We start from the raw sequence: 72,089 nt of genomic DNA, 5'->3' as shown, positions 1-72,089 counted from the left end.
TCCTCGATGCATTTGCATTGCTTGCTAAGCTTTGGCAAGCCCCTCGCCATTCTTGACCACCGAATGGCCTCCGGGGCTTCTTGAGGTACCATTAGGTTCTGCTAGCAGAGAAATGGGTACCGGCGGGCACTTGGACACTTGTCTGCACCCCGATACATCCCTTGGCGCTCAAACACGCCTTATTAGCACGTTTTACCTGAAAACATCCTCAAACAAACCTTACGTGCAATATCGCATAAAAACGATAACATATATGTACAAACACAACATACTAGAGGACTTAAGTACCAAGAATATGCATTATTGGGTGCTTATCACCAAGCTACGAGAATGACTTGGCTAAGCTACTTTAGGGGGCTATAGGCTAATGTGGTAGATTCTATTTTTTTCTGTTTGTTGTTTTTAATTCCTAGAGGATAGTAGAAACTACTACACGTACTTAAGGAAAAACATTTGTACTTCACCTCTTTTCTTTTCTTTTTTTGTTGTTGTTGTTCGTTCATTGCATGAAAACTGCTTCCAATTTTCCGTTCGAAAATAAAAACTAAATAATTTAAGAGTGTTGCTATATGTATCGATTGGGGGAGGGATTTCGTACCGACGGCCGCCGGTGGGCCGTCTCCGGCCACCAGACGGCCGATCCGAGCCGTCCAAAAATTCTAAAAAACAAAACCGAGGGGCCCTACGCGGGAATCAACGGCATCCGAGGTGTGTAGGGTGCTTGATCCAAGCATCCCTTTTTCGTGTATATACACGTATATACATATACACACAAAAAGGGGTGCTCGGATCAAGCACCCTACACACCTCGGATGCCATTGATTCCCGCGTAAATCCCCTCGGTTTTTTTTTATAGAATTTTTGGACGGCTCGGATCGGCCGTCCGGTGGCCGTAGACGGCCCACTGGTGGCCGTCGGTACGAAATCCCTCCCCCAAAATCAATACCTCTATCATTTCTGATAATTTAATATGTCGGTCCCAATGTTGCCTTTATATTAAACCGAACCATGTACGAATTTTTGGTCGGGGTGTTACATCCTTCCCACCTTAAGAAGTTTGGTCCTCCAAACTTGCATATACCTCGGGAATAACTTGAGTCTATTTAGTAAAGAAATAATTTAAGTATGGTACCTGCTATGATGTTCTTGGTTTCTCTCATGTATCGCTAGGAAAAATTGCATAAGCTCTTTCTTGTTTCTGGCATTGTCTTGTGTTTCTGGTCTTATTTTGTGGGTTTTCATTATTTCTTTTTCGCTGATCCCCATTTCCAACCAACAAACTAGAGCTCTTTGGGCAATTCATTCTGATATGGCCCGGTTCACCGCACTCATAGCAACCAGTTGATCCTTTCAAACATATCCATGTATGTGCTTTTCCACAATTCAGGCAGCTGAGGCGATTCTCAATCCTATTCTGATTTTGTCCTTGTCCACCTGTATTTGGTCGCTTAGTCTGCCCATTGCTAGTATTTTGGTCCTCGTTCTTCTTTTTCTTAGGTTCCGACATATGGTCAGTTTTTGCACTTTCGTCTTCTAACATTAAAGATCGATCCAGTACTTCCACATAGGTGGGTAATTTTAACGACTTAACGAGTTTGCACAAGTCTGGGTTTAATCCTCCCTTGAATCTACGAGCTTTCATATTTTCGTCTGGAATCAGATGTGGAGCATAGTGCACTAAAGTTGTGAACTTGGCCTCGTATTGGGCTACAGTCATGCCTGATTTTTGCGTAAGGTTTTGAAATTCCATATTTTTGCTATCTCTGATGGATGGGGGTATATATTTTTGGTTAAAGAGGTCATAAAATCATTCCCATCCCATTAGTGGTTCAGCCTTCCTTACTAGCATCCACCACCGCTGAGCTTCTCCTGTCAGGTTGTATGCTGCTAATGCCACTTTGTCTTTTCCTTCACATTGCTTGACTTGGGCTATCTTTTCTATGGATTTGGGCTATCTTTTATATGGATTCTAACCATTCATTGGCTTTTATGGGATCTAATCCACTAGGAAATGTTAATGGTTTTAGCTTTTGGAATTCTCTTACTCGGACCTCAGTTACTGCTGAGGCTGGTAGGGGATTTTCTGGGGGAATCACGGGTGGATCATTCAAATTAATATGCTCTCCTTGTGGAGGTACTACTTGCGGTGGAGGTGGCTGATTTTGCAAAAGTGTAAGAATTATTTCCACTTGTTGTTCTAGTCTTTCAAACCGTTGGCTCGGTTTCATTTAAAACTAAGCTGGAAAAAGAAATACAATAACAGTAGTTATTTATAAACATAAAACATCACACTTTCTTGTTTACAACACTAATTTACATTGTCCTTTTCATTTCCTCTCCTCTCTTTTTTATATCTTCTAATCACTGGTGTTGAAAAATGTATGCATTATAATTTGTGAAAATATATATGCATCTCTATTAATTATTTTGATGATTAATTCAATGATATTTTTATTCGGCAAATACAAAATTATCGAAAAGTCGATTCCCGAACTAAATATTTTCGTGACCTTGAAATATAGCATAAAGTCTCTTGGATTCATGATTTATATTTACAAAGACTTTATTGAGCTCAATACGTGCTTTAACGGATTTATTTAGATGAAATTGTGAGCCACAGGTTGACGAACCGGCTGACAAGCCGGCTGTCTGAACAGAAAGCTGTGACAACCGGAAACCATCGGACGACCACCCGGATGACCACTCTGTCAACGGCTAGTTCTAACGGCTAGTTCTAACGGCTAGTTCCAACGGCTAGTTCCAACGGCTAGTTCTAACGGCTAGTTCCAACGGCTAGTTCCAACGGCTAGTTCGAACGGCTAGTTCGAACGGCTAGTTCCAACGGCTAGTTCCAACGGCTAGTTCTAACGGCTAGTTCCAACGGCTAGGAAGCATATGGATGGCTATATAAGGCATCAAGAACTCATTAATGAGAAGATATACAAGCTACAACATTCCATATTATTGCAAGAGCAATTTCTCAAAAGATCAAGCCAAAAATTCTCATTGTTCTTCCACTTTCATATTTTTCTTGAAGAGAAAATTTGTACAAGTCGTGAGCGATAATTTTCATACCTTCTTCACATACTTGTATTTCCTAAGCGAGTGTTTGAGTCAAACACTTGAAAGCTTAGAAGACCAAATTCAGGTTGGAATTTGGGCGTTATTGTTTTTGAGAAGTTTTCGGAGAAAACTCTTGCGGCTGTGCTAGCTCCTTGGGAAAGCTAGAGGCGTTCGGTTTTTGTAAGCACCCGCAAGACTTACAAGTTGTAATCTTTTAAAGATTAGTGGAACCTTCAAGTAATTGCTTGAGGAGAAGTGGAGTAGGGCCGGACCGTGGACAAATCCGGACCGAACCACTATAAACGGGTTCTATCTCTCTATCTCTCTATTTTGATTGCATACTTATTGTTTGCATATATTGTTAGAGATAAATTTTTATCGGTGATTATTACTAGCAATCCTATTCACCCCCCCTCTAGGTTGCATAATTTGGGTAACAATTGGTATCAGAGCCTCGGCTCTTGTTTGTAGATTTAACCATCTAAGAGTTAAGATCCATGGCAACCACTAGTAATGTTTCTTGTATCGAAGGTCAATCGTCCAATAGACCTCCCTTGTTCACCGGAGAAAATTACTCTCATTGGAAAAATAGAATGATGATCTTTATTCAATCCACGGATTATGATCTATGGAAAATTATCAAAAATGGTCCCATTATTCCTACTAAGAAAGTTGGGGAAGAGACTATGCCTAAATCAGATAATGAGTGGAGTCATTCGGAAAAGGCTTCAATAGAAAAGAACTATAGAGCTATGAACCTTCTTTTTTGTGCTATTACTCCCAATGAATATGATTGTGTTTCCGCATGTGAATCGGCTAAAGAAATATGGGATAAGTTAGAAATGTCACATGAAGGAGATAGTCAAGTTAAGGAGTCCAAAATTGATATCCTTGTGCATAGCTATGAGCTCTTCAAAATGAAACCGGATGAATCTATATCTCAAATGTTTGCTAGATTTGCTAGTATTACTAACGGTTTAAAAGCTCTTGGAAAGATTTACAGTCAATCCGAAATGACAAGGAAGGTGCTCCGTTCCATGCCAACCAATTGGGACACTACCACCTCCATCATCCTACAATCCAAAGATTTCTCAAAATACACGATGGACAAGCTCATGGGATCTCTCATGACGGAGGAAATGCATCACAACCTCAAGGGTGAAAAAGAGAAGAAAGTTAAGGATCTTGCCTTCAAAAATACAACAAGCAAATCAAAAAGCAAGGAGGATTCAAGCAACGAAAGTGAGGATGATGAAATGGCGCTCATCACAAAAACGTTCAAGAAACTCCTCAAAAATAGAGCATCTCGCAAAGGTAGAGGATTTTCAAGAAAAGATGGAGGCAAAGAAGAAAGTAGCAAAAAGGATCCAATCATTTGCTACGAGTGCAAGAAGCCCGGCCACATCAAAAGTGAATGTCCATATGCCAAAAAATATTCAAAGAAGGACAAAAAGAGAGCTATGATGGCCGCATGGGACAATAGTGACGATAGTAGCTCCAATGAGGACGATGAGCAACAAGAGGTCGCTAACTTGTGTTTCATGGCCATCGAAGAAAACGAGGTAGATCTCGACTCATCCTATTCCTTTGATGAATTGTTTATTGCCTATAAAGAGTTGAAAGTAGAATTTGAAAAGGTTGTTTCTAAAAACAAATTTCTTAAAAAGGTTGCTAAAGATCTCTCACTAGAAATGGATGATTTAATTGAAGAGAAAGATATTTTGGAGGAAGAAAATGAAAGTTTAAGAACCTCTTTGGCAAAAGAAAAAGAGTATTTGAAGGATACTTCCAAAAACGAATCTTTAGAAAAACAAATTGATGATTTAACTAATTCTCTTTCAAAACTCACTAATGGAAAAGAAAGTTTAGACATTCTTCTTGGAAAACAAATGGTTTCTTTTCACAAGGCCGGAATTGGTTATAATCCCACTCAACACAAAAATCTTTTTGGAAAAGATGTTCCTCCTTCTAGCCATTCTAAATTGACATGTCATTATTGTGGTAAAATTGGTCATATTTCTCCTACTTGTCCTATGAAAGGATACTCATCTTCTAATGCAAAAAAGGTCTGGGTTCCTAAGAACCGTATCAATGCTAACCTTCAAGGACCCAAGATGATTTGGGTACCAAAAGTCAAGAATTGATGTGCTATTGTAGGTATGCTTCAAAAGTTCTCTCAAGGAAGGAAGTTGGTACCTTGATAGTGGATGTTCAAGACACATGACCGGTGACAAGAGGGCTTTCAATTCTCTTTCGCCTAAAGATGGTGGACATGTCACATTTGGAGACAACAACAAAGGCAAAATCATAGGAATCGGTGATATAGGTAATTCTCCTATTATTGAAGATGTTTTACTTGTTAGTGGTTTAAAACACAATCTTCTTAGCATAAGTCAATTATGTGATAGAGGAAATCGTGTTATCTTTGAAAAATCCAAATGTATCATTGAAAATGTCAAAAGCAACAAGACACTCTTCGGTGGACAAAGACTTGAAAATGTATATGTTTTTAATCTCAATGATTTAAGTAATTGTGATATAAAATGTTTTTCCGCTTTGAGTGAAAATAGTTGGCTTTGGCATAGGCGCCTAGGACATGCAAGTATGGATGCTATTTCAAAACTCTCTAGAAAAAATTTGGTAAAAGGTCTTCCTAAAATCAAATTTGAAAAAGATAGACTTTGTGGTCCTTGCCAACAAGGAAAACAAACCAAGGTTTCTTTTAAGTCCAAAAATGTTGTTTCAACTACTAGACCTTTGCAATTACTTCATATGGATTTGTTTGGACCAACTCGCTCTCCAAGTCTTTGTGGAAACTATTATTGTCTTGTTGTTGTTGATGATTTCTCTAGATATACATGGGTGATGTTCCTAGCTCATAAGAATGAGGCTTATCCTAATTTCACTAAACTTTGTAGAAGAGTTCAAAATGAAAAAGGATTTGTTATTTCTAACATTCGTACGGATCATGGAAAAGAACTTGACAATTCTTTATATGAAAAGTTTTGTGATGAACATGGTATTGGTCATAACTTTTCTGTACCTCGTACTCCTCAACAAAATGGAGTAGTTGAGAGAAAGAATCGTACTTTGGAAGAAATGGCCCGCACTATGCTTTGTGAAAACTCTTTGCCAAAATATTTTTGGGCGGAAGCCGTTAATACCTCATGCTATATTTTGAATCGAGTTTTAATTAGGCCTATCCTCAAGAAAACTCCTTATGAGCTTTGGAATGGTAGAATACCCAACATTAATTACTTTCATGCCTTCGGTTGTAAATGTTATGTATTAAACAATGGAAAAGATGACTTGGGTAAATTTGATTCAAAATCGGATGAAGGCATCTTTATTGGTTACTCTCTTACTAGCAAAGCATATAGAATTTATAATAAGCGCACTAATCTTGTTGAAGAATCTATTCACGTTTCCTTTGATGAATCTAATCCTTGTGCTACTAAGGATGTTGTTGATAATGATGACTTAGAAATTACACATGAGATTCATGACTTGACAATTCAAGAAAAAGTTGATGGTGATACTCAAGTAGAAAGCTCTCAAATCAAAGAAGATGAAGTTATTAATCAACCTCAAGATGCCATGGGAGACAACCAAGATCTTTCCAAGGATTGGAGATTCGTGCAAAACCATCCAAAAGACTTGATTCTTGGAGAAGTTTCGAAAGGGGTAACCACTCGCTCGTCTCATAGAAATTTTTGTGAAAATCAAGCTTTTGTTTCTCAAATTGAGCCTAAAAACTTTCCGGAAGCTCAAGATGATGAAAATTGGATTTTGGCCATGCAAGATGAGTTAAATCAATTTGAAAGGAATAAAGTTTGGGCATTAGTACCTAAGCCTCTTGATCACTCTATTATAGGTACTAAATGGGTTTTTCGTAACAAGCTAGATGAATCCGGAAATATTGTTAGGAATAAAGCTAGACTTGTTGCTCAAGGTTATAATCAAGAAGAAGGTATTGATTTTGAAGAAACTTTTGCACCGGTAGCTAGATTAGAGGCTATTCGCATATTGCTTGCCTTTGCATCTTTCAAAAATTTCAAGCTTTATCAAATGGATGTGAAAAGTGCATTTTTGAATGGGTTCATAAATGAGGAAGTTTATGTCAAACAACCTCCCGGCTTTGAAGATCATGTATACCCCGATCATGTTTTTAAACTCTCAAAAGCTCTATATGGTTTGAAGCAAGCACCACGTGCATGGTATGATAGACTTAGTTCATTCTTGCTTGACAATGGCTTCACTCGTGGAAAAATTGATACTACTCTTTTCATTAAAGCCAAAGGTAAAGATATGCTCATTATTCAAATATATGTTGATGATATTGTCTTTGGTGCCACTAATGATAATATGTGCAAAGAGTTTGCTAAGTGTATGCAAGATGAGTTTGAAATGAGTATGATGGGGGAGCTTAACTTCTTCCTCGGACTTCAAATCAAGCAAACTAATGAGGGGATCATAATCAACCAAGCCAAGTATGCGAAAGAACTTATTAAGAAGTTTGGCATGGAAGGATCAAAGCCAATGAGCACACCAATGAGCATATCAACTAAGCTAGACAAAGATGAGAATGGTAAGGCTGTCAATGAAAAGATGTATCGAGGTATGATCGGCTCATTACTTTATCTCACGGCAAGTAGACCGGATATAATGTTTAGTGTCTGCATGTGTGCTAGATTCCAATCATGTCCTAAAGAATCGCATTTAAAAGCTATTAAACGTATTTTTAAATATGTTGCCGGTTCTCATGACTTAGGATTGTTTTATCCACGTGGAGTTGCATTTGATTTAATTGGTTATTCAGATGCGGATTTTGGAGGTTTCAAAGTTGATCGTAAAAGTACAAGTGGGACTTGCCAATTTCTAGGGCACTCTCTAGTGTCTTGGCATAGCAAGAAACAAAATTCCGTAGCTCTATCTACCACCGAGGCGGAATATGTAGCGGCCGGAAGTTGTTGTGCCCAAATATTGTGGATCAAACAACAAATGGAGGATTTCAATTTGCAATATGATCATATTCCTATTAAATGTGATAATACTAGTGCAATTAGCTTAACCAAGAATCCGATTCAACATTCTCGAACAAAACATATTGAGATTAGACATCATTTTATAAGAGATCATGTTCAAAAAGGGGATATTGAACTTAACTTTATTAGTACCGACAAGCAATTGGCGGACATTTTCACAAAACCCCTTGGTGAAGAACAATTTTGTTTCATTCGACGAGAACTCGGCATGTCTAATCATTTATGAAAAAGTTTTGTGTTCTTGATGTCAAAAGTTTTTTTTTTTGATTCAATGTTGAGTTGATTGAATTCGTAAATATCATACTTGATGGAGAGTACAAATGATCTTGATAAAGAAATCACCCTCCAAACATTTTATCATATGTTTCATTTTCCTGTGTTTGGTATGAAGAAAATCAGTTTTATGGTCTTTAATGTTACTCCTCTTAAACGATTTCTGGACTTAACCTGCATTTGTCAGTCGGATGTCCAAGCGGATGTCCAACCGGACAACCGTGAGGTTGAGACTTATTCAAGCTTTTGCGTTGCTAACTCTGATTTATTAAGTCTGTTACACTTAGTTTGTATGAACTTCATGGCTTAGTGCTTAAATTGTCTCTTATATACTTCGCCGATATGAATTTCTTGTCTCTAAGCTTGCAGGGATAATCATTCTCGATAATACCCCTCGCATTCTTTAAAAAAAACTCTCTTTTAGGGGGAGCATGTATTAAGGGGACACAACAATAAACACCCGAACACAATTTTCTTCCCCTATTCTTATCTCTTTCGGCGCCGCATCTCTACCGCATCCCCTATCCTATCTCTATCTCTTCATCTATCTCTCTTTCGGCGCAGCATTTCAAACAATTCGGCAATCTCATACTCTATAAATTCAACAACACAATCTCTATCTCTTCATCTATCTATCTCTCCTTCTCTCTCGGCCTAAATCTCTCCAAATCTCTATCCTTCCAAATCGAGCAATGGCAAACTTACCGCAAGGGTTACCGTTTGAGTTTTACGAAAGAGATGCCGAACGAGCAGAGTTCAGGTAGTTTATCCAAACCATTTGGATGCAACTCTTTATCTTCATTCTGCTGTGTGCGTTACTTACAATAAGAATACCACCATGGTTCGGGTGGAATGTAAATGTGGATACTCTGTGGTATTGGATTGGCATTGTAGCTGCCGCTGTAGCAGCCATTATTCAAGAATACGAAAATCAAAGACGCCAAGCTCTCAATGAACGAAGATAGAGTGCTACACGGCAAGAGCGGCATGGTGCTGGAACCATGGCCCTATTGTTTTTCTCTTTTTAGTTTTTTTTTTTGATGATGTCACAGGGGGAGAAAAAGCCAAGTTTTTATTGATCTATCTTGCCATTTTTTAATATTTTTAACCGTTGTCCGTTGTGGGCTAATTTAAAAATTGCTCGCTATGATCTGTTGATTTAAAAAAAATTGCTCGCTATGATCTGTTGATTTAAAAAAATTGCTTGCTATGATCTGTTGATTATTGCTATTACTCGTTGATCATAGATAACTGCTTTGGTGCATGTATTAAGGGGGAGATTGGCATAACTCCTACTTGCATAAAAACTATCATTTTGTGTCATCATCAAAAAGGGGGAGATTGTTGAAAAATGTATGCATTATAATTTGTGAAAATATATATGCATCTCTATTAATTATTTTGATGATTAATTCAATGATATTTTTATTCGGCAAATACAAAATTATCGAAAAGTCGATTGCCGAACTAAATATTTTCGTGACCTTGAAATATAGCATAAAGTCTCTTGGATTCATGATTTATATTTACAAAGACTTTATTGAGCTCAATACGTGCTTTAACGGATTTATTTAGATGAAATTGTGAGCCACAGGTTGACGAACCGGCTGACAAGCCGGCTGTCTGAACAGAAAGCTGTGACAACCGGAAACCATCGGACGACCACCCGGATGACCACTCTGTCAACGGCTAGTTCCAACGGCTAGTTCTAACGGCTAGTTCCAACGGCTAGTTCGAACGGCTAGTTCCAACGGCTAGTTCTAACGGCTAGTTCCAACGGCTAGTTCCAACGGCTAGGAAGCATATGGATGGCTATATAAGGCATCAAGAACTCATTAATGAGAAGATATACAAGCTACAACATTCCATATTATTGCAAGAGCAATTTCTCAAAAGATCAAGCCAAAAATTCTCATTGTTCTTCCACTTTCATATTTTTCTTGAAGAGAAAATTTGTACAAGTCGTGAGCGATAATTTTCATACCTTCTTCACATACTTGTATTTCCTAAGCGAGTGTTTGAGTCAAACACTTGAAAGCTTAGAAGACCAAATTCGGGTTGGAATTTGGGCGTTATTGTTTTTGAGAAGTTTTCGGAGAAAACTCTTGCGGCTGTGCTAGCTCCTTGGGAAAGCTAGAGGCGTTCGGTTTTTGTAAGCACCCGCAAGACTTACAAGTTGTAATCTTTTAAAGATTAGTGGAACCTTCAAGTAATTGCTTGAGGAGAAGTGGAGTAGGGCCGGACCGTGGACAAATCCGGACCGAACCACTATAAACGGGTTCTATCTCTCTATCTCTCTATTTTGATTGCATACTTATTGTTTGCATATATTGTTAGAGATAAATTTTTATCGGTGATTATTACTAGCAATCCTATTCACCCCCCCTCTAGGTTGCATAATTTGGGTAACAACTGGGAATGTCTATGGGTGCCGATGGCGCACACCCTGGAGATAGGGGTCTTGCACTGCAGGAACCCTCACTAGGAATATGGTGGCGAACTCGAATTGGAGGATTTTCCTTAGCTTTCTTTCCAAGTTCCTTCATTTCTTTTGGTTGCTCCCCAATTATTTTGAATGCCTTGAACCACACTAAGCAATTGCTTTTAGCACGCTTTTTTAAAATAGACTTCTTCTGCTATTTCGTGTAGTATCCAAAATATTCTTCTATTTTACTGATTTCACCCGTTAATGCCTCCTTGGCACGGTATTTGACTCTTCGCTCGTGGGAATCCTGATCTACGTGCTTGGCTTTGTTCCTTTAACTCGGAAGGGTCCCTATTCATCAATAGTAATAGAGCCCGATGAGCTAGACATCCTGAAACAATCATTTTTATTGTAATTCAGTTTTGTTAGTACAAGTGTGAGGTGTCATTCTCTTAAGTAAGAGTAAGCCAAGCTATGAGAATGACTTGGCTAAGCTACTTTAGGTGGCTATAGGCTAATGTGGCAGATTCTATTTTTTTCTATTTGTTTTTTTTTAATTCCTAGAGGATAGTAGAAACTATTACACGTACTCAAGGAAAAACATTTGTACTTCACCTCTTTTCTTTTCTTTTTTTTGTTGTTAGTTAATTGCATGAAAACTGCTTCCAATTTTTCATTCGAAAATAAAACTAAATAATTTAATATGCCGGTCCCAACATTGCCTTTATATTAAACCGACCAACGTACGAAATTTTGGTCGGGGTGTTACAATATCCTTCCGGAAGACTCCTCGAATTTCATTATTCTGTGATGCCTTGTTTGGATGGTAATTTAAAAAAAAAATCAACTCAAAAAATACTCATTACTTTTAATTATTACTCTCATTTCTCTCTCCACTCTCTACTCTCCAATTATTATTCTCATTTCTCTCTCTCTCTCTCTCTCCACTCATCACCCTTATCTCCAATTATTACAGTACTAATTTCTCTTTCCACTTATTACTCAAAAACCGAACTCAATTTTTTTTTAAAACACCACCCAAACAAGGCAAATTACGCTAATCTTCCTTGAAATTTCTGGCAAATCCATAGACATCCTCTTTGATTTTAGGCCTTTTAGGAATTACTCGTAATAACCTCTTTTAATTGGACTAATGTTTGTTATGTTTGTGTTTGGGCCTTCTATTTTATTTTGAAAAAATGGCGGCCCAGGACGTATTTTAGTAATTAATATCCTCTAAGAACAAATTATTGGCCGTCATTTTCCCTGTTTATTTTGTTATTGGGCTCTTTTTGTTAGGTGAAGCGAAGCCCAAGTCTAATTCTATTTGTAAGGCTAAGGACCCCCTTATTCAAAGTGTAAAGGAATAGGGCACGAGATAAAGCTGCCCTTTCTCAAAGTAGAGATCTGTTCTAGAGTGACCCCTCTCTCTTCCCTTGTTTCCTGTGGCCACTGTGGCTGTTTTTTGGGCAGACATAATTTGCCTCATTTTCTTGTTTCTCTTTTACTAAGGCTCCGTTTGTGTCGATTTAAAGTATTTTACAAGAAAACTTATTTTTAAAAAAAATATTTTACACGTAAAATAATTTCTTGATTCTTATTTTTGGATGTTTTGGTTGGAATGCAAAATTAGAGAGACAAATTAGTGAAAGAAAGAGCACGAACTGAGGAATACATTATACATACGAGTAGCGAAGTTGGCACCATAAGAGAGAGAGAGAGAGAGAGAGAGAGAGAGAGAGAGAGAGAGAGAGAGAGAGAGAGAGAGAGAGAGAGAGAGATATATGTGGGTTGAGTGCATTGGTTCAGAGCAAGACAATTCCAATTGCTATATGGACTAAGCAAAAGGTGTACTGACAAGTTTGTAAAATGAACTTATGCATGCCCATAACACCGGTAAGTCATTTTTGGTGTTTTGATAGGAAAATGTTTTACAAGAGAAAATGTTTAACCCACATTTTATTCAATCAAATACAGGAAAATAAGAAAATAATTTACAGGAAAATATTTCCAGTTGAAACAAACGGAGCCTAAAAATAAATTTTTTTTTAGGGGAAATCCAACACAGTTGAACAAATTATTTTACTACCTCGTAAATGACGTATTTTCATTAGGAGCAAGCAACTGCAGAAAACTGCACGGCTTAAGTGGGTAAAATTAACACTTCCTAAATTCACTCCAAAACAAAGCAGGGCCCACTGCGTGCTCTCCTGTCTTCTTTCAAAAGAATAATAAAACTGCCTAATCTCCCAAATGCATATATGGCAGATTTCAAACGGAAAGTCTAAAGAAACCGACGGGGGAGACCCACGGTGAGTACTGACGGCACACGAAACCCACTCTGGATCCTACACGATTGATTTAATTTGTTCAATAATTTTAGGAAAAAAAATTGAGTGGGCTTGCAAAAAATCAACTTAATCCGATATGTGTGAGTGTTTAATCCAATCTTTCCATTTTTGAAAAATCGGAAAAAAATGGAAAGATTGGATGAATAATGAGAAGATTAGATCAATCACTTACACATATCGGATTGAACTGATTTTTGATGAGTCCACTTGGTTTTTAAAAAAAAAATTATTGAATGGCTCGGAATGAGCCCCGCGTGCCGTTGGTACGTATGGTCGGTGTCTCCGGTCGGTATGCGTAGCAGAGTCCATTTCCAAGTGTTATGGACCTCGTTCGTTTTGGAGTTTTGGATTCTAATAATTATCTTATTTCTTTTCAATCATTACTCTCATTTTTCTCTCTATATTTTTTCAATCATTACTTTATTTCTTTTCACGCTATAGAGTCCGCCAACGGCAAAAAAAAAAAAACCCTCAGAAAATCAACTTTCATTTCGAGTCCCACCGCCAATCCATAAATCATCTTGCTGTTCAAGCAAAAAAGAGCATGTGGTAGAACTGGTGAATTCCTTTTTGCTTCCGCACAAGGGTCCCTTTTCTTACATTGATTTGACTCAATTTTTGTTGTTTTGTGCAATTCACTTTCTTTGTTTAATCCTGCTGCCATGCAAACAAACAATTGACAGGCATATTTATGTCATTGTTACATTCTCAATTTACTGGTACATTAAACATGTGATTGGTGTGAAGTTTATTTTAGTACTGTTGTTTATCCGTCATAAGAAAGCTACTCGTCACTCGCACATGCATCACGTGTGCCTGACCTATAGTACATATAATATGTTTCATGTTACGATCCATGCTGCTCATTTTGTAATTATCGATATCCATCATTCATTCAAACACTATTTAATCGGATCGATATTATTACATATTCCAATGATCATGCTTTCTTTAGAGCAAAGGAAAAGTCTGATCTTATTGATGTCTGACGAGCTTTATTTTTCTACTGAATGGTGAACATATATATGTCAAATTTTATAAAAGTTATGGTTCTAATAATCACTCAAGATCGTGAACGATTCTATTTCACGTCACAAAGAGGATTGCGACACTAGAGATTCTTGTCTTGTGCGATAATCTTAGCCACATAATGTGCATGAGCGTAGGTGTGAGCAAAAAAGGGAGCGCGAGCGTGACACTGTCTCTCGAAAATAACTCAAACTACTAAAATTCACGAAAGCAAAATTGAATGAGCAAGCATAAAAGCAAGGCTGGCCTCGATGTTTGGGTTGCCTAAGCCCGTCTCAAATTTGGTTGCCCACTTAAAGTCAATTAAAAAATAGTCAAAAAAATAAAATCAAGATTACATTGTGCTTTTAGTTTGAATAATATAAAAATAAATAAATATTAACCCTGGTTATAGTGCTTTATGATTTAGCATGATTTGATTAAAACAAATTATGATGCGTTTCTATTTACTGTTAGCTTTCATTTAGTTATTTTTCTTATTTTGATCAATGTTCAATGTTTAATGATAAAATGAAAAGAGAAACATTACAGACCAACTTGCAAAAATACAAGCTTGACTTAAAAATTAATTAATTTTTTCATTGAAGTTTTTTAAAGTGATGCCTGTGTATATACATATGAAGGTATATTTTTTTGATATATTTGCATAAATGAACAAATATCCCTCCACTCTATGGACAAATTAGAAAAACAAAAAAGCTATGAGCAGAGACAATCTGCAGGGACAAACACGTTTGGCCCCATTTGGATCCCGAAAAAATCTAGAAAAATATCTATAAATTTTTGAATATTATTTTATGGGGCCCTGTAAAAAATCAGCTCCAGCGGATATCGGTAAGTATTACTTTTGGATTCGTAGGGGCGAACTGAGCAGTTTCACCCTTACTTACCAAAAGTAATACTTATCGATATCCGCTGGAGCTGATTTTTTACAGGGCCCCATAAAATAATATTCAAAAATTTATGGATATTTTTCTAGATTTTTTCGGGATCCAAATGGGGCCAAACGCATTTGTCCCTGCTCATAGCAGGACTGTTAGAAAAAAAGGAGAGAAAGAAGTGGGTGCATGTGCAGTCAATGACGAGAAGAGAGAGAGGGGGGATTATTTATAAACATATATTCACAATTTTTTTTTTTGGGATTACCCTGGCCCGGGGTTGCCAAATCCGAAGATTTGCGGGGCTTACCCGGGGCCGCCCCTGCGTAAAAGCAAGAACTGAAAGTAGGAACGGAATATCATACCACAAAATTATTCGACCTAAAGTCAGAAATTATAATTGGCATGCAACGTGGCCTAAACATCTCCATATCCAATAAAGGACCATCAATCCAAAAGTGCCCACTAGAAAACAGAACAAAGGCCAAAGCTGATAGAAAGTGGCAGAAAAAACCACCACATGCTTATCTCGCTCTCACCTATTTGCTCATCCCCGACTCATCATTTTCCTAGAATCAAACAACTTGACTGACCCCTCAAGACCACTTATTGGTGGAAGCCATAAAAACACTACCTGCTAAACCAATGAGTGATGAACATATGGCCAAACACACTATTTGCCAATTACTAAAAATGTATACGTGCATATCTACGAAGCACCGACACTCCTAGAGGTCGGCGTATTTCCGTGTCCGACAAGGGGACGCGAGGACATGCAAGGACACAACAAAATACGTATGGGACACACCATTAGGGCCGGTCCAAGGAATTTGGATGCTTAAGGCTAAATTGTGGGGTGGTGCCCTACGTATTTTTAAAATTAAACAACAATGATAGAAATGTTTTTTTATATTACTACTTTAGACTTTATAATGTACTCCCTCTGTCCCAAATTCTTTGTCTAGTCCGCAAAACGGAGTGTTAAAAATAATACTATTTTTGCAAGAAAAAATCAAAAGTTTTTCAACAACTTACTAGATATCAATTAATATTTTTAATTTGTGAAAAAAGTTTGAATTTTTTCTTGAAAAAATTATATTATTTTTAACACTCCGTTTTGCAGACCGGACAAAGAATTTGCGACGGAGGGAGTATGTTAATTGCTTTGCCACTAACGGCCGAAGTGGTTGCCTTAAATTCTACTCGACTTGGTTTCAAAACCTGGCAGCTACAATAGTATTATTTTTGGGGAAAAATCATTTCAAAAGAAAAAGCTGCCCAGAAGACTCGAACTCAAACACTCCACATTGACTAAAATCAACTTACCGTTGAGCTATCAAAAACATTTGTGTTATAAAACGAACAAAAAATATATATACTAATTTACAAATAATATTAGAGTGCTCCTAAAATTTCAACTTTTTTGAATGCCTGAGGCCCAGGCCTCTTGGGCCTTGGGCTTGGGCCGGCCCTACACACCACGTGGTGTGTCCAATAAAATTAATTATTTTTCTTAGAGGGATTTATATGACAGTGACATGCGAGCAGGGGTGGATCGAGTAAGGGGCACATACCCCCACCCCATCCCCCCCTTTTTTTTTTAAAAAAAATTTATAGTTTATTTTTTTATATGTAAAAATGAGTGTTTTTTTTTTTTGTGGCAAAAATGAGTGGGAGAACGAGAAACCCACACAGAAAACTCGACGGGGAGAATTCACTCGACGCTTGATTTACTTTGTCGTTGTCGGTCACTTGTCTCTGTGGTTGTCACCCGTCACTTCACCGTTTTCTCCACCAATCATCAATTAAATTTGGGGCTACACAACAAAAGTAACATTTTATTGAAAGAACTTTTAATTTGGGGCTACATAATTCAGGACTTTTTATTCTTTTCTTTTAAGATTTATAATATATATCTTGATTGTTTGGAAAAATTAGGCCTTCATTTCTTTACTTGGTTTTTACCTAATCAATGAAATTTACAATTCAATTTTTCATTGTTTGTGCCTTTGCACTTAATTTCAATTTTTGCTTAAGGTTATTAGTATAATATGCCCCTACGTGAGACAAATCCTGGGTCCACCACTGCATGTGAGGGACACGACGTGGGTTGAATATGTAATTTTTTTATTTTTTTGAGATAAATGTGTATTATTTTAAATATTTTGGGTTAAAAATGTAATATGATGCATATATGATAATTGTTTATATATTGAAGCTTCATGGTTATATATATTGAAGCTTCATGCTTATACATCTTACTATATTTTCACTGGTATAAAATAAATTAATAGTATTTTTTTTTCCCGTATCTGTGTCCCTATTTTTTACTAAGAGATTTTGTGTCGGTATCCGTATCGATCCGTGTTTGTAGCCGTGCTACATAGGTGCATATATATAAACACATATGCCGAATGAGTTTTGCTATGATTACAAACACTTGCACACACAAGTGCACAAACTCACTCACATTGAGTGCGGGCCCCGCAGACATTGCACACACATTGTGTGTGTGAACCCCACACTCAATGTGAATGAGTTTGTACATTTGTGTGTGCAAGGGTTTGTGGTTGTAAATTTATTGATGTCGAATGTACAATGCAGGCTGTGCATGACTTGTGTCCGGATTTTCCACAATAATTTTTCTTACGAGAATCGTTACCAAATGCATAACTACGTTGTTTTTAAGTACAAGTTTGATTTCATTTGCCTGCTTCATAATGCATGAAATATTTCGTTGTGCAATATGCGAAATACACAAAGAGACGAATCTATAATCAAATACAAGCTCTAATCAATAAGGGATGAATCAATCCGCTATATATTTACCATTAAGAACTCGTATTACACACGGTGCCCTCTTTTTTGTTTGTTTTTGTTTCTGGATAAATAAAAAGTAATACTAAAAAAATTCACCTTAACCACTAATATTCATGTCTCCTCTCTTGGTTTTCCCAGTCAACAGAGAACAACCTTTCAAACCTCTTCCGGTTCAAATATATATATTTTTCTCTTAATACAATTTGCTGTTAATGTTATATCGTAAATTGATGAGAGATAAATGCCTATGGTAATCACATTTGAATTCTACATTTTGGATATGATGTATGTCAGCCGTGCATTGATAGAATGTACTCCACTGCATAGCAAATGAGACATTTCACCAATATCGTACCCAAAATTTGATACTCGATCAAATTAATTTGGCCACCAAAGTATTATTAAAGGGAAAGACTATAATACACCCCCCCCTAAAAGGGTGTACCATATGCACCTATTTTATGATTCATTCATAACATTTTAGTGTGTTTCGAAACTTTTATTCTAGAATTCATAACATTTCAGCAGTACGATTCGTAACATTTTCATTATGATTCTTAACATTTTGGTGTATCTCGTAACCTTTATACGATTCGTAACTTTCTAACAATACGATTCGTAATATTTTATCTATAATTTATAAAATTTTGGGGGTGCATATCATATACACTCAAATAAGAAATATGTATGACTTTCCCATTATTAACGGGACTGTTTTTTTTTGTTTTTGTGTGCGCTCCCATAGGTGCTACAATACTGCGCTTGATATTTCTTGAATGCAGGGGTCCAGACTCATATATGAAGCCTCTTCCCTACTTTCTCTCCGCCTCCAAATGCCAAGAGAGAGAAAATTAGAGGGAGAAATCTCACACATACAGGGAGAACAAAAGCATTGTATACAGACAGACAGTCAAATTCATTGTCTGTTATGATGGAATCGTCTTCATCAACTTCAAATTTCGAAGCCAACTTGAACCGACTTCAAGAATCGAAGATGATCAAAAAGCTAAGGGAGGTCGGGAGCGAAGAAAATCAAGCGGAAGAGGTGGTGAAAATAGAGAAAACCAGATGGAAGAGTGATGCCGAGCAACAGGCATACTCTGTGAATCTCATCGAAGCCCTCAGTCAAAGAAGCCAAGGGAATTTGTCTCGGATGGCAGCAGTTTCTGCCGTCCGAGAGACCGCGGATAGGCTGCTGGCCACCGCGGCCAAGGGGAGGACTCGATGGAGTAGATCAATTCTTATGAGTCGACTCAGGTTAGCCACCGGATACCCGAATTATTAGGGTCTGTTTAGAACTTGTGGAAAGGAAAAATAAATGGTTGAAAGAAAATGTGATAACTGTAAGACAACATGTATTGCTTTTAAAAGTTTGTTTTCTTATTGTTTCTCCCCACTTTCTTTCTTAACCAAACAAATTTTCCTTTCCTTTTCTTGTCTTTTCCTTATGTTTTCAAGCAAAGCCTTAATTTCCTTCTATCAACAACCACTCTGATTCCAAATGTCTAGCTAGTTTTGTTTCTAATATCCTTCAAAGATTAGAGCATTTTTGACTCATGGCTTCAAATTGGGATGTCAAATTTTTTTAAAGGCTTAATTGGCATTTCTGACTTTTCACATCAACAAACCTTCAGCTCCAACCTTGATGTTAAATTTTAAGTATTAAAGTACAAAACACCTACTTTTTGAATTCAAAAATGCCAAAGGTAGATTTGGCATGAGGAATCAAATTTGATGCTAATGGGATGGAGCCAAATACACTTATAATTTGACAGTGCATTTGACATCAAGGTTGGATCAAATGAGGATGCCAAATGTTACCGCTTTTACGTCATGTAGGATTTGAAGCCATGAGTTGAAGATGCTCTAACTATTTCAATTTCTTCAATAGACATATTGTACTCATTGAAGAATTATCAGCAAATGTATTTTCATTGGCATCAATATTAAGAAACTTGGATATATAATAAGACAGTTCTGCATGTTAACAAAACGGCTTCCTCTCCTCGATGAGAAAGGTCAATCAGGAAAGAAATCTCCTCAATTTCGATTTTGAGGATCTCATTCTCCCACACAAAAGCATCGTATATCAAGCTCCCAGTACCCAACCTCAATAAATCGAAAGGGGGTTTGTTTGGGCAATTTTAAATGTTATGGGGTGTTCATGGAAAACATGTATAGATGAGAGGGTTTCCGTGTAATTTCACCAAAATGAATATAGTTTGTATTATTATGTAATTACACTGAAAGATTAAAAAAAAAAGGTAAAGCGGAAATGCAAGAAGTTGAGCAATAAGATTAAGAGAGATTTACTATTTGGTGGATGAGTTTTTGTACTTGAAAGCATCAAATTGAAATATTTAAAATTGAATCCACATAGAAGATTCTTATTTTAACGGTTATACATGTTCCTCAATTTTTTTTGTAACAAGCCTATATCATTCATATTGTCAGGTTGAAACTCAACAAAAATAAGCATAAGAAGCAGAAGAAGCGAAAGGCAGCTAGATTTATCCAGTCAAAAAAGCCAGAGGCAAAGAAGCAAATACCGGCAGTACAACGAAAAGCACGGTTTCTCAGCCGATTAGTTCCCGGTTGCCAGAAACTATCATTCCTGAATCTTCTAGAAGAAACCACGGACTACATTGCAGCTCTAGAAATGCAAGTCCGAGCAATGACTGCGCTTGCTGGGCTTCTCACTGGTGCCTAATTCTTAGCGGCACCTTCTCACCGGCCTGGCTCTAGCTGTTCCTAGACGTGCTAGCTAGCATGCCAATAGATATATTCTTACCTTCACATAAATTAAATATATAGATAAAAAAAAGCTCATATTATTACCATTAATCGTACTGAAACTTCTTTTTTGAGTTCTTAAATAAATTCAACGTTTGTTATTGTGTAGGTATCACTCTCTCTCTCTCTCTCTCTCTTTAAATAGTATAACTCTGAGGTTTAGTAAATTTAATTTTTAGTTGTGGTTGGTTGTTTTAGTAACGCTACCATATTGAATGTTTCATATTAGAGAATTTAGGCAACAATTAATTCGATTCCACTCAATCAAACAAAACCACAAAGATTTTTAATACTGATATCGTCTTTAAGCTTTGGATTCTATATCTTTTAGCATCCCACAATGTTGTTTTTATTGTACTCCGTAGTTATTACTATTTAGTGAATTTCAAACTCTAGTTAAATGCATGAAAGTACATGGTGTCTACCACCGGGTTACCACTGTAGTACTGTACATATATGCAGTGATAGCCATTTGAGTTAATTTTGGAGACAGGATGATGATGGCTATTCGAGATACACATATGGTTTGTGAAGCTAAGAGTACTTAATAATGAGAGCCAATGTTTTTTTTTTTCCTCCAATAACTGGATTACCAGATCAGCTTTCGCTCACTTTGACTAAATCTAAGACCCTTAAGTTAGCTGTCAGGCAAACCTCCATTGACTCCAAAGTTTATAATGTTTGGTCTTTGTAGAATTTGAACTTGCGATTTCTTGGCAAGCAACCTCTTAATTAAGTTGTGGCCAAACAACTTGGGGTTGTTAGAGAGCCAATGCTGGAACAAACTTATACAAACCAATTGCTGAAAACCTATGATATATGTACGCCAATAATTGTTCTCTGACAATAGTATTCCATCAACTGAACTTAATTAGGCTGCGTTCTTGTAAACTTATAGGCTTGAAACTTATTTCGGTATTTTTTATTTTTCGTCGTAATTTTTGGGGTTAATTGTTCATCTCGACAATTAGAAAAGTATAAAAATATAGACCGATGTTAAAAAAATTCAAATAAAACGGCACTTTAGACAAATAAGATAGTTGTTTGATACTTTTTTCGTCTTTAGTGAACTCTTTTTATTTATTTTTTAATTTTGGTCATAATTTTTTACTTTTTAGACTCCTCTCATCGAGACGAATGATTAATCAAAAAATATCTCTCGAATGTAATAAAAATTTAGAAAAGACGAACAAAACACACAAAACGAAGAAAATAAGTTTAGAAGAATGAGGCCTTTGAACATTTTTCCCTTTAATATCACTTGCCGGTTTCGATTGAGTTTGGCATCTCTCTAGGTCTTGGGAATAAATCTGCTCATGTCTTTCCTGACATCCGAACATCGCACTGGCATGTTACTATTAATACTAAATATTACAATAGGATCAGAATTCTCAACCATTGAATTGCAGGGAAGCTTCTGCGCTTAATCGCGATCGTCCATCTTTTTTTCCGAGAAGATTGTTTTGATAAATATGAACATTTAACCATTAAAAATACTTTTTGATGACTGAGACGACGATATGAACGGCCCTCTCCAGTCCCATCGGGGAACATGATTGAGCACAATAATGGAGTGCCGTATATCCTATACAATCAGAAACAGACAAGTGGTGGGACAAGAATATTTAAGAACCCCACAGGGTAAACTTGGCAAATCAAAACCCCACCATACCAATTGATGGCACATGTGAGATGTGGAAAAAGAAAGACAAAACGTTGCTATGTAAACTATAGACAAATACTTTTAGCTTTTCAAACCCCACCATTGTTGGGGACACTAAGATCCTGATACCAAGAGGGATCTCTATCACATGAGTTTTGGTGTTAAAGGCAAGGGCCACATATGGATTTTCTGCTGGCTGGATTTCTCAGTCTAAAAAAACACATGATATATATGTGAGTAATTTGTTCAACGCTTTAGCAGTACCATGTGGCTTTGTCTACGTGGTACTCCTAAGTCTTAACCGTCTACGTAGCAATAAATTTTGCAATATGAACATTAAAATTCACTTTTGTTGGGTGATTGCCTGATTGAGAGACAAAGAATAACCCACATTGTGTGGCGACTATCTTTTATTTGAAGGAATTACCACATGGTACTCATCAGTATCCAATAGTTGGCCGGCGGTCACTGAAAACTAAAAGTTCACATGGAGCCATGTGACTTCCATTAAGATCATCCTTTTCAGATGAGTTACCAAATTTATGGAAGCAGGTGGCCTACTGCACAGCAGGTGCTATGCACTATCTCAACCGTTTGTTTGTATTTTGGATGGTCCAGATTTAATTACTTGGTAAAGTTTTATTTAAATCCGGACCGTCCAAAAAATAGATAGACGGTTGATATGATGCATGACCGGACTGCTGTGCACCTCTACAAACCAGGCCCCTCGGGTTCACTCAACATGTTGTAGGGCAGCACTATGTTGATTGGGATAGACATGTACATAAATGAACACATACACATGTCGTTTGGCAGGTATTTATAAAGAAGTATCTCTAATGGTAAGCTATTTTTCAAGCTAAATTAATTATTTGGCATGATGCCTAAAAAAATAAACTTCAATGGTCGGCTATTTCTCTGGCCACAAAATATAGCTTCCCTATTTCTCAAGTCAAATTTGACACAAAAGATGACAAAACTATTTTTAATGTCACTATCAACATTTGTGTGTCACTAATTTTCTGCTCAAAGTCTCTCAAAACTTCCCAAGTGATCCAACGATCGTAATAGCAAAGGTAAAATATGGCTTGACTTTTTGACAAAATACCATCTATCTAAGTAAGAGCATCCGCATAAACATTTTTGTGTATGACAGAAAGTGTAGAAAGTGGAATCCAACAAATTGTGCGTTCGGAAATTGTTAGGTAGGGAAGGAAAAAATGGTTTATTTGACATTTTTTAGAGGTTTTGTTAGTGTTAAACGTGGGGTCCTATTTTTGCATTCCCGCCCCCACCTCTCTCTCTCTCTCTCTCTCTCTCTCTCTCTCTCTCTCTCTCTCTCTCTCTCTCTCTCTCTCTCGTCTTCTATATTAGAGAAACTCCAACCCATCTCTATTCTCTCTCTCTCTCTCTCTCTCTCTCTCTCTCTCTCTCTCTCATCTTCTATATTAGAGCAACTCCAACCATCTCTATTCTGTTTGACCAAAAACAAAAACAAAAACTCAAACTCATCTCCATTTGAGCACTAAAACTTCATTTTGAAGAATGCATGTCCTCCAACCCATCTCCATATGAGGTCTCCAAAATGGAGACTCAATTCTCATTCTCTATATTTGGAGGGTCTCCTCAAATGGATACCCATCTCCATTTTTCCATTCACCAATATTCTATTTACTTTTTTGCTAGAACTTCGTCAATTATATAGAACTTTTACATTACGCATCCCTTTTCCATAAAATTGGTATTATTGGAAAGATAATAATAATACCTTCAAAATGAGTCTAATATTAAGTATATGTAAATGCATTTTGAAATAATATCAAATGTAAAATCCAACCATTTGAACTCATAATATTATTTTTTCTCATTTACACTATCCTACCATTGTATGGGTTTGAATAATGAGTTGAAATGGAAAAAAACATGCATCTAATGATCAAAGGAGGAAAAAAAACAATATCGAACAATAAATGGAGGAATAATTGAGGGGAGTTTTGAACGTGAAAAATAGAGAATTGGGTTGAAGTTGTTGATTCTCCAAAATTACTTTTTGAATAGAATATACTTTTTTGAGTCTCCAAAATGGAGAAAGAGTGAGAGATGGGTTGGAGATGCTCTAAAAAGGGTTGTTTCTACTAGCCGGGAGGTTTGCTCCCAATTTGAAAGTGTGTATTCAATTCTTGGGGGTAGGTCAACCAATTTTGTGACCGACCCTAAATAAATGAGTCTGATCACATTCGGGTGTGGAAATAACTCCTATGTTGTAAAAAAAAAAAGAGGTATACATATCACCACTCACAAATGCTTGTACACACACAAGACCCATTCACACAAGAGAGATAGTGGGCCTATACTCTAGTATGTTTGGCCCCAACCTCTATTGTGAATGGGTGTGTTGTTCTCTCTGTAAGGAGTTTTTGTTTGGCTCTTTTTTTTTATCGGACTTTGACTTATTGATTACTATACTACTACAAAACAAAATCACTCATAAAGGCCAGCTGGGTGAAGGTACTCTTCATTAGTACTAGTCTAATGCCCGTGCTTCGCACGTTTTCGCATGCTCATTGGATGAATTGGTATCGAAAAGTGTTTTGGGTTTTTGTATTGGTGATAGCAGAAAACTATCCACGTGTTGTTGACACATGAATGAGGGGAAAAAAGCTATTTAGAAAACTAAGAACATTTTATAAACATATGGGCCCTTCAATATGTTAACACAGTGTTCAGATATGTAAAGCCCCAATTGGCCAATTTCAATCTCTTTCTTATAACTTCAATTTTGAAAGTACGCAACTACAAGGAACTTGGCAAGTACTTGTGTACCACATATATAATGCTATTATCAAGAGTCTAAGCAATTGGAAGGATAGCGTATTTTCAGGGAGTCGATAGCATATTTTTCAGATGTCAACAGCAAAGGGTGATGCAGATCAAGCTGGGTAAGCTTGCTTGGATCTTGGGTTAGTGTCGCACATAGAACCATCTTCACAAGCCTAGGGTAAGCTTTACCCTTAAAGCCCCTTTCAATACCCTTGTAACATATTAAAACCAATTTTAAGTACAAGCTACCTGTCACATGTTAAATACTTCGCCAGACATTTAGACAAAACTAAATAGGAAATTTGAACAAAAGTAACATTATTATCAAAGATCCATTAGGCCTTAGGGGATGCATTTAAGTATCTATATTAGACTTGTTAACTGTGGGTTCTAATACAACTCGTTCAAACAAAAATTTGTGATAGCCGGTATGAAGGCACTCAAATTTGAGCAAGAAACAAAAAAAAAAAATCAGAATTAGGAAGTACACACATCCAAAACATTGCTCCAGGTATCACGAAAGTATATTGACAGCCCTCACAAGTTTATGAAACCACCATAATTGGCAATTCACCAAGAAACCAATAGTTGAATACATATGATACGATCTTGGATACCTGATTGCAGTTTCATCTAAGGTGTATCTAATGCTTGCAGCACATAACACTGACCAAAAATTGCAGCAATGCTTGTGGGGCATGCCCAACAGTGCGGAAGTTTCAACTATTCCAAGGAGGTGAAGAAAATTAGAACTCACTATCTTCTTGTGGTTTTTAAGGAACCAAATATGGAAGGAAGGAGGGAAGAGGCTTCTGAGATCCCCACCACTGGAGCACGTTAATTGAAGAATAGTGGGAAGCCAAGATTGGTTTGCTCCCCTGAGTAATCGATCTGTTTCATCAACAACCTAAAAAATTGACCTCGTCAAAGGATACTTTTCCAGAGAAACTCCAAAATCAAAAGCAATGAATGTTAAATTGATATCCACTGCTAACAACAAGTATACACAATGCTTGGTAAAACAAACTTATTCACGTTCATCTTCTTTTCAACCAAGTTATTCACCTTCTTCTTGCTCGCCCTCTTCTTGATTGCCCTGTTCTTTTCTTCTTCCTCATCAAATTTTCAATCATTGTTGCCCAGTGGCCTTTTTTGACCAGTTTTTCATTAGTCAAGAAGTTAATATACATACGTAGCAATATATCCTTAAACAAGCCAAACTTTCTTCCGCAAATGTAGTAGAATGAGAATCCAAGCAAAACAATAAAATACCTCATCCTCAGCCCCAGATCGATACCCCCAGAGCCATGACAAATCAGCAGGCATAAGACCAACCTCTCCTTCATTGAACCTTCAGAAATTTACTGAATTGAAGCTGTTGGGTCACATCCTATTGCCTCAACGTCACAATCCTTAGACCCTTGCAATGCGATCATATGTCTGTTTAGAAGGAACCACACACAAGTTGCATTTTTGTCTTTCCTATCTTGAAAGAGAAAGGGAAGAAAAGCAATCAACTAACAAAGACATACCTTTAGAAGGAATGCTGCTACATCTTTCAATGGCGAAAATTCCGAGAACATGCACCAGTTGGGAACTGACCATCAATCTGAAAAATCGAGAACTACTTTTGATTAAAAAATTCTCTTGATGACGATATATAGTATACCTTACATCCCAAACTTGTGTACAAGACTCCACATACTCATACCTTGAGAATAGATAATCAAAATGTTGTTTACACGCAATTTTCCAACACTGGATCTCAGGTCTGGACGTCCTCTGTTTTTGCCTTTGGTATTTCGGCCATAACTTTCCCATTGGACATCCGTTTCACTCGATTCAAAGGGCGTTGAATAGTTAATTCGGTTCTCTACAACTTTGTTTAAATACTATTTCCCAAACCCGAAGTTTGGAAGGCTAAAAGGGGCTTGAAATCAGAGTCTAGAAACTCGAAACACTTTTGCATGATCCTCTTTGTGCCTGAGCCTGAGGACCCCTATACTGTTAAAATCACTGCAAACACTTTCAGAACACTTTTTTCACACTTATCTGAACTAACCACAATCTTTGAAACCTACCAGGGAGGTCGACGGTCGGAGCAATAATTGGTTGGACTAAAAGGAGAGAGAGAGAGAGAGAGAGCTGCAAGTCGGATATATGTGAGATCATCTTGGCTTTGATTTTTCTTGGTAGGGAAGTAAGACAATAAGTGAGGAAAATCTGGAGGAAAGTTCTTACATGTTCTCCTTCTTTTAAGAGATTGATTTGTCCTTCCCGTCCTTCCCCAGAAAATAAGGGGAAAGAGTTTGTCCTTGAGGTACTGTAGTTACGGCTTAAAACTGTAGAAAAAGCACGGGTTATTGAGTGAAGGAAGCAAAACATAGAATACCTAAACTACCATCAGTTCAACACATGCAAGAACCAATTGGAGGGCAAACCTTACGAGGGCAATTTCGTATTTTCAGGGTATGTCTTGGCTTACCATCCTTGTTTCTTATATTACAGGTGTATTGATTAGGCCTCCGATTATGACTGACAAAATGAATTAATTGTGTACTCTAATAATTAACCTGGCGTGTATTGCACGAACATGAGCATCAGAGTCACTACAAGAAATTTGGGATTTGCCAGCGGCCAATAGCATTGGCAAAAGTGTCTCAAAGCGCTGCTATAGACTTGTGTGCCCTATACTTAGAAAACCCTCAAACTGAATAAAACGTACTTATAAATAGAATTGATGTCCGCGCCTGCTTGTCTGGACCAACTTCACCCTCGTCGGAACCGACATTACCGGCAATTTGACCGCTTGAGCTGCCTGGTCTGGACCACCAAAGATGTTGGGACTAGCAAATTTGAAGCCACACCCAAAGAGGAACTCATTGCAACAGGTGGAGGGATGGATAGAGATAGAGTAGGGACGTCACTTCCTCTTCAAGGAAATCCGGGATTCCGGGAAATTGGGCAGCGGAGGCCATCATTCGCAATCCTTATAGATGGCCGCCGGCTACGTGTTTTTCAAGTTATGCCTAAACGTATTTCCTTTTCATTTAAGGGGCGATACGCAAATTAAAGGGTTATACATACCCAGGGGTGGAATCAGGATTTAGGCACGGGGTGACACTGTTCAATGGAAATCTAATTTCATTTTGTGTGAAAAATATGAAGAAAAAAAAATTTAAGTATAAAGTTGTATAGGGCTTTTTTGCCTTTTTAGTCCCCAAAGTATTAGCAAGTTGCCAATTTGGTCCTCAATGTATGAATTTAGCCAATTTAGTCCCCAACGTTTAAAATGTGTGCCAAAATGGTCCTTCTCCCCAACGGCGTTTGCCTCTTCCGTCAAAAGGGGGGGGGGGGGGGGGGGGGGGGGGGATGAATGGTATTTCACCCCCTTTACACGTAACTTATGCCTAGTTTGGCATTATAAGCCAAACGGCTTATTTTTTTGGACAAAAAAATTGCATTTGTTAGTTTTTTGTCTATTTTTTGAGAATGTTGCTTCTTCGTGACGAGAATAATCTAAAAAGTAAAAAATTACGATCGAAATCTATTTTTTTTAATAAAGAAGAAAAAATTGGCTTATCGGCTTTTTATTGTCTTTATTAAAAAAAGATTTGGTTTGATTGTAATTTTTTTTACTTTTCAAATTTCTCTTGTCATGAAGAAGCAATAATCCTCAAAAATTTGACGAAAAACTAACAAATGTGATTTTTTTTGAACAAAGACAAAATAAATAAGTCGACAAAAAAATATTGGGTAAACAAAATCTCTCTCTCTCTCTCTCTCTCTCTCTCTCTCTCTCTCTCTCTCTCTCTGTGTGTTTTCTTTTGAGTGTTACAGTCTATATAAGAGGTGGGGGATGGCATTTGGCGGAAAAAAGCTCTCCATGAGAAGGAAACGTGTGCATGGGTGAAATACCAGTCATGCCCCCCTTTTGACGGAAGAGGCAAACGTCGTTGGGGAGGAGGACCATTTTGGCACACAGTTTAAACGTTGGGGACCAAATTGGCTAAATTCATACATTGGGGACCAAATTGGCAACTCACTAATATTTTGGGGACCAAAAAGGAAAAAAAGCCAGTCTTATAGTTAGGTTTTGTCGTGGGTTTTGTGCTTTGAAAAAAAAAAATTTGCTTGCCTTAATTCTCATGTGGTATGCAAATGCAAGACATTATGATATTAATTTTCTTAATCCGAACCTACCATTGTCGAAATTCCATTTTTTACAATATTTCTATTAAGTATTACCGTAACTTTTCTCATGCATACTCGTAAATACCTAGTCTAACCACATTAGTTCTTAGTCTTTAAAAAAAAAAATTTATGTGTTCGAATTGGTCATGGAAAAATTTAATTTCCAAATGGGTCACGTTCTTTTTCGATTAGTGGGAAAAAATTACAAATCTTGTAAGAACTTGTGCAACAATTATGAGAGAGAGAGTGTGTGTGTGTGATTGAAAAAAGAAAAAAAACAGGTTGCAAAAAAGGAGATTCGAACGCTAGTACTAGGGGTATGCAACACAAGAAAACACTTTGCCACTCTTACCAAACTGGCTTTTGTGAAAATTCTTCCAAGTATTAATATTTAAACTTATTACGTGTAATTTTATTTATTTATTTATGTTTTGCACTTTCAGAACGGGGTGGCACGTGCCACCTCCCCATACTAGCTAGCTCTGCCCCTGTACATACCTCGACACATTTGTACTCTAGGCTCTAGCTAATTTATGATATTGTTGCGTGAAAATTTTCACCATAAAAACAATTACTATTACACAACCACAAATATTTATACACACATTTTACACACACACTAGAGGTGTAGCACGCGTGGATCCCAATGTGAATGTGAGTAATTTGTGTAAATATGTGAGTAAGTGTAAGTGTAAGTGTATGTGATTGTGAAATGATTGGAATAAAAATGCTTCTCACTTTACCCAGTTCGATCCTTGTGCAAGGAACTTTTGTACATACATACATTTTTCTTTGGAAAAATTAGCCATAAGGACAGAAAAATAGTTTTCATTTAGTGGAAGGAAGCCAGCAAAATCATTTTCAATGAAGGTCCTTTAACTTTTTGAGTTTTTTAGCCATAAGGCCAAAAACTTTTATATGGTTTTAGGGTGCACTTTTCCATTATAGGGTTTTAGTAGTTTAGATACTTTCATAGGGTATCCGAGTTTTAGGCACTTTCATATATAGGGCACCCTAGGATTTTAGGCACTTTCATACGGTACCCTAGGGTTTTAGGCACTTTCATAGAGTACCCTAGGATTTTAGGCATTTTTATAGGCACATTTGTCCTTATGTTTGATTGCAAAAAGTGCTTGTCCTTGAGCTCAAAAAATGAAAATTTGAGAAATCTTTGGCTAAGTCTCCCTTTTTCTTTTTCATTTCACCCGTCAAAAATGAAATTTCCCACTAAGTTACCTCTTGTAGTACTAACAAAAATACCTGCTCAAAATTACAATTTCTCAGCACACCTACCCCATGACCATTCTTATCTTAAAAATTTACGACTTCACCAAAGAACATTGATATGCTACGAGGCTATAATAAACTCCATATATAAGGCTCCACTCTCCATATGGTTGTCAACGGGGACGGAGCCAGGATCTTCCCGTAGCATAGGCGAATATACACAATCAAAAAGATTTAAAAAAGAGACACAATAATGTGAAATTTACAAACTCAAAAAATTATAAAATAACACCAATACATATAAAACTAAACACGTTTCTCATATCTAGTGCAAAAAAATAAAAATAAAACATGTTTCTCATATCAGCTTAGATTGCAAAAGTAGTATTGATAATTACTTAATCCTATCTACTAAAATCAAGCATTTTGATCTGTGTTTGACGCTCTTTCATGTTATTAAAAGCATCTATGATAAAGTTCGAGTCAAATCCTCGAGCAATATCTTGCTCGATATTAGTGATCAAGAAACTTGCTAAAGTATAGCGTCACAACTCAACAATTAACAACCAATCAATCCAAAACTATCTGATCTCGAGAGTACATTTACTCAATTTTTCATTGAACAAATACTAATAGCAACAACAACAACAAAAATGCATAATCAAATGGAATTTCAAATCGAATTCCCACTTTTACATGTACTCAATTTTTCATTGAACAAATACTAATAGCAACAAAAAAAAAATGCATAATCAAATGGAATTTCAAATCGAATTCCCACTTTTTAATAGTGGCAACCACTGATAGACCAAAAAAGTCGCGGATATGTTTGCTAACATAGGAGTTGATCAAGAAGATAGAATGGTGTCGCACATCATCCCGACCGACGACTTAATCCCACTCCTAAACGCGGACATGAGAGGAGTGACTTTCGAGAGAGTTTAGTTGTTTTTTCATTTTCTAGTGTACCAAAAAAAAACCCCCACTGATAGACCAATTACTTACAAAACAAAAGCAAGAAAAGTGATGCGGAATAAAATTAGAAAAACTATTGCTATATCAAAACCATGTTCTTCATTGCCTGTTAGAGGTTCCAAGACACTTCGAGTATTCCTTCACCTCTTCACTTCAACCCCGATCCTTGCAAACCCTATCAAAGAAAACATAATTTTAACCACCAATCCCAATAAGTTATGACATTTACAATCAGATTGTACAATTGGAAAGATAACAAAATTAAGCACAGAGAAAAAACATGGACAGGGATATGTCGGACACATTAACCAAGAAAAAAAGCACAGTTCTTGATAAATTCGAATTACCAGGGATGCATGCTATGTGAATGTCCGACAATATATGTTGAACAAGGACCTCGTACCCTTGAATGTTGAGGGTCCGATACAGACTACTTGGATATTAGAAGGATCCATGTAACATTAAAATCCACAAAAATATTCTTAACACCTGTAGGGGTTCGATTTAGGAGGAGGGACCTTCGCCTGAACTAGTACTTCACTTCCGTTACTCCGTTCCTTCGCCGCTGACCCTGCAACAAGTCACTAAGGCTGGAATAGCCTAGTGACCCTCCGACGATCAAGTTAGATGTAAGGAGAGATGCTTTTAGGTCTAGGGTTAGGGTAAGATGGCATACCTCTCAAAGATGAGTATCCCTTTGTATTTAAAGACCTAGGTTAACTTGGGCTCCAAGCTAGTGCGTGGAGGTCACGCTTAGGTAACCGCCTCGGGTGACGTCATAGATGACGCACCGGATAAGACGGTTACGAAGCACATGGCCAGACTTGGCCCCTCTGATCCTTTCCGCCACGCGTCGCTCTTGGTCCCCTCCTGCTATGCAACATTCTTCCAAGAGGCTTTAACGGAATGCACACTTCGGTATTTATCCGAAGAGTGAACAGGAGACTCGATATCAACCGGGTAAACAGAAGGATATACACAGGCCCGTGTTAATATGAGGCCTCGGTTAATGGTGGTCCGGTTAGATTACCGAGACCATGACCGAAGCCTTCACAATAGCCCCTCAAGTCCCTGGAGCTTTGCACCTCTGCTTCAGGGTCTTGATCCCATCGTATGAGATATCAGGCCTTGATCTTTTTTAGAGAATAACCGGAGAGTGAAATTGCTTCGGTAGATTCCGTTCAACCCGCGCCAGAGAAGAGCCACGTGTCAGCTGTTGCCGAGGTCTCAGAATCAAAAGGCTGCCTCGGCACGTGCCATGTCAGTTGATTGGTACGAAACGTCGCTTCGGTGACACGCGTCAACATGCCTAAGGTCTGAATATCCGGCGCCTGTCCTCGGTGCAGAGTCCTTGATACTAGCCGTCCGATGATAACACGTGTCGATGATCTAACGGCTCGATGCACGACGCTTCGTTTCCCGCGCAGCTTTCCATCTCTACCATTATAAATAGGAGAGACAGAGGTGAGATCGTCACCTTTTCTTCTACTTCTGAAGTCGAACCGCCGCCGCCGTATACTTCCAGCTTTCAATCAAGATTTCGATCGTTTTGGTTGGGAGATCTTGCACGAACTTGAGGTATGTCGACCTCTTTGCTTTATTCTTCATGTTTTGATCATTGTTTTTGAGTTTTTCGCCGTTTTCTTGCGCTTGTTCTGGCTGAGCAACCGCTCGCCGCTGTCTGGTTCAAGGCGGCGCTGGGCTTCTCCAGTGCTGTTCACGCTATTACCGAGGTCTAAACTCATCCCGAGACCTAGATTCATCCCGAGGCCAAAACTCATCCCGAGACCTAGATTCATCTTGATCCCAAGGGAATGGACTTCTGATCTTTAGAAATTCTTCCAAGAGGGAAGCGCCTTCATAGGAAACGATTGCCCGAGGACTCCGAGGAGCGATGACCATTCCGCACCAAGCGTTAGACCTTGATTTTTCCCTGAGCATATAGCTAACGGGTTTTTTGTATTCCTTTCCTTGGTTAGGCAAAAGCGAATGGTCATCGAGCTCTCTTCGGACAGTTCCAGTAGTTCAGGCTCTTCTCCTATCGAAATTCCCGAGGACATTCGCCAGACACTTCGGGAGAGGGCATTCTTTCAGACTCCAATCGACTGCGTTGAACCATTTGAACCCTCGAGAGCTCCTCGTGAGGTGACGACGTTTGACTCCCAAGAGATGGAAGCCCCAAGTACCTCGAACCAAGGTCCGGGTCCATTCGCGGATGCCCCCGAGGAGGTACGGGGACGCAGGAAGGCGATGAGGCCATGCCCATACCGAAACCAGTATTTTGACGGCTCCTCAGCTTCTTATGCTGAATTCAAGAGGGTATACAGCGTTCCTCATGACGTTGACGTTCGGATTTTACCGAACAGCGACCCCAAGGACCTTCCTCACCGGGAGGGAGCTCTCATCTTCCCCTTGATGGCTATCACAGAGGGGGGCGTTAGATTCCCCCTTCATCAGTTTGTCTGAAGGGTTCTCCGAGCCCTCTCCCTCACGTCTTCTCAGCTTACGGTGAACTCCTACCGGATCATCACGAGCATTATAGAGCTGAGGAGGCAATACAACCTCACGTTCGGACTCGAGGAGCTCTTCGGTGTATACCTCGTTGGAGTTAACCGGGAGAGCGACCGTCACTACCTCTCCTGTAGGACGGGATACGACACATTCCTTATCGACCATCTTCCCGACTCGGAAGAGTGGGCGAGTATTTATGTATCGGTCACCGAGAATTTTATGTTTGGGCCCGGGGAAAGCGCGGACACAGCCACCACAGTTCAGTTCGAAGCCGGGGCTCCTGGTCGGTAGAAGTATCTTTTTAGCTTTATTATGTTTGCACATTTTTCTTTCCTCATTGTATACTGATTCTTCCATTGCCTATCTTTCAGCCGAGGGCATCGTTGCAGAGCTTCGGGGAAGGGCTAACCGAGCGCAAATAACAGCTGCTTACGCCATTCCTATTACGAGTCGGTATGCACCTGATCTGCTCGGATACAAACCGATCTATACCGGCTATTTGAAAAAGAAGCCGAGGCAGCAAGGTGTTTCTCGAGCGGGACGAGGACGTGGCCAAGGGAGAAGCCAAGGAAGAGGAAAAGGTAGGAGAGGAAGAGCTGGGGCGACAGAAGACGAAGTTGGTGATTCTAGTCCCCGAGGCGTGATTCGAGAAGAAATCGACCGGGAGACCCCAGAAAGGACAGGACTTAGTGGCGAGACGAGCGGTCGCGGAAGAGAAGTGCTCAACCTTCGGCGCCAGAGGCCACGAGGACGGGGTGCTGGCGTCAGGATTGGCTCACCGGGGGCCGGAACCTCGAGGGTGATCCCTGTTTCTCCTCGGGAGCCTCCGGAGAAAAGGGCTCGGACCGAGGAAGAAGGCTTCGGAAAAGGAAGGAGCGGGGAGCCGATCTTGATAGAAGAGACAGGAACCAGAGGAGACGAGGGAGATGTGGAGAGCCGGGGGGGAACCGAAACGGGGACTCGTGTTCCGGCGAGGGAGGTCCCCTGGGCCCTCGAGGTTCGTCACTACTCGGGGCGCCTAATTCATCACGCCGATAGTGCGTCTTCTAACATTGGGACGGCGTTTGGGCTGCTTCGGTCGTGTATTCTTCCGAAGGACGCCCGAGCTGTTGAGGGGTGCACTGTAGATCTGACAGGAGAGATAGCGCAGGCACTTCTGAAAGTAAGTTACTTCTGAAAGTTTCTTTTCTTACCCCCTTGATCGATTGTTGGAATTTTGATCAATTTTAATTGTGTTGGTAGGCCGGCGCTCGGGTGCTCGCGGTGAATGCACAATGCAAGGCGCGAGAGCAGAAGATAGAGCTGCTGAGGAAAACCCTTGCTCAGAGAGAGGACGACCTGAAAGTGGCGAGGGAGACTTGTGACCTCTACCTGGCCGACTTTCAGAGGTGCGACCGGGAGCGGGTAATAGCTGAAGGGAGGGCCACAAAAGCTGAGGAGGACGCTGACACCTTGAGGGTTGCTAGAGCCCGGGAGGTCGAGTTTGCAAGGAACAAAGGCTACGATGAAGGCTGGGATGCTGCCGGAGTAGAATATAAGAAGCAGGTCCGGGAGATAGAAGCCGAGCTCTTCAGAGATCGATTCTTGGACGGACTTCGGTACGGGCACAAGGCCTTGATAAGCAAGCTTACTCTGCCAGAGGGTTCGGAGCTTCGAACCGTGCCTGAGCCCCCTCCTGAAGAGCTCGTGCTACCAGAGGAGGAAAGCGAGCAGGTGCCGAACCAAGAGCCCCAAGCGACCGAGGAGCAAGCTGACCTTAGCGCCCCTGTTTCCTGATGAAGCATAGGAACTTTATACTTCGCAGCTCTGAAAAGTACTTTAATTTTTTGCTTGAATGGTCGGTTTACTGGACGGCTCCGGACATTTGGAGCTTGCCGTTCCAGGGATTGTAATCGTTTGATACTGAAGCAGTACCCTTTTTGTTTATTGTTCGTGAATGAATGCTCTTCTTTTCTTGAATGTTTTTATCTTTGAAATGCTTGTTTGATTGGTTTGCTCCTTAGGTTATGATGCCCCTGCTTCGGTGGGACTTGAAAAGTTTGTAGAAACAAGTTTAACCGAAGCGTTAACCGAATCGTTTTGCCAAGCATAAAAAAGATGTTTAATCAAGAAAAAGTGACTCGTTCCGAAGCCCCAGCTAGTAGGAGGGCCGGTATTGACCGAATCAGAACCATATGTTTAATGAATTTTTTGATTTTGCGCGCCCCCTGCGTATTAATAGAAATGAACTTATCGAGCAGAGGCGGGATGGTATTACTGCTAGGGACGTAGGCCGGGGTCACGAAGAGGTATGGCTTCTGCCATAGGTTCGTGACGCAGCGAGTCCGAATAGTGGAAATTTCTGGTAGGTCGGTATAAGGGGCTCGGAGAGAGAGGCCGAGTATCCTTAGAGCGAGTGACCAGAAATCAAGACGACCGAAGAGGCCTGGGCGACTTGGTGGGAATTTTGTCCAAGGGTATCACCTATGAGAGAACAATATCCCTGAAGTCGGTATAAAATGGTCTGGGCAAGAACGGACCAAGTATAAGTAATTTAAACAATCAGTGTACGAATAGTGCCGAAGAGATAATTCTCATTAAAACTCGGTGGAGTATTGTCAATACATAGGCAGATTGCCTTCAAGATTTTTGAAAAGAAAATGCAACATAATAAAGACCAAACTGGCTTCGGTAACCGAGCACTATCCGTAGAACTTCTTCAAGTTGTTTGCATTCCATGACTTAGCAATGGGGGAACCATCCAGCTTTTCCAATTTGTAGTTACCCGATCCGAGGTGCTTGAGAACTCGGTAGGGACCCTCCCAATTGGGCATTAGCTTTCGCTTTTTGGACTTCACCACTTTTTTCCAGACGAGATCGTCAGGCTTGAATGACCTGAGGCGCACGCTTCGGTTGTAACCCTTTGCAACCTCTTGTTGGTATGAAGCGAGCTTGATCCTTGCGTTGTCCCGTTCTTCTTCGGCTAAATCGAGGTCCGAAGCAATGGTGTTATTGTTGATTGACTTATCAAAATTTTCTGTTCTCATTGTTGGGAGTCCGACTTGGAGTGGGATGACCGCCTCCATTCCGAATGCCAAGGAGAAAGGAGTGCGACCGGTGGATCGCCGAGGCATCGTACGGTAGCCCCAGAGTACCCTGGGTAGCTCTTCGGCCCACTTTCCTCGCCGTGACTCGAGTCGTCGCTTGAGTCCGGATGATATTGCTTTGTTTGCCGCCTCGGCCTGTCCGTTGCCCTGGGGGTAGGCCGGAGTGGACGTGTCCCATTTGATACCGTATTCGTCAAGCAAGGCCCGGTACTTCTGCCCTGTAAACTGCCTTCCATTGTCTGTAATTATGGCAAACGGCACACCGAAACGAGAGATTAAGTTTCGCCATACGAAGCGGATGACGTCTGTTTCTTCAATGGTGACCAGGGGCTCGGCCTCGACCCATTTTCAGAAATAATCGGTTGCGGTTAAGGGGAACTTGAATCCACCCGGAGCGACAGGGAGCTTTCCAACGATATCCATGCCCCATTGGGAGAAGGGCCAGGGGCTGGTAAGAGGGCTAAGGTCCCGGGCCGGCTGATGGATAATGGGAGCGAACATCTGACACTTCTTGCAACGCTTGACGAACTCTTCAGAATCCTTCTTCATTGTCGGCCACCAATACCCCTGAGTGAGGGCTCGGTGGGCGAGCGATCGTCCACCGGAGTGACAACCGCTGTCACCGGCATGAAGCTCTTCGATGATGCCCGGAACTTGATGTGGGTGCGCAACCAATAAGTACGGCCCGATAAATGATCTTCGGTAAAGCTTGCCGTTGGGATTGAGCCAGAAGAGAGCAGCTTTGTTTCGGAGTCGGTGAGCCTCCTTTTTGTCAGTGGGCAGGGAGTCCTCCCTCAGGTAAAAGACGATTTCATCCATCCAGCTCGGGCCGAGCTCTATGTTGAGTACTTACTTTTGTAGATCTTCGAGCTCAAAACTGGGCTTGTCAATTGAATTGAAGGAAATGGAGCGGTGTCCGGTACATGAGAATGCCGAAGCGAGCCCTGCGAGGGCGTCGGCATGGGCGTTCTGTTCCCTTGAAATATGCTCGACTCTGATTGCTTTAAAGCGTTGAATGAGCTGGACTGCGGCGCTGAGGTAGGTACGCATGCGATCATCCCGAGCTTCATATTCTTCAGAGAGTTGGTTAACCACCAATTGGGAGTCGCTGTAAACGACGAGCTCTTCGATGCCAATGGCTTCGGCAGTCTTGAGTCCCGAGATAAGTGCTTCATATTCGGCCTCGTTGTTAGAGGCTGGGAAGTTGATGGAGAATGAGCTTTCGTGCAAGACACCGGAGGGTGAGAGAAGAACGACGCCTGCACCTGCGCCTCAGCTGTTGGAGGCACCATCGACATACATTTTCCAAACATCTTCGTGAAAAAGCTGCCATGCTGTACTAGGGCTGGCCTGGAGTACTGCCTCGGTGCTCGGGGTTGATGCCGAAGCGGATACGTTGGGCGGTGTAAGCTCGGCGATGAAGTCGGCTAGCACCTGAGCCTTTATTGCTGTTCGAGACTGAAAGTGGATTTCAAAATTGGCAAGCTCAACGGCCCATTGTGAGATTCGGTTGGAGAGATCGGCCTTTCGGAGAAGAGATTTGAGGGGGAACTCGGTCAGGACGATGACGCGATGCGACTGGAAATATGGGGCAAGCTTTTGGGAGGCTGAGATGAGGGCGAGCATGAGCTTCTCCAGGGGGAGGTATCGCGTCTCGGCGGGAGTCATGGTTTTGCTGGAATAATAGATTGGCTGGTGCTCTCGTTCCTCCTGTCGGACGAGCACCGAGCTCACAGCGTGCGGAGAGACAGCTAGGTAGAGGAACAGGTCCTCTTGGTTCTGAGGAGTGACGAGGAGTGGAGCCGTGGAAAGGTACTCCTTCAGTCGCTGGAGGGCTCGGTCACAGTCTTCTGTCCAGTTGAAGCTTCGTCGGCTGCCCTTTAGTAGTGCGAAAAATGGCTGACATTTGTCCGAGGAGCGACTTATAAACCGATTCAGAGCAGCAGCCATACCGGTTAGACGCTGAACATCGCGCTTGTTGTGGGGAGCCGAGAGTTGATTGATAGCGCGAATCTGGGAAGGATCGGCCTCAATACCGTGTCGGGAAACGAGGTGGCCAAGAAATTTGCCGGAGCGGACGCCGAAGACGCATTTCTCGGCATTGAGGTGGAGTTTATGGTTCTTGAGAATCTCAAAGACTTCGGCGAGGTGAGTTAGATGATCACCGGCGCGAAGACTTTTAACCACCATGTCGTCAATGTACGCCAGCATAGTGTCGCCAAGTAATCGCTCGAACATCTTGGTTATCATTTGCTGGAAAGTTGCTCCGGCATTTTTTAAACCGAAGGGCATGACAAGGTAACTGAAGATCCTGCGGGGGGTAATGAAGGCGGTGTTCTCGATATCGCCTTCGCTCATGGCGATCTGGTGGTAGCCTCGGTATGCATCCAAAAAGCTGAGTCGCTCGTGTCCGGAGGTGGCGTAGACGAGCTGGTCGATACGGGGAAGAGGAAAGAAGTCCTTCGGGCAAGCGTCGTTGAGGTTGGAGTAGTCCACGCAGACACGCCATTTGCCATTCTTCTTCTTGACTACGACGGTGTTAGCCAACCACTTGGGGTACTGGATCTCTCTGATTGCCCCAGCGTTTAGGAGTCGGTTGACTTCTTCAATGACGGCCTCGGAATGAATAGGAGAGGACCGTCGTGCCTTCTGTACGACCGGTCGCTTGGCTTTGTCGATGTTGAGCTCGTGGCAGATGAAAGAGGGGTCGAGCCCCGGCATCTCATAGGGGGTCCAGGCAAACACTTCAATGTTTCGGTTGAGAAAAGCTACCGTCTCATTCCGATCAGTATCACTAAGTGAGGAACTGACAAGGAAGAAGCGGGAGCCGTCCTCCGTGATTGGGATGGTGACCACGTCTTCAACGGTTTTTTCGTCGGGGGATCTACCGACGTCCTCCAAAACAGGGGCTTCGGGGGCTTCAATGAGGTTCACCCGGGAGGTCTGTTTGGTGCTTCGGACGGCGTTGACGTAGCATTGCTTGGTAGCGGTCTGGTCTCCGTACAAGTCTTCCTGGTGCCCGTTAGTGCCAATGAAACGTACCACTTGGTGATAAGTGGAGGCAATCGCTTTAAGCCTATGCAGCCAGGTTCGACCGACAATGGCGTTGTAAGGGCCAGGGACGTCGACCACCACAAAGTCTATTTCAAGCGTTACCGAGCCGGCACGGACAGGAAGAGTGATCATACCGATGGGCCAGACAGGAGCTCCGTTGAAGCCGATAAGGGGAACTTCGGAGGGACGGAGGTCGGTCTCGGGAATCTTCAGATCCTTGAAAAGAGAGTAGTACATGACTTCGGCCGAGCTACCCTGGTCTACGAGGACGCGACGGACGTTGAAATTTCCGATGCGTAGCGTGACCACGAGGGCGTCATTGTGGGGAAGCTGGACGCGGTCGAGATCCTTCTCGGTAAACATTATCGTCCATTTGGAGCCGTCGTCGGTTCTGGGGCGCTTTGGTTCGGGGCCGACTAACATGACCTGCTTGGAGGAGGAGGCTTCATTCAACTCTGCCCGGATGACTCGAGCGGCCTCGGGGTTCAAGGGACCGTGTATGACGTGGATTGTCTGTACTTCTTGCTCGGTATTAGTTTCGGTCCGCTGTGCCCGAGCCGTCGTCTTCTCGTGATCGATGAAGTTGCCGAGGTGGCCACTAGCAACAAGCTGTTCCAAGTAGGCCTTGAAGGGCTTGCATGCTGTGGTGAAGTGACCTTGTTCGCTATGGTAACTGCATCGAACGATGGGATTCTTGATTTTCCCATTTTCGGTTCCGAGCTTTTGATTGGGGAAGGAGAAAAAGGGCTGGTCCTTCACTTGGTCGATGATCCGGTAGATGGGAATGGTGAAGACGGTTTTTTCAGCGTTGAAATCGCTTGGCTTCGGTCCCCTCCTCGGCGACTGCTTGATTGTGTTGACCTGTTTCTTCGGTGTTGAGACAGGTGCGGGGACCGGTATTGATACCGAGTTGTTTAATGTCTTTGAACTTGTAGGCTTCCCGATGCCTCTCTCTGCCTTGGATTCGATGAGCTGACACCAGCCTTCAATTCGAGTCATAAGGTCCTTCATAGAGTTCGGCTTATGGCGAGCGAGGTCGTCGTAGACTTGCTCGTCCTGGGAGGTGAGACCGAGCTTGAATCCTCGGGCAGAGATGACACCGTCGCAACCTTCTATCTCATTGAACAACTCCCAATAACGGCCGGCGTACTGCCGAAGCGTTTCGTCGTTCCTCTTGCGGAGGGCTAAGAGGGAGTCGATCTCCTTCTCGTGCTTGTTGCTCGTTACGAACCGGGCCATGAAGGCATCACAGAGGGAGTCGAACAAGGAGATTGACCGAGCTGGGAGTTGATTGAACCAAGTGAGGCCCAGGTTGCCGAGGCTAGCTGGAAACACTTTGCACAGGAAAGCGTCGTCGGAAGGTTCATTCCGAAGAAACAGAGACATGACGGTTTTATACTGGACCAGATGAGTGTACGCCTCGGTCTTGCCGTCATATTTGGCAAACTTGGGTTGGGAGAATCCTTTGGGGGGGGTAACCGAGTCGATCTCTCTTGTGAAGGGAGAGGTCGTGAGTCGCGCAAGTCGCGCATCGCGATGAGGTCGGATCGAACGGTCGGGGCCGTCTGGATGCTCAGTCGCTGTACGCTTCTTGGGGACGAGTTTGTCCAATCGTTCGTGCTCCTTTCTCTTTGGATCGACACTAACCGATTTTCTGGGAAAACGCTCCTGGCGATGATGTCGGTAGCTATCCCGAGCGGAAGCCTCGAGGCGCTCGGTGACCGGGCTCCTGCTGTTTGCGCCGCCGGGGTGCGAGACGATGGGACTTCTGGCTCAAGGGCCCTTCAGGCGCTCGCGGTATCCTCTAGTCTGGATCTCGACAAGGCCGTCATCTCCCCTGGATGCCCTTGTGAGGCTAGCGGTAGATTCCCGGCCTGTCCTGCCCACAAGGACGGAGTGGGTGGAGGAGGCAGAGACGCTCCCACCACCGAGCCTGTCAAAGGCCGATGGTCTCCTTCGAAGTTGCGCAGAAGAGCGAGAACGGTCCCTGCGCGATGTTTCTTTTGGGGCTCGTGTGTCCACCGCTCTTGGTGACTCAAGACGATCCTTGACTGAAGGGCGGGGTCTGTGCTCTAGCAGGTGACCGGCTTCGTGACTGCGTGGGGGGGTGCGACGGTTTGTTCTTCCGCCGCGGCTCCCGGAGGAATGAGATGGGGAGATGAGGAGGTGTTTGATCTCCGCCAACTCGTCTCCGACGTGTCTGTCGCGGTCCACGACCGTCGTGAGATCGTCGATTTTGCGCTCGAGATGGCGGATGTAGGAGTGGAGCTCGGAGGATGGACCTGCGTCTGGAGCTGACGCTCCGGCGCCAACTCCGATGGATATGTGAGTCTTTCCAAGGGCCGCCGCTCCGCCAGAAGCCAGGCTGTGGTCCACGAGGGAACCGAGCCCGTGGGCGGTACCACCGTGATGTGTGTCGTCGATCTCCACCATGTTTGATTCTGGATGTTTTAACGGAGCAGAAGGGGGGAGGTTAAAGTTGAAAGGATGGCTAAGTCCCCAGCAGAGTCGCCAATTGTAGGGGTTCGATTTAGAAGGAGGGACCTTCGCCTGAACTAGTACTTCACTTCCGCTACTCCGTTCCTCCGCCGCTGACCCTGCAACAAGTCACTAAGGCTGGAATAGCCTAGTGACCCTCCGACGATCAAGTTAGATGTAAGGAGAGATGCTTTTAGGTCTAGGGTTAGGGTAAGATGGCATACCTCTCAAAGATGAGTATCCCTTTGTATTTATAGATCTAGGTTAACTTGGGCTCCAAGCTAGTGCGTGGAGGTCACGCTTAGGTAACCGCCTCGGGTGACGTCATAAATGACGCACCGGATAAGACGGTTACGAAGCACATGGCCAGACTTGACCCCTCTGATCCTTTCCGCCACGCGTCGCTCTTGGTCCCCTCCTGCTATGCAACATTCTTCCAAGAGGCTTTAACGGAATGCACACTTCGGTATTTATCCGAAGAGTGAACAGGAGACTCGATATCAACCGGGTAAACAGAAGGATATACACAGGCCCGTGTTAATATGAGGCCTCGGTTAATGGTGGTCCGGTTAGATTACCGAGACCATGACCGAAGCCTCCACAACACCAAAACAAAATTAATATTAGGAAAGTGTGTTAGAACCTACTGGCTGTAATAGCACTAAAGCAGCCTTAAAAATAACAAGAAGTTCAATCATCTAAAAAATCTACACCTAATTAACTATGGATCAAACACCATCAAAATAAGGGATTTTAAGCAGAAATTTGACACACCCATACGATGATTTGAGCATACCAGATGAAGCATCACACTAATGAAATATCAAATGCTTCATAGCATCACACTATACATCCAAGAATTTGCCCTTTTGACTTAAAAGGCCAAAAAGCTTCAAAAGATTGTGTTCACTTTGGCTCTCTAGAACCAACTCCTATCCTAGCGCATGGATCCCAATAATTTTTCTCTTCAACTATTACACTTTCATTTCTCTATTTCTCCCTCCGCTTATTAATTACCCTCAAAACCTCCCTCAAAACCCAAACCAAACAGAGTATGCTTGTGACAAAACAGACAAATTCATGCGGAGAGAACAAAAACCAAACATAACCATGAATGAAATTAGACGAAATATGAAAGATCCAAATAAAAAGATATTAATCAAATGATAAAGCAACACAAATTGAAAGATAGTATGTCATTACTGTTAGTAATTTAATTTAATTTAATCAGCGGGTATCTGTAATCTTAACGTGGGGAGATTAATAAGTATTTAATATCATGAAACTCGTAATATAATTGAGATAGGGACGGGAGTGCAATTATAATTCTATAGTGGGGTGAATTATAATTAGTGAAATAAGAAATGGGCGCCGCTATTCGCAGCCCTCTATTTACTCCCGTAGCCCACTAAATTTCGGTAAATGATTGTTGAAAATCATAAATAACATTTCGGTAAATTGCTGTTGAAAACAAGATTATATTTCGGTAACTACATGTCGAAAATATGTTCAACTTTCGGTAAACAACTGCCGAACATGCATTTTCGGTAAACATCTGTTGAAAAAAATATTATATTTCGGTAATTGGACGCTGAAAATATATCTCAATTTCGGTAACTAACTGTCGAGTATAATTGAAAATTTTTAACGGGCTATGGGAGTAAATAGAGGGCTGCGAATAGCAGCGCCCTAAGAAATAGAATCCTGGCACGATTAGTTTTTTTCTTATTTACACTGGGAGTCCAGACTTATTACTCTTTAGGTCCCTATCGTAGCCCTATATATACACGTTATGCTCTCTAGGTGTAATGGATGTTTTTATTATTATTCAGTAAATAGAGGCAGGCTTAGAGAGAGTAAACGTGCGGGGAATACGATAGAAGATCGTAAGGTACGGTCGAGTAGTATTTGTGGTTTATAGCAAAACGTGCTATAACAAGTTCAACCAGCGTTCGTATCGCAGAGAGTTGAGGTAGAACCCTAATTCCGCTTTGTAGGATTTTTACAATTTTTTGTTGTCTAATCTGTACACGTCATTACGGGGTCTTGGGGATTCGGTTTCCCAACAGTGGTATCAGAGCCAGCTGTAATCACGTGAATGGATTAAACATGCCATGTTATCCGTAGGTTATAGATGGTAGAACGTAGAACTGTGCTAACCCTTGTTTTGCAGCGTTCTTACCCAGCTATTATGGTCACATGATTTTTATTGATTTTATGTGATTGGATCCCACGATAATTTTTTTCGTGATTATTGTTATTTATTGGGTACCACAATTATTTTTCGTGATTGTAATAATTAACGTAGCATGTGTTATTTATTGGGTGCCACGATTATTTTTCATGGTTGTAATACTTAACGTAGCATGTGAACTCCAATGGAGGCATAAGATCAATATTTGTATGTTTCTTCGATTGTAATAGCATTCGACAGTTATTCAGAGATCGAAGATGGTAGATACAAAAGATACAAGTTGTTTGGCTCGCAACAGATTTTTTTCAGATTCATAGGGTCTGATTGCAGGGCTATTTCGACCCAGTAAACATTGGAATTAGAAAATCTGTTCTTCACGAAAGTTGTAGATAATTGCATTTCGAATCCAACCCAATTTGAATCACTTCAATTGGAGGTCAGATAAAGAAGATATGGCCAAAATATTGAAGGCTATGCAGTTTACGCGGGAATATGTTAAATCCGAAATTTCTTGCCTAAGCACGGTTGGATTTTGGTTTCCTTGATTGATTCAAACTATCTAAGTCTTCTACACAAGTATAGCCGAAGGATTTCAAGTTTGGAAGGACTCTTCATTGCTTAAGGATTTCATGTTTGGAAGGATTCCTTGTTACTCAAGGATTGCATCTTTGACCATAATAGTTGGGATGCTTATTTTATTATGTTTCCTTATTTATGTTTATGCATGTTTCCATGAGTGTTTGCATATGTGATAGTTTACCATATTGGGACAACATGGTAATATATGGCATTTGACCTAAATCACGTTTTTTGCAAACTCAAAAATTTTGATAACCCTCACAAATTTTTTTTTTAAATAACTAAATGGGAGAGGGAGTTTATTATTATAAATCCCACGGTCTCCATTACTAGGATGTAGATGGTGTAATTAATTTTGTGTGATGGTTTTAGAACCTTCCCCCCCATCGGCAAAATTAATTTAATTATGACCTCATCGGTACAGACTTCCTTAAAGGATAGGTCTATGATAATTGTTGTGTGAATTACTTCACCATCTGAGGTAATTCATAACGGAACAATGGGTCATGGGGCTAGGTAATGGTATACACTTAGCTGTAAATAATAGTATCCTCACCATCTGAGTCACTATTATTATTTATACACTACAACAAAAGTGGTCTAAGATGACGAAAATTGGTGACGAAAAACTATTATTTACCTTAAATATTATGTGATTTGCAAGGAAAAAAAAATTTCGTCACTATTTGAAGGGAGCAGGTCTAATTAGGCGAGGAAATTTTTGTTCGTCTAGGTTCGAACAACTTTGACGACAAAATTCTATTTTTCCTCGCCATTTATCAGTTCCAATTTTCATGTTAGCGATAAAAAGAAATTTTCCTCGCCGTTTCCCTTTAATAATTTCGCGGGATCCCAAATACCTTAAATATTTTGGCGGCATCCCAACAAATACATATTGGCGGGACTGAAAAAGAAAACAGACAAAAAAGAGCCATAAAACGCATCGTTTAGGCATAAATAAAGGGAATACTCCTACTTATTTCCTTCTCTCTCCTCATCCCTCGTAACCCACCGCTTCTCTCTCTCTTCTCATCTGATGAAGTGCTTGCAGAGAAAACTTCGACAAATCCGCCATAGCTCGCCCCGCTGAACTATTTTTTGATTGGAGCATCAAGAAGCACAACAGGGTTTTACTTGTCTTTCTAATCGCTCGAGTCTAAGATTTCACGTACATGAGATATGGTGGTAAGTTTCTCTCTGTCTTTTCCATATCTTCCTCCAAAGATCCTAAACCCAGTTGATTTGTTGTAATTATTTGGGGCAAAGGTCTCATAATCTTGTTTGTATATGTTTGCACATGGATCGTTGTATATATATGGACTTATTTGTTAGTATTTCTCCATTCTATAGTCACCAAAACCCCTTCGATCTTATATGACCGACCGAGCAACTAATTTTGTTTTCTTTTCGTGGTCATCCTCTTTTTTTGAAAAGCTTCTCGTTAGAATATGAGGAGTCAGATTTACGAATAGAGATGTAAACTGAAGTGGAAGTAGAGATTAGAAAAATTAAGCGGGTACCCCTGAATTTTCTCTCCCAAATCTTAAGTTTGATGACTGTTAGAAATATTTACCTAACTGTGTAGTAGGATCTGAGCAATTATCCTTTGATCCCATCCAGGCAAACAATCATGGCCTAAGCATATAGTAGACTGCCATTGACAAACTGAAGAGGTGCTGTGAATCATATATCAATCCTCGAGGTCTTTTACAATAGACAGTATAACAGAAAAACTATTTAAGGAGGCTTATCAACATAAAGAAAACCAGCAGCTTAAATTCCTTAAGAGACATTAGAACTTGAAGTTGAAGCATCCGGTTGATATACAGATTCCGCCAGAACCTCAGAAACTTCAGGGGCATTCTCACTTTCTGGCTGTACAGATACTGAAGTTTCGTTTTCTACTGATGCTGAAGCTTGGAGCGTTTCCGTTGGTTTAAACTTGTTGATATAGTAACTAAGGGATGGCCCAGAGTATTCCAGTGTTTGAATCTTAGGTGGCTTCTTTCCAACTTGAAGCAGTATCAATGATGCTGCGACAATAGCAATTACGGCAAGGCCACTGACGATGGCTAATGTCTTCTCTGCTCCATCAGCAGAAGAACCTGCCGTTCCTGAGCTGATTGCACTTTCTGCCACATAAACTGCAGGCTGCAAAAGATTAGGGAATATCAGATTCAATAACTAACGGTAATTGCCAAGAGTTGCAGAGTTATAGCACATTATACCGACATAACAAGAGCCCAATAGGCTATTGTAGTTAGTTAAATGATTTGAACTACATGGTTTAAAAATACCCCTGTTATATCTAGAGTTTTTTCACGAGCCAGTCATAGAGCTCAAGCTATGGAATAAGTCTATAAGCTATGAATTGCCTGGGTGTCCAGTGAAAAGGGACTTCACAACCCCACTAACCAGTTGGGTTGCAATCCCAGCCATCCCACCTTTGTGTAGACATGAGACACCGAAGATAATATCAGATGTTCGAAGCCAAAAAAAAAAAAAAAAGGAGAAGAAAAAGCTACGCATTTTTTTTTTGGAAAGGCAAATATTAAAAGGTCAAAGGGACACCAAGTCACAAAACACAGGGCGAAAGGAAACCAGGGGTGGGTGGGGAAGGGAGCCTCCATTTACTCTCCTGTTACACCAACTAAAATTAACAGTTTAACACACAAGGGAATCATTTAGCCTTGAATTAACAGCTTCATAAGCCAGCAGGGATCCAAAACAAAATAATGTCATAACATATTCCTCAAGAACTCCCATGGAATATGTGGCAGAAGATTTCATGGTTCAATTAGGCAGCGATGTTCGGAAAATCACCAGTGTCAACCAAAAATAATCTCAAGCCGTATAACATCCTTCACATGCTCTAAATTTAGTATGATTAATTTTCACAAATGCTCAACATGAAAAACTGCAGTTATTGCATAATTCTTCTATGCTCTTCTTTCTGAGAGAGAGAGAGATAATTAAAAATCATTTCATTGTAATCTTCCTTCAATTATAAATTTCAACTCGCCCATCCCTATATTATTCAAGTATTATAAATTTCAACTCAGCCATCCCCATATTATTCGATTATAACTATGTAGAGTGGTATAGTATCAGTGAATAGCATACTTGAAACTACTAACTACAAGTCTCTGCCACATAAAATTGGACTGCGGTTTTAATGGTCCAAGCCCTATACCATGACAGAGTATTCAATACATTATAGGAGTAGTACTGTGGAGTCCATACAAATTAGGGTGGAAATCAAACTTATCAGTGCTGAAAGAGCTTTTGGACATTAATCGGGCCGGGCACTAAACAATCTTTCTTCGGTAATTTTTTTCACACCCTTTTTCTACCATGCAATCTATTTTTGTCCTACTGCAACGTGAATTCACAAAGTTGGAACAGGGTGTTCTTTCTAGGAATCGACGGATCAGACGGTTGAGAATTTATTATGTGGGTTGCTTATTGGAGTATTTGATTCGATGAATTTTTGTTAGTGGTTTTCTCGGTTCCGGTAGCTTACAAGTTGAAAGCTTGTAAAAGTTAAGGCAGTTAGACCCCCAGTCCTTTACACTTCCAACACAATCTATTCAACTCTGTGGGCCTTCAATTGATAGATCCCATTTTAGAAAGACTTTGCATGTGGCCCATTAGTATATGCCTTGCCTACCCCAATCGGTTTTTACATTCGTGATCTAAATTCTCGCTCCACAGCTGCGCAATTAATTCTCATTCTTTGTTCGCACACTTGATTCTCGCTCTTGTATTTTTTAATAGTTTGAAAAGTTTTTCAAAGATGCTTTCACAATCCTTATCACATTCCTGCAAGGTCCCGTGCATTATGTGACTTAGGTTGTGGGAGAGGGGGAGATGGCCATGTGACACTCAATAATATCCTATAGGGGTGTGGGTTGATGCTTATATTTCTTATTTGACATGGAGATTTGGTTATGACTTGTGCTCATAGGATTCAGTCCCTATGTTGTCATGTGTATTTTATGTTTTCGGTTCTTGAATAGAAGTTGACTTCAAAAGATCAAAAAGTGAGGTATGGGAGTTAAAATAAAAATGTTGTACTTGGTTAATTAAAGGAAATTGCTTCTGGTGTTTGTTCTATTGGGCAAAATAATTGATACCTCCATGTGTTGTTACTTGATAGCTTATTCATTTACAAAGTATTGATTTCATGTGGAGTTTTGGTGTCTTATTCTACCTATATGTGTATGTATAAGTCTTTTATTGTGATATTTGACTTTCTTTACATTCTACTCGAATGTAGGTTACTGGTTTCAAATACATATTTTCTACCCTTATATTGCCATTGCACTAGTCCAGATTCAATGGCTTGTACCGAATTTCATTTTGTTATATTTGGCTTTGTTTACTATAGTCACTTTTGGCTCATACTTGGGGCAAATTAAATTAGGAGAAAAGGTTGGATCTGTATCTTAATGCTCCAACATACAATGCACTCACTTGTTCTCTTGTTCATATTCCTTTGTCTATTTCACCAATCATAGAAGGAGATTGGAAACTCAAAAAGTATGCTCAATTGGCAATTATTGGCACCATAGAGTTGTTAGGCGTCGTTCAAATTTGTATCAATAGAGAAGCGTTAATTATTGATAAAAATAAAAATGATAGAAATGATAACATTTGATGCATGATAATATTTGATGCATGACACAATTAGTATGACTTTGACAACTCAACCCTGACCATGCTTTTGCATTTAGTAATGGACAAGAGTTGGATGAAATTGGGCAACACCGCTCATGGTAGAACAAGTCAGCCTTATTTCGATGGCGTCAATTCATTTCTTGAAAATGCAACAGCTGTTGGTGATCGGCAAGGTAATATTTTGTGCCCGTGTCGAAAATGTGTGAACTGTCGCCGACAAAATCTTCAAGAAGTGCACCTTCATTTGTTTCAATATGGAATTGTGCAAAGTTACACTACTTGGCATGAACACGGGGAACCACGTGTATCAGATACTGTGCATCCTTGTGAGACGGGAAACTACGAGGTGGGGAATCTCTGCGGCATCAATGCCTTGGTGGAAGACCGAATAAGAGCGGACTCAATGGATACGACCCAAAGAGAGGAAGTGCGAAACTTTGATAAATTGTTGAATGATGCCCAACGTGAGTTGTTCCCACCGGGTGGTACAGATTATACTTTGCTAAAGTTTGTCATTGAGTTGCTTAATGAGAAGGTAATGAACCGTTGGACCAATTCTTCTGTTAATAGGCTCTTAAAATTCCTTTCTAGACTTTTACCATAAGGTAATTTGGTTCCTAAGTCAACTTAGGAAGCCAAGAAGATACTAAGTGAGTTGGGTTTGTCGTATGAGCTCATTGATGTGTGCGAGAGAGATTGTGTACTCTTTTGGAAGGAGAATGCAAAGCGAGATAAATGTCCAAAGTGTAATACATCTAGGTACAAAATCAATCGTGGCAGGGGTAAAAAGATTCCCAATAAGGTGTTGCGTTATCTTCCTGTAACTCCTAGGTTGAAAAGATTGTACATGAAGGAGAAGACAGCCAATGACATGAAATGGCACAAGGAGAAACGTGTGGATGGGGAGAAATGGAGGCATCCTACGGATGCTGATGAGTGGAAGGAATTTGATTTGCAACATCCTGAGTTTGCCCAAGACCCTCGTAATGTGAGGCTAGGGTTTGCAACTGATGGGTTCAATCCTTTTGGGAATATGAGCAACTCCTACAGCATGTGGCCTGTCATTCTTATTCCTTATAATCTGCCACCTTGGTTAGCCATGAAGGAGCCATTTTTCATGTTGTCATTGCTTATTCCTGGGGATAAGCAACCAGGAATTGATATTGATGTTTATCTACGGCCTTTGATGGACGAGTTGAAGGAGTTGGAGAAAAATGGTGCATTAACTTACGACGCCTCAAGTGGGGAGACTTTTAAGTTACGTGCAACATTATTTTTCACAATTCACGATTGGCCTGCATTTGGTGACGTGTCAGGATGGAGAACGAAGGGTCATTTTTCATGCTACTCTTACAACGATGAACCATATTTTGAATCTTTGAGGAGTAAGACAGCATACATTAACCATCGAGCCTACTTACCTGAGAACCACCCCGAACGCCGAAAGAGGGGGGCTTACAATGGTAAACAAGAGAAGCGAAAGAGATCCTTGGAGATACCGGCGGAAAAAATACAACAACAGTTGGATTCTTTACCATTGGTTGAGTTCGGAAAAGATCCAAGAGAGAAGAAAAGGCCTCGTTTTGCACCAAATTGGACAAAACTAAGCATCTTGTATGAGCTATTAGGCTTTAAAAACAGAAAGCTCCGACACAACATTGATGTCATGCATGTGATTAAAAATGTTTGTGAGAATATCTATGGAACAATGTTGGGCATTGAGGGAAAGAACAAAGACACAGACAAGGCACGAAGGGACTTGCAAGATAGGGGCATACGAAAAGACCTATGGCTTACAGAATGTCCCAATGGATCATATGCCAAGCCTCGGGCGAGCTTTTCTTTGACCTCAGAAGAGAAGTAGGCTTTCTTTGAATTCTTAAAATCTGTCAAGTATTCGGATGGTTACGCAACAAACATATCCAAATGTGTGAATACTTCAAATGGAAAGTTAACTGGGTTGAAAAGCCATGATTGCCATGTACTCATACAACGAATTCTTCCAATTGGAATGCGTGGATTTGTGGATAAGGAAATTAGCATAGCACTATTTGAATTAGGTACCTTTTTCCAAGATTTGTGCTCTAGGACAGTGACACGAAGCAAACTTGAACAATTAGAGGAGCGTGCGATCCATATCTTGTGCAAGTTTGAAAAAATATTTCCTCCAGCCTTCTTTGATGTGATGGTCCACTTAATAATTCACTTGCCGCGTGAGGCTATTCTCGGAGGACTGGTGCAATATCGGTGGATGTACCCGATTGAACAGTAATCTTGTTGAATCAATAATTGTGTTGAAAATTCAAATGGCATATATAATCTTATTCTGACTTTATTTTCTCCAAAGGTTTCTTGGAACTTTAAAAAAGTTCGTTTCAAACCGAGCCCGACCAGAAGGTTCCATTGTAGAGGCATATATTGTCAAGGAGTGTTTAACTTTTTGCATAATGTATCTTGATGGGATCGAAACTGTGCATAATCGACATGAAAGGAATGAAGATTTGGGCGATAGGCGCAAAGGCTTGATAGTGTTCACGGAAACAGCTCGTCCTATTGGGCAAGTCACAAGGGATGGTGAGATGTCACAGGAGCTTCGTCATAAGGGTCACTGGTTCTTGTTGTACAATAGTCCTGAGGTGGAGAAGTATTTAGAGTATGTTTTTCACGTGTTCTTTTTTATGCTTGCCCTTCTCAATAGTATTGATGTTGCATATTAATAGCATTTTACCTAGTAATCACATTCTTTTGAGTAGGGAGCACAAGAATCAATTACAAGTTCCAAGTGGGCATGACATAACACGTACACAACAGGAAGAATTTCCTAAGTGGTTCAAAGAGAGAGTAAGATGTTTACTGATTTCATTATGCGCTAAATACTATCAAGTTGTATTATAGCTGACCTTACTTATTATTTTCAACTTGCATGTGGTGGTAGTTAAATGCATTGAGGGTTGAGGAGTCACCAGAGGCAACCGATGAATTATGGTCGCTAGCTAATGGTCCGAATTTGCTAGTGAAAGAGTACTCAGGTTGCATAATTAATGGTGTAAGGTTTCATACCAGAGAACTAGATGATCGGCGAACGAGTCAGAATAGTGGTTTGCTTGCAGAAGGGAACTATGATGGGAAAATGCATAACTTTTATGGCCACTTGAGCAAAGTTTGGGAACTCGATTATATGTGTCAGAACAGTGTAATATTGTTTCAATGTGAATGGTATAATACAAACAATACCGGTAGAAATAGAACAATACGAACTGACACATATTGCACTAGCATTGATGTTATTCAATCTGATCCATTTATTCTGCCAAGTCAAGCAAAGCAAGTGTTTTACCTAAAAGATACAAAATGGGGTGAACCTTGGCAAGTCGTGGAACGGGTCCAACAAAGGGGTGTGTTTGATGTACCAGAGGTGGGTAGTGGTGAAACATTTCATGCCCCAGAATCTGGTGATGCGTTCCAACAAGAGAACATGGGATCAGCTGTGCCAATTGACATTCAAGGCGATATCCGATGTCATAGGGATGATGTTGATGCTGAGATAATTTCGGGGGTAGTGCCATCAGATGGAATATTGCAAGACAATGTAGAGGCAGAAGCTGATGAAGAGCAAGAAATATTTGAGGATGATATGGATGTTGATATGGATTATGATATTTAACTTATCTGCTATGCTTTATATATGGATGAACGTTTGTGTCTTCTTGTTGATGATTAGTAATCGTTTTGAACTCGTGAAGTTATTGATGTCAATATGTGAATGAATGTCCTTGTCTTCCTGTTCGTAATTAGTAATCGTGTGGAACTCATGAAGCTGTCTATGCAAATGTTTATGTTATGTACTTTTTTGTTAATCCAAAGAAAATATTAATCCGTGTCTAGTTGGGATCATTGTCTTTCTCTACATTATGATCTGTCTGTTTATTTTTATAGTGCATAACATGTCCAAAAGCGATAAACAATGGGTGAAACCAGGCGACCTCGCAAAACAGAAGCAAAATGGTTACAAGAGGAAGAGAAACAACAAAGTCAAGGAGAATGAAAACGAACATGAGAGGATGAGAAACAACAAAGTCAAAGAGAATGAAAAGAGGGTGCAAGCCATGGGGTTCAAGCATATACCAGCTTCTTTAAGTGGTTTCGTTCATTACGTACCTATGAAGAGGAATGACAAACTAATCAGGGCTGAGGCAGATGGTGACAGCTCACCTGGTAATGAGGATGGTAGTGATTACGACTCTGATCAGTCTGATGACTCTTTTCAGCAAGAGGTACTCTATGGCTGCACATAATATATCAATAATAAAATCAACTTCATTTATTACTTGACCGCATGTGTTATCATGCTTATGTTTTCATACATTATCAAGTCAATGGACGTATGTTATCATCCTTTATCAGTTTCTACTTATACTTTTTTTTATCATCAAAGTTTCTTCTACTCATGCTCCATACTTTTGCATTGTCTCTTGGTATTTTAGGTTGTAAGGATGCAAGTGGTACCTCAAATGCGCCCTGGAACATCACATCTTCAACAAGCACCTACCAGAAACCAACATGATGTGAGCCCCATCCGTGAGAGGGTGACCCGATCGACCCCACATCCAGATGTGGGTACCCAACCTCCACAACCTCTTGATGCTGAGCAGGAGATTCAGGCAGCCCCCTTTGTAGCACCTGTCGGTAAGCTTTAAACGTTTACATTTTTCTTTTGACAGTATATTTAAGCACTACTTTTGGCACTTTATTTTTTTTGCTCAAGCATGGCACTTACTATATAGCTTCATTATAACAACAATTACTGATAGACCTATCCGTGGCCCTACACGAGGCTTAATGGTTTAGCACATATTCGACAAAGAAGGAAAGCTTGTTGTTCCCATCCCACAATGTTTTTGTGCACCTGTCGGGAAGTATGCTTGTAAACTTGCCACACAGATTGGTGTAGAGGTTCGGACAAATTTGGAAGATCTTACTATCCGTAGATGGAAAGCTGCAGAAGAAAGTATGAAGGCACCTATGCTTCAACGCATTAAGGTAATTACAATATTTTCTTATTTACTTAAATCGCAATTCATATTAATCAATACCTTTGCTATTGGCTTTGGCAGGATCGATTTAACTTGGAGGGAGATCCCATAGATATTGAGAAGGCAGTGGCAAGACAATTTGGGCATAGACTGAGTGATTACACCCATATGCTTTACAGAAAGTACAAGAAGCTTAAGAGTACTAAGGGGGTAGAGTATGCCAGAAGCCACCCACCATCTGGCGTCAGTCACGAACAGTGGATCGATCTAATTGATAAGAAATGGAGTGATACCAAATTTCAGGTCAGTGAAGTGCATGCACAAACTAATTTATTTTCAGGTCAGTGAAGTGCATATGTTTAGTTTCCTTTATACCTCAACATATTTAATGGAAATGCACAAGTTGCAGTTTCATTTCTGTGGAAATGCATGCACAAACTTTCAATCACTGATTCATGACATTGCTTTTTACCTGAGCTTATTTTGGTTTCATTTTGTATAGGACATGTGGAAAAATTGTTTCAACAAGTTTGATTGGGTTGGTTATGTTTTTTGCATGGTACTTTTCTTTTCGGCTTGTAACGCTAGGGGCAATTAATCAATTACAGTTCTTGTTTCTGCTCTCTTTTTTTTGGCTATTTTTTTTAGAACAAATCAACTAAAAACATAAAGAACCGGAGCGAAATGAAGTTCAAACATAGATGTTGTTCGAAGTCCATCCCAGTGAGGGTAGCTGCAATGGTGAGTTTTTTTATATTGTAGTTGTTAGAATGAAATATGCTTAATCTACTTACTGATTCAAAAATTAATCGATCAGATGCAAACCAATGGGAATCATGTGCCGGACTTGAAAGAAGTTTACAAATCTACCCACTTCAATGAAGATACAAAAATGTGAATCTCTGAAGAATCCGAGAAGAACTATGTACGTATATTTGGTTATTTGCTTTAGTTGCTAAAGTATCTGAAGCTTAAATCTTATTACTTTATGTTGTTTTACATTTTAAAAGAGGAAGATCATAGAGGTAGAGGCTGAACATTGTACTGAGGCTGGTATGACGACACCGATCACACAAGAGGAGCTTTCAATCAAGTTGCTCAAGGCAAAATCAGGATACATTAAAGGATTGGGTATGAGGCCTTCCTCATCTCTTAGAACCACTATTGCATCTGCAGCCAACAGTCAATACGTATCGCATCTTGAGTCGCTGGTACAAGAATATCAAAAGGAAAGGGAAGCACAACAGCAAAAGATAGATGTGCTTTCAGAGTCAAACAAGCAGATGGAGTTGACGTCAGCTACGATCATGGAGTATTTGAAGCACCAAGGGAATGGATTCAGCGAATATATTGAAAATTCAAGGAGCACATGAACAGCATGCTGGATGGTTAGTAATTTACCTCGCAATTTTGCTTTCCATTATTGATAGGATCGAACTCCACATTCCTCGTCACTGCATCAGCAAGTATCCTTAACTCCCCTCCCTCTCTGTATTATTACCTTGTTAGTACATGTGGATTCTGGACATGCAATTAAGCTGTTGGCGGCTAAAGTTGGACATGGTAGTCTAGTGGTAAACGCAATATATCTAGAGTCCACACCATGCACTACAATATGATTGGGAATTCTTTTGCATCTTATAAAGTGCGGAACAAAACTAGCACCTCTAATTATGTTGGTCAAATAACGCCGACTTCCATCCCAGGGTTGTTCTCTTCAATTTTTTCATATCAGTAAAAAGTCGGGTGAAAATCTCATAGTTAGAGTTAAGTTTTGAATGTTAGAATGTGCAAGTGAAAGTTCCCAGGGCTGTTCTCTTCAATTTTTTCATATCAATAAAAAGTCGGGTGAAAATCTCATAGTAAGAGTCAAGTTTTGAATGCTAGAATGTGCAAGTGAAAGTGATAGTAACCATGAAAAACGGAAATGTGTTTGAACGTGAAATCTTGACTTTCATAGTTTGATTAGATACATTGTTGGATTTAATTTGATATCCTAGGGGTGATTAAAGTTATGGCTTTTCCTCTAAAATACGACATTGTTCTCATGTTTCGTAGTGTTCAGAGCTTTCATTTATTGTTTGGCTATATTTGTCTAAAGTATAATAGTAAATGCTTTAAAATTTAGGACTTTCATGTTGGGTGCTCTCACAAATGAGAAAGTCTATCTAATGTATGTGTTTTTTTTTTCTTGGTAGTTGTATGTGCACCTTATGTTTTGGATATGATGAAATTATTTTTGACTAGTATAATGTCAAAGGGGCTTCTGCTTGAATTATTAATGACCATGCATTGAATCTTTAATTGGCTTTAGGCTTGAGTAATTATATGTACAGTAGTTGATATTTGAACATAGTAATGGTTTTCTTTTATTTCGCATTTGCAGATTGGATATGCAGAAGGTTGGTGGTATATATGACAAGGCCAAGACTTTTGTGTGTTGATACTTCTTTTTGTTATGATGGGCCGTCCAGAAAGTTTGTGGTATATATGACAAGGCTAAGATCTTTTTGTGTTGATACTTCTTTTTGTTATGATAGGCCGTCCAGAAAGTTGGTGGTATATATGACAAGGCCAAGATCTTTTTGTTATGATGGGCCGTCCAACAACTTTTCCTTTTGTTTCGTGTCTTCGACCACTACTCACTAAGTGCATCACTTATGTTACATGTTACTATGTTCAGTTAACTTGGTTCTTTTTGGACAGTGAATGGACACCTTGAAACCTTTATTACTTTGTTTAGCTGTTTATGGTAATATGAAGGTTATTGGTGACTTCTGTAAGATGCATTCTTATGTTCAGCCGTTTTTTTCCCTGTGTAAAATTTTGTTGATTGGATTTGGGAGTGGTTTAAAATGGATAGGGTGAATGAAACAACACCAATTGTAAATTAGCGACGAAAAAAATTCTCTCCAAAATCTTTTGGACGAGGAATACTTTTCTCGCTGTTGCATTTTTGAAAAAAAGCATTAAATTACTTTGTGACGAAAACAGAATTGATGGCGAGGAATTAATTCGTCGGCCATGGGAATAAATGAACGAGGAAATAATCTGTCGGCCATGGGAAACATTGGCGAAAAAAATTCTCTCCAAAATCTTTTGGACGAGGAATACTTTTCTCGCTGTTGCATTTTTGAAAAAAAGCATTAAATTACTTTGCGACGAAAACAGAATTGATGGCGAGGAATTAATTTGTCGGCCATGGGAATAAATGAACGAGGAAATAATCTGTCGGCCATGGGAAACATTGGCGAGGAATTAATTCGTCGGCCATGGGGAGTCATTGACGAGGAAAATGCATTTTTCGTCGTGAGGGGTCTTTTGCGTGAAACAAAGACCGAGGAATGGAATGACAAATTTTTTTCGTCGGCAACAACTTTGGCGATGAAAAGCATGCAATTGGCGAAGAATTTGTTTCGTTGTCTTAGTCCTTTTTTGTTGTAGTGATAGGACCGAAGCTATATTGGCTATTTAATTTTACTTGGCACGGTATAGTGTCTAGATAGTAAAATTAAAAGGTTGTTCCTATCTACACGAATGATAAAGAGTAGAGACTTCCCATCGAGGCATGCTCTTCACGGTGTGTAGGGTTGCTAATGTTTTTCTTTTAACATGTGGTAAAGGAAACCAATATTAAAATGAAATTCAAAGTTTTTTATTGCCCTTCATAATTGATTGTTATGTTATTTGATTCTCAGATTCAAAAATGGGCTCTTTCAATCCACTTGCCATTATTCTTAAAGAAAATAAACTTACTGGACCAAACTATGTTGACTGGAAAAGAAACTTGAATATTGTGTTAACTGCTGAGGGCCACAAATATGTGCTATCTACGGCATGCCCTCCTATACCTAAAGAGAATGCCACAGAACAGGAAGCAAAGCCTTATAAAGATTAGGTTAAGGCTGATGAGATGGCGCGGTATTATATTTTGGCTTCTATGTCGAATATATTGCAACATCAGCATCAAGCTATGGAAACTGCTTCAAATATGATGCTGAACCTCAAAGAAATGTTTGGGGATCAGAATCGGGCAGCAAGGCTAGTTGCTATGAAGGAATTGGTGAGCATCACCCATGTTGAAGGGACCCCAATTAGGGATCATGTTCTGAAGATGATAACTTTTCTTAATGAACTAGAGATCCTTGGAGCTGAAATTGATGGGAAAACCCAAATCGATTTTGTTCTTAACTCACTGCAGTCTGAGAGTTTTAAGCAGTTTCGCCCGACTTATTCTATGAATAAAATGTATTTATCTTTGGCGGAACTTCTTAAGGAACTCCAAGCAGCTGAGGGTCTTTTGGTTGGGAAGAAACCACCATCAGTGCTAGTGGCAGAGAAGATTTCTACTTCTAAGCCGAAAGGCAAGAAAAAGCAGAATAAGTCTCAGAAAAAAGTTGTGGAGGCAGTTCATGCGCCTCAAGGTGGAGTGAAAAAGCCTACGGGCAAGTGTTTTCACTGCAAGCAGAAAGGACACTGGAAGAAGGAATGTCTGATTTTTCTCAATAAAGTGAACAAACAAGGTAAATCTTTTTCACTAGTTGTTGAATCATGTTTAGCGGTGCTATCTACCAGTACCTGGTGTGTAGATACGGGAGCCACTAATCATGTTTGCAATTCATTGCAGGGGTTCCAGGAAACCAGAAGACTCAGTGATGGGGAGATTTATTTACATATGGGAAATGCTACGAAAGTGGCAGCAGTTGCAGTAGGAAATGTTTTTTTAAATTTTAGTAGTAATAGGAGTTTAATTTTGAGAGATTGTCTTTATGTTCCTACTATTAGAAGAAACTTGGTTTCAGTTTCTAAGTTAATAAAGGATGGATATTTGGTTTATTTTAGTGACTTTGTGGTTATTAAGTTAAATAAACGTTTTATCTATTCTGGTTCATTGGTGGATGATCTCTATATTATTAATCCTATATTTTCTACAGTGCAATTGCATGAATTGAATAACACTAATAATTTGTCATGTAAGAGAAAAGAGCCTTCTAAATTGTACCAAACGTATCTTTGGCACTTACGTCTTGGTCATATTAATCTGAATAGGATTTCTAGACTAGTTAGAGATGGACCTTTAGGTTCATTGGAAGTTAAGGAACTTCCAATCTGTGAATCCTGTTTGGAAGGTAAGATGACCAAAAGACCTTTTTCAGCAAAAAGATATAGAGCCAAAGAGCCGTTGCAATCGGTTCACTCTGATTTGTGTGGGCCTATGAATGTCCAAGCTAGAGGTGGTTTTGAGTATTTTGTCACTTTTATTGACGATTACTCAAGGTATGGATACATTTATTTGATGCACCGTAAGTCCGAATGCTTTGAGAAATTCAGGGAGTATAGGGCAAAAACGGAAAAGCGTTTGGGTAAATGTCTCTAGACACTACGATCTGATCGTGGTGGTGAATACCTCTTGGGAGAGTTTAGGGACTACTTGTCAGCTGAAGGGATTACATCCCAGTTGTTAGCTTCAGGTATGTCACAACAAAATGGTGTAGCAGAGAGGAGGAATAGGACTCTTATGGATATGGTAAGATCAATGATGAGTTATTCAGATTTACCAATTTCGTTTTAGGGACATGCACTAGAAACAGCAGCGTATATTCTTAACTTGGTACCATCTAAGTCAGTACCATCTACACCCACAGAACTATGGATTGGGTGCAAACCTAGTCTGCAGCATGTTCGGGTTTGGGGTAGTCTAGCACATGTGCTGAATGGGAACGCAGATAAATTGGAATCGAGGACAGAAGTTTGCTTGTTTGTAAGGTACCCTAGAGGAACGAGATGTGGTCTGTTTTATAGTCCTACGGATAAGAAGGTCATTGTTAGCACTAATGCCCGGTTCTTAGAAGACGACAATGTGATAGACCACAAACCCAGAAGTAAAATTGTTCTAGAGGAATTGAGAGGAGAGAGACCGGCATAAAAACTTCTTTACCACCAATAGTGCACGAGGAAATGCCACAAGAGACATTTGTAGAGGCACCTATTAACACACCAGTACCTCGTCGTAGTGGGAGGGTTACTGTTCCACCCAGTCAGTATACGTTGTTGGGAGAGTCTTTTGAAATGATCCCTGATGATCAACATGCCGAACCCTGTAACTACAATGAGGCACTTCAAGATAAAGATGTGGAACTTTGGCAAAAGGCTATGAAATCAGAGATGGAGTCTATGTACTCTAATCAGGTCTGGGATCTTGTAGAACCACCTAAAGGGATTAAACCCATTGGATGCAAGTGGATCTACAAGAAGAAGAGAGGGGCGGACGGAAAGGTGCATACCTTCAAAGCTAGGCTTGTTGCGAAAGGGTATACTTAGAAAGAAGGGATCGACTATAAGGAAACTTTTTCGCCAGTAGCCATGCTTAAGTCCATCCGGATTCTCTTATCCATTGCGGCTCATCTCGATTACGAGATTTGGCAAATGGATGTAAAGACCGCGTTCCTTAATGGAAATCTAGATGAGTGTATCTATATGGTGCAACCAGATGGATTCATAGCAAAAGGTCAGCAGCACATGTTGTGCAAACTCAAGAAGTCTATTTATGGGCTTAAGCAAGCATCTAGATCTTGGAACATTCGTTTTGATCAAGCAATCAAGTCTTTTGGTTTTGATCAATGTCTGGATGAGTCATGTGTGTACAAGAAGCGCAACGGAAAAGTTGTAGTGTTTCTAGTACTATATGTCGATGATATCCTACTCATCGGAAACGATGTGGGAGTGTTATCTTCAGTGAAAGTGTGGTTATCCGGCCAATTTGAAATGAAGGACTTGGGAGAAGCTGGTCACATCCTAGGGATTAAGCTTATACGAGATCGCAAGAATAGGATGTTGGGCTTATCACATGCTACTTATATCGATATCATTCTAGCCCGTTTTAGCATGCAAGATTCCAAGAAAGGGTTCCTCCCTTTTAGACATGGAATCAACCTATCTAAGGATCAGTGTCCCAAAACACCTGAAGAGATGGAGAAAATGAAGGCAGTTCCTTATGCCTCGGTAGTAGGAAGCCTTATGTATGCTATGTTGTATACTAGATCTGATATTTGCTTTGCCGTTGGCATGGTTAGCAGATTTCAGTCTAATCCAGGGCAAGAACATTGGACTGCAGTGAAACATATACTCAAGTATCTGAAAAGAACTAGAGATCATATGTTGGTGTTCTAGTCAAATAGTCTGGTACCTCATGGGTACACAGACTCAGACTTTATGTCAGATAGGATTCTAGAAAGTCTACCTCGGGATATGTGTTTACCTTAGGAGGTGGAGCCATAAGTTGGAGGACTATCAAGCAATCATGCATTGATTGATTCCACCATGGAGGCCGAGTATGTGGTAGCTTCTTAAGCAGCCAAAGAGGCCTTTTGGTTTAGAAACTTCTTGATGGATCTAGAAGTGATTCCTTTAGTGCAATTAGCTATTACATCTATTGTGACAATAGTGGTGGAATTGCTAACTCTAAGGAGACATTGACTCATAAGAAGGAAAACATGTTGAGCATAAGTATCACCTGATTCGATAGATCGTTCAGTAAGGTGATGTAACTGTGTCTAAGATCGCATCAATAAACAACCTAGCAGATCCTTTTACGTACAGCTTACAGGCTAAGACTTTTGATAGTCATGTAGAAGGAATGTGAGAGAGATGCGTGGCAGCATGACTTTGAGTCGTAGTGGGAGTTTGTTAGGAAATTATGTAAAAGTTATGTTTTTATATGATGGATTAATATTTAATTATTAATCAGTTTTATCCATTTTGATGAGAATCTTTTATGGGCAATATTTGCATGATATTTTTGTATGTTGTGCATGTGTGTGTCTTTTATTCTACATAGTAGATAATCCAATGTGTAGAGTACGGCTTATACACTAAAGATTGGACCATCAGTTCTTGTGGAATATAAGTTATGGTTCATAGTCTTAGATGGAATTTAACACACCATCGGTAGGATTGTAGCACAATATTTTAGTAGGTCTGTCTTGACTACAAGGAACGGTCTAGTTTTAACTCATTGTGCTAGTACACTTTGTGTGTATTGAACGGGACTGTATTAAGGTAATTGTCTTTATACTAACTTTATAAGACAATTGAAACCTCATGGTTATTATGAATGCTTATGCTCTTAATCCAAAAATAATTATTAGAGATGTATATTTAATGTTGTTGACTTTGATTCATTAAAGAGTGAGATCTTTATACGGTCAATAGTCTCGGTGAGTTGGGTAGCAACATTATGTATATGACAACTATTAATTATTGATGGAATCCACGTCCGGTAGGGATTGATGATACCCCTTGAGTAAACTTATAAGTTTCGATTATGCCAAACCCTGCAGGTGGATATTTGTATCCGACATATCGAATAAGTTAAGCGGATAGTCTCAAGTTAAGATGTTGATTAAGTGGGAGATTGTTAGTAATTTAATTTAATCAACGGGTATCTGTAATCTTAACGTGGGGAGATTAATAAGTATTTAATATCATGGAACTCGTAATATAATTGAGATAAGGACGGGAGTGCAATTATAATTCTGTAGTGGAGTGAATTATAATTAGTGAAATAAGAAATAGAATCCTAGCAGGATTAGTTTTTTTCTTATTTACACTGGGAGCCTAGACTTATTACTCCTTAGGTCCCTATCGTAGCCCTATATATACACGTTATGCTCTCTAGGTCTGATGGATGTTTTTTATTATTATTCAGTAAATAGAGGCAGGCTTAGAGAGAGCAAACAGATCACGAAAGAGTCCACACTCGGTTCATGTTCTAGACGTGGGGGGAATACGATAGAAGATCGTAAGGTACGGTCGAGCAGTATTCGTGGTTTATAGCAAGACGTGTTATAACAAGTTCAACCAGCGTTTGTATCGCAGGGAGTTGAGGTAGAACCCTAATTCGCTTTGTAGGGTTTTTACAATTTTTTGTTGTCTAATCTGTACGCGTCATTACTGGGTCTTGGGGATTCGGTTTCCCAACAATTACCCATCGGCATATTCGAATCAACAACTTTTGACTCGACATTTGCCTTTTCTCTATGGACATGGCAATGGATCTTGATCGAGAGAGAATGGAAAAGTAAGAGAGAAAAGGGGATAGGGCGTGAGTGAGTGCGTTTCAAATTTTAGATAGAACTAATAACGTCCAAATTCTGTATGTTGATCAAATCCAAATCCAAACCCAAACTCAGCTCTCAGCTGTAGGATTTATGGGGATAAATCTAACGATTCAAAAAAAAAGAAAATTCAAAAACCACATTTCCATATTATATAGACGCCCTTCCTTATCATAAGGATGTCTATCCAACGGCACTCTTATCATAATTTTTCCGCATGTCATATTTTTGAAATTAAGGTACATGAAATCAAATTCCAATCACGTAATTACACTGCAATTTTTAGACCCCCAAGGATAGGTCAAATGGTCAAGGCCTCAAGGGTTTGCTCCGTCAAGTTTAAAAGTTGTCAAGTGATACCTACTGGAGTACTTTGGAATCAGTCCATACGGGTCTTTGCTCAGGCTTTAATTTAGGTCCCCGCTAGTGGATAGTGAGATTGGTCCATTAGGATTAGTTAAGGTGCGCATAAATTGGCCCAAACACTTACATTTTAAAAAATTCCACTGCAATTTGTATATTACACCATGATGGTTAATCCCAAGTATTAGTAATAATGTTCATCTAAGGGAATTAAGAGGCAATTGCTGTTATCTCAATTTGTTGAAGCCATCAAATGACTTGTTCATGACTAATGGAAAACTTTTATCTTAAGCCGCCAACAATCTAACCTCCTCATCCTGGAGAAAGTATTTGACTTAGAGCTTCATTGAAGAGAGAACTCATCCCGCAAGGAAGAATCCATTAGGATCTCTCCAATTATTTGAGCATATTCTCTAGAATATGTGTACACCAGCTCACAACATCTAGCACCCTATGCCCACCAACCCTATAACGTCACCCCTATAAAAACATCGATGCTCTTGCTTTAGACAGGAAGCAACACGCTGTTCTTTTCTTAAGGCATCTTGTCTAGATTTTCAAATTTAAGCATACCAGCAAGTGCTTTGCATCAACTAAATCAGTAAAAATATAAGCACACCAGCCAGTGTGCTGCATAATAAGGGAATACTTACGGATATGAAGCCTTGCCACTCAACGTACAAACGTAAAATGCAAAAATAAATAGAAAACTAATAAGAATCAATATAGTCACTACTTCCAATTCAAATTAAAACACGAAAAATGCAAAAATAGAATGTTGAATTTCTATTAAAATACAAAACTATACCCATAATACATAGCAAAATATATATTAAGTGATACTCTTTCCATCCCAAAATGGATGTCAATTTTAGGGATTCTAAAAAAATTAAGAGACACAATTATTACCCTTTTCAAGTTATAGCTTTCCAACAATTCCCTTCAATCATTACTTCTTTTGTTCTGTTTTTTAATATCTTAATTAGTTAGAAGAGGGCAATGGTGGAAAATAAGTGGTTTTGTCCCTTAGACTTTTCAAAATGGACAATAAATTTGGGACAACAAAAAGCATCAAAATTTTCATCCATTTTGCGACGAAGGGAGTACTTTTTAGTTGTTATGTTAGTCTTTATTCTTTTCTTTTTAGTCTTATGTCATCTCTTACTCTCTCTTTTCGGGAGAGATGAGAATTTGTTTTGTAAGAAATATAAAAAGCAACTAAATTCTCAAAGCCAAATCGATTTTTATTGTACGTGGCTTGGATCACAACACTTGTCTCGCGTACAAGATAACATAGAAGTTTTCTAACTTTTATTTACACGCATTTTACTATGATAGCGATACAAGAAGGAAGCTTAGAAATGTAGGGAGGTATTCCCGAACAAGTACAATCAAATGGCCGAATACGTGGTACGTGGAAACACGGGTGATATGAACCACGATAAGCGGTGATTGGCGATATGGGCGAATGAGATGAGAAGTCATTGGTGTAAACTAATTGTTCGGCAGATAGAGACATACCGATTACATTGGTCCAAATAGTTAAACAAGGACCAAGTTACATGTGAAGTAGCTGGTCCAGGCAGTCTGTTCGGCTACGATACAGCCGAACAAGGAAAGAGCTCCAATCAAGAGCAAGAGCAGAGGGAGTACTCTGAAAGATTCCAGAGTAGTCATGTCCCGTAAGGGATGAGATCCCAAGAATATAGGATCTGAGAAAAGATACCCAACGAGAATGGGATGTTCGGCCATTGTGGGCATGCGTGCCCTTGGAATTTTCGGATTCCAAAATGCAAGGCAAGGGCCCAGATCGAAGGAGCGCGAGTGGGGAAGCAAGCGCTCGCAAAATACAGAGTCGCCACTCGGGTTTTGAAGGTCCGACACCCAAGAAACAGTATTTCGAAGCACTTGCCGCGCTGATTGATTTGAAAAAGTTAAGGAACCAGTCCGTCATAACCATATCTGGGTTCGGGAGCCAGGTTACGAGAGGGGAAGGGTTTTATGGCACCCCTCTCGCCCAATCAGAAGATCGGTCTCTACTTAGGCATTTACGAAAATGTTTGTTTGCGATTCTGTTTGATTAATCAATTTTTTAGCCAATTAGGGCGGGGGAACAGTTTAAGGGGATTAAAACTGTAACAGTTTGCAAGATGTGATAGATAGCATGGATGAGCAGTTAGTATAGGATGAGAACAGACTGCTGTGGGAGTTTAAACAAACTGGGAAGCCCCTGTTTTGGAATGACGTGCGCAGGAAGAAACCAGCATGCACTGAACAAGTCACTGCATGCTGTTTATTCCTGCGCGCACAACTCCAAGACACGCGCGCGCCGGTGAGCTCAAACCCACAGCTCTTATTTTCAAACCATCTGGGCTCTGGAAGGACCAGTGCACACCCAGGACAAACCACGCAGTTTATAGCAGCATAATATACAGTTTAAAGGTTGTGAAGCCCTACAAATTAATAAAACATCCCATAAACAGTGGGGACAAAATAATGACCTAAAACTAAGCTACCCGTGCAAGGCCACTCATTGGTCAGAGGCATACTATCGCGCGACGGAGTCAGTCTGGCGCGCGAGGGTGCGCCCTGGCGCTGTGTCGTGCGACTGAGCCAGTCCGGCGCGCGATGGTGCGCCCTGGCGCACTGTCGCGCGATGGAGCCAGTCCGGCGCGGGATTGTCGCGCCCTGGCGCAACCAGACCAGTGCTTGGTTTACACATTTCTGGGCTCTGGGGCAGGTCCAGAATGATCCTAGGGGTACTCCAAAACAGCAGAAATACAAATTAACTACATACTAGCAGTTTCTAACAAAGGAAAGCAGTAAACAGATTTTTAACATGCTTAACAGCGATCTATATGTAAATAAAATACAAAACAGTAGGACACCAACCCCCACGCGGTCCATCGCGCGCTGGACTGAGACAGTCGCGCGCGAGAGTGGGACCGTCGCGCGCTGGTTCCTACCTCGACGGTTTTTGAAACCTTGCCAGCTTTAGGACCAGGACTGGTATTGATTACCAGCCTTGGCCCTGCCAGCCCCCCTCAGGGATCAGAACAGAAAATAGTAGGTAGCTATACCTAAATTGAGTTTGAAAGGACTTGAGCTTTGAGATTTGAGGATTGATTGAGTGGTTGGATGTTTGATAATGGAGGAGAAAGAGCAAGCTATGCTCTTGAGATTTGTAACCTTTGAAATTCTTGAACCCTTTGAAAGAGAAACAAAGGGGGATATATATAGAGAAGGATGGAGGTGAATCTGGTTGGTGCAAACAGAGGAGTTCAGCCAGTCCACGAGGCCTGGCTGAAGTTGCATTGGTGGCCAACTGTCCTCTTTCAGAAAGGTTGGTGGTAGGTTGGACCGTCGCGCGACGGAACGAGTCTGTCGCGCGATGGTGCGCCCTGGCGCACTGTCGCGCGATGGAGTGAGTCGAGCGCGCGATGGTACGCCCTGGCGCACTGTCGCGCGATGGAGCCAGTCTGGCGCGGGATCGTGCGCCCCGGCGCGGGATGGTTGCGCCCTGGCGCGAACCAGTAGGGTTTTTGATTTTTGAAGTGGTTTAGGCTAGGTTAGGTTCAAGGATTTTGCAAACACTCAAAGCTCAAACACGCTATCATTCCCGGGGTGTTCTTGATCCATTTCATCATCGGGGAATCAAAAACCGTAAGTAAACTAATCTGGAAGCCCAGATTGGGGTGTCTACAGCCATTAATAGAAAAGAATCCTAAAATGACTCTTTTATAATAAACTGACAAGGGAACGAGAATCCAAGATGTCCTGGGTTTCCAATACGAGTTAGGAATTCTAGGGCAACAGGGATGCTTGGACAGCAAGCATACGCAAATATATAAATACGAGGTAAACCTAGAGGTAAAGGGTACGCAATACGTGGCATTCATATTATTTTCCTACTGATAATTAGGGTTTGATTACTAGTACGTGATACTAACTTAGGCATCGGAGGGCCTTTGCCACGAGGGGCAAAGGTGTGCTCACCTCCTGTCTGTTTTGCAGATTAAGGGTTCAGGCAACGAACTAGGGTTCCGGTGAAGAGGCACGAGTAGCCGTTGCAATCTGGTGCTGCTCGAAACACCAATTATTTTCATCCCCCTACAAGAAAACTAGAACCACAAGAACAAGTTGAACAAGCATGACAAATGAGTTATTCGCACTTACCCAGCGTATGTTTCCATTCACCTAAATACCATGAAAAAAAGAGAGGCAATTATTATTCATTCTTGGTACTTGAATAATAAGCAAGGTATAAAAATGGGGACGTATTATTACACTAGGGAACTCCACAACCAATGTGTCACACGAAGAACCTCTAGTAAAGTAGGTCACATGCTGTAGTGGGCCGAAATATCCGAAGGTTCAAAGGGATCAAAGAGATGATATCACTGCAGACTTATGGTTCAGTTGTCTCAGTTCGTTTGTAAGTTGAAACACATCTTGACGTCTCACACCATATATTCTCCCAACGTTAGGTGAACCTCTGAGCGTTTTCCCGAGCTTCCTAAAAAGTAACCGAACATTTGATACTAAATTCGTTCGGGAAGTATCTCTATCGCTCGGTGATGTCCTTTCACTCGGTAAATCTTCTAGTGTTCGTTTGACGTTGTTTACGCTCGAAAGGACTTTTAGTATTCGGTTATGTGTTTGCTCGGTATATCATTCGGCAATCGCCTTTGTGGAATCTTCCAGAAGCTTCTGATGAAATGTGGGTTGTCCTCTCTGATAATCGAAGTGACATCTCTGATTGATGTGACTTGTCTGACATTGACAAACGCGGCTCTGCAGTCTCTAAGAAGCGGTGTTCACTAAATGCTCCTGACAAGTGACGTCATCCGAACGTGACAAGGCACGTGGGTTGCAGAACCAGCCTGTGCAGCACTTTGCATCTTTACCAATAAATAGAGGAATGCCCCTTTTAGGAGGAGGATTGGATCTTTTCCCTGAATTACTCTCTTCTCTCTCCTAGCAAATTTCTTACCAAACTTCTTTCTTCTCCACTTACTGACTTGTTCATCGGAGCTTCTTCCCAGAGAAACTCCCCCCCCCCCCCCCCCCCCCCCGATTCTGCAGGTACACGAAGATCAACTCAGCACTTTCACGGCCCATTGAAAGGGGAAAAAGGTTCAAGAAGATCACAGTGGAATCACCCCCCCATAATTGGCGACTCTGCTGGGGAGGAATAGTGTTCTTCATACTTCTTCCTAGCAAATAGTGGAACTAATTTCCACACCTGATCTTGCCCTTTCTTCTTCTTCTTTCTTCAACACCTAAGCTATGGCTTATCGTCTTCCACCTCCAGGTCCGGAGAACTTCACCCTCGGGCTTGTTAGGTACGGATCTTTTAATATCAACCGGACCTCCAGGACCGCCCTTCCAGTTTCTCGACAACTTTCTTTCCCTTAAAACGAGTTAGATATCGCCCTGGCGGAGCAAAAACGCCAGGCGGCGGTCATAGCCATGCTCCAACAACAGCTAAAGGATCGGGATGGTGGCGTGGTTGCCACACCAACCCACGTCCATCATGTCGAACCAAGTCACCTGAAGAAGATCCATAACGAAGCAGGAGATCACGTCCTGCGCAAACAACCGAGTTAGCAACTTTCGAGCGTCGAACCGTCTTTGAACGTCTTGAGTGGGACTCAAGGCCTTAACCAACAAGCTCTCGTCCACGTCTAGCAAGCCTCATCCGAGCTGAGAGCTCGAGGTCCTCTACTACGAGTTCGACAGCTGGTACCAATAGAGCCGAGGTATCAAGCCGAATGCACCATCCCTCACGACGAAATACGAAGTCAAGGAAGGAAAAGCAGCCCATAAACTTGAATGATCCGCCTCAGCGCACCTATATTGGAGAGTATCCCGAACGATCCGAGCAATCAAGATAAATTTTCGAATGTCATCGTGAGGGACGACGTTCGGTCAATTCTCGAGATCACCACCAAACGGCAAGTATGGATGGACGTTCTGAGCATGGCAATACGCTTATCTTATATGATCAATTCACGGGCCTACCGACCGTGTATCAGCCCGTTGACGAAGGTGCCATTCCTCATCATGCTCGTTTGCTAGGCTCTAGAGGAGAAGCCCTAGAACCCTCGGGAGGAGAAGGTCAGCGGCGTCGGGAAAGGATTGAACACCCTCGACACCATCACTGAGAACACAAAAGAGTCCCCGAGCCACGTATTGCAATTCCACCCCAAGTCACTCAACCAAACCCTATTCCAGAAGACAATTCGAAGCTCGGGAAGGCTAAGACTTCCCCCTTCGTTGATGCAATTCAACAGGAAAGACCCCCCTGAATGATTCACCATGCCAAAACTCAAGCGTTATGAAGCAAAGGAGGACGCAGTCGTGTTCGTTTGCCGCTTCTGACAAACAATGTGCCTCCACAATTTCTCTGATGCACTCATGTGCAAGATCTTTCCCCTTACGTTGAGCGAGCCAATCATGCTTTGGTATAACCAGCTGAAACCCAAGTCTATCACATGCTTCAACGAGCTGGAGTTAGAATTCACCAAACGATTTGTAACGAGCAACGTCAAGCCAAAGACGTTATCTATGCTCGTGAACATAAGATGAGCAGCGGGGGAGACTCTTCGACTTTACACCGAACAATATTGGGAGGTTTACAATCTGATCCCAAACTGGGATCAAAGGGTCGCAGCTAACTCATTCATGAATGGGCTGGATCCTACTTCGGCGATGTTCCGAGATCTCTCCCGAAACCCTCCGAAGACGATGGGAGAATTGATGGTAATCATTGAAAAAGATTGCGTCCATGAAGAAGTAGTTGTCGAACGCAATGTTCCGAAGGCTTTCGAATCTTCCAAGGCACCAGCTGTAGCTAAAAAACAAGTGGCCAACGTAAGGCAAAGCCGAAGCTCGAACAACAATAATCAAGGGCGGAACAAACAAGGCAGTAAGAATCGACCGCCACAACACCATCAACAGCAACAATCGTGGTAGCAACCAAGACAGGAACTGCGGCCGGACGAATTCGTGGCCGAGTGAACCACATTCACCGAGCCTATCTATAAGCTCCTAAACATTATCGGCCGACTTCCATTCTTTGTTTGGCCAACGGGATTTTTGGGCAAGGTAGGAAATGGGCCCGGGATGTGCACGTACCACAAGGAACGTGGTCGGTTTTGCTAAGGTTTTTATTTTTTATATACTTACTAGTGTAATGCACGTGCTTCGCATGTTTTCGCGTGCTCATTTGTTGATTTGTTATTTGCAAGTTTTTTTTTTCTCGTAGTGGTGATAATAGTGAAATATTGAGGTGTTATTGTAGGAGAAGTATTTTTTTTTATTTTTATGATGTTACGCTTCTAAGAAGAGCAAGTTAGGAGCAAGTAAAACAAGAAAACATTTTGCAATATATGGCTTTGTTTCGGTAGAAGTAGCACATCGTAGTATCTGATATC

At 40.6% G+C, this 72,089-nt stretch overlaps 3 protein-coding genes and 2 long non-coding RNA genes across 5 annotated transcripts in view; 2 read left to right on the top strand and 3 right to left on the bottom strand.

Moving 5' to 3' along the window:
* The first annotated feature begins 18,639 nt into the window (after window positions 1-18,639).
* LOC131325614 (transcription factor bHLH149-like) lies at window positions 18,640-20,785 on the top strand. Its single transcript, XM_058357948.1, has 2 exons — window positions 18,640-19,141; window positions 20,339-20,785. Exons 1-2 carry the CDS (start codon window positions 18,813-18,815, stop codon window positions 20,592-20,594), a joined length of 585 nt encoding a protein of 194 aa, XP_058213931.1. The 5' UTR covers window positions 18,640-18,812; the 3' UTR covers window positions 20,595-20,785.
* Window positions 20,786-24,904: 4,119 nt separating this feature from the next.
* On the bottom strand, window positions 24,905-27,299 carry LOC131325613 (uncharacterized). Its single transcript, XR_009199758.1, has 3 exons — window positions 26,872-27,299; window positions 26,693-26,769; window positions 24,905-26,600 (listed from the first exon to the last, which is right to left on the bottom strand). It is a non-coding gene; the product is annotated as an uncharacterized LOC131325613 (long non-coding RNA).
* Window positions 27,300-31,340: 4,041 nt separating this feature from the next.
* Window positions 31,341-43,403, bottom strand: LOC131325612 (uncharacterized). The gene is made up of 2 exons (XR_009199757.1): window positions 43,293-43,403; window positions 31,341-32,045 (listed from the first exon to the last, which is right to left on the bottom strand). It is a non-coding gene; the product is annotated as an uncharacterized LOC131325612 (long non-coding RNA).
* Window positions 43,404-46,444: 3,041 nt separating this feature from the next.
* On the top strand, window positions 46,445-55,474 carry LOC131325611 (uncharacterized). The gene is made up of 4 exons (XM_058357947.1): window positions 46,445-46,643; window positions 54,075-54,412; window positions 54,623-54,824; window positions 55,253-55,474. Exons 1-4 carry the CDS (start codon window positions 46,631-46,633, stop codon window positions 55,261-55,263), a joined length of 564 nt encoding a protein of 187 aa, XP_058213930.1. The 5' UTR covers window positions 46,445-46,630; the 3' UTR covers window positions 55,264-55,474.
* Window positions 55,475-71,867: 16,393 nt separating this feature from the next.
* The window catches only part of LOC131327752 (cadmium/zinc-transporting ATPase HMA2-like), a 3,196-nt gene continuing 2,974 nt past the window's right edge, over window positions 71,868-72,089 (bottom strand). The window contains 1 exon segment of the mRNA XM_058360886.1: window positions 71,868-72,089. This exon segment is cut by the window's right edge and continues 185 nt beyond it. The gene's annotated coding sequence lies outside the window, so the exon portion shown is untranslated.

This window comes from Rhododendron vialii, chromosome 5a (assembly GCF_030253575.1).
Source record: "Rhododendron vialii isolate Sample 1 chromosome 5a, ASM3025357v1".
NCBI classification, from domain to species: domain Eukaryota; kingdom Viridiplantae; phylum Streptophyta; class Magnoliopsida; order Ericales; family Ericaceae; genus Rhododendron; species Rhododendron vialii.
The sequence above is the reverse complement of the archived record's forward strand: the minus strand, read 5'-3'. Positions and strand labels throughout refer to the sequence as shown.

Coding starts and splice junctions, on each gene's coding strand:
- LOC131325611 (XM_058357947.1), top strand. Junction 54,413..54,622: donor ATGACTCTTTTCAGCAAGAG/GTACTCTATGGC, acceptor TTGGTATTTTAG/GTTGTAAGGATGCAAGTGGT.
- LOC131325614 (XM_058357948.1), top strand. CDS start 18,813: ATGATGGAATCGTCTTCATCAACTTCAAATTTCGAAGCCAACTTGAAC. Junction 19,142..20,338: donor ATTCTTATGAGTCGACTCAG/GTTAGCCACCGG, acceptor TCATATTGTCAG/GTTGAAACTCAACAAAAATA.